Raw genomic sequence first — 72089 nt, 5'->3', positions numbered from 1 at the left:
GTTTGAATGTATCATTGGGATTTTTATAGTTTTATAATTTTGTCAGAGCATTGACTTAGAGCTAAGTAATTAGAAAGCTGGGGCTTCCTTGTGTCTCAGTGGTAAAGAATCTGCTGCAAGGCAGGAGGCCCAGGTTCAGTCCTTTGTTAGGAAGATCCCCTGGAGGAGGGCATGGCAACCCACCTTAGTATTCTTGCCTGGAGAATTTCATGGACAGAGAAGCTTGGCAGGCTACAGTCCATGGGGTCACACAGAATCGGACACAACTGAAGTGATTAAGCAGCAGCAGCAGCAGCAATTAGAAAACTAAACTTAAAAAACTGAGAGATAATTATAACATCCAGAGAAAAGAAAACTTATACACAAAATAGAATGTCTCATAATATACTACATAGCTTAGTTGTGAATATGTATAGTCACAGTATTATCCATGAATATTGATTTTGCTTAAATTATAATATTTAAAATTAGGGGAGGGTGGTGTGTATAAGGGGATGGTAATTGGGGCAATTACCAATGTAATGGAGGTTACTCTTCATTCTTAGTTGTAACTCAATATACTATATAGAATAAAAATAGAAAAAGAGAACTATAAGCAATAAATGAAATTTAAAGGTAAATATTGTAAAAAATTGTTAAAAGAGTGAAGTGTATTTGACTCTTGAAAGTAGAAGTTAGAGACGGGAACGGTAGAGTGAATATAGGACTGTGGTTGTGATCTTGTTATAAGCCTGTATGACTCTAATAAAAAATGAAGGTTACATTTTTAGAAACTATATAGATTGTGACTTACATTTTACATGTACTTTCGCAGTAGTGGAGGTAGTAACTAATAAAACTTTCAGTGGCCTAGATATGTGCTGCTTGTACTTGGAAGGACTTCTGAATGGTAAACCACTTTTCAATAGTCACAGGTTGAAATATGATATGTATATTCAAAATCTCATAATATTCTGTAAACTGTAAGAAAGTCTTTATATAATTTTTGAGACTTTCTACTCAGGCTTCAAGGTTTCTCTGCTCTAGTTCCTCTGATATCAAATCTTAAAGTAAGGAAGGGAAGGAGGAGGAAGAAAGAAGGAAAGAGAAGGAAACTTTTAATATCACAAAAACACTTCTACAAAAGTATGTTTAATACTGCCAATAAACTACAAAAATACTTTTAATAAACTGCATCCGTGAAAGTTTGTCACAGGACAAACGTGAAAATGTTACAAATATTTCCTTGTTGCACCAACCGGTTTCCTTTCTCTTGACTCAGTTCAGTTCAGTCACTCAGTCATGTCCGACTCTGCAGCACCATGGACTGCAGAATTGCTAGGCTTCCCTTTCCATCACCAACTCCCAGAGCTTGCTGACTCATGTCCATTGAGTCAGTGAGGTCATCCAACCATCTCATGCTCTGTCATCCCCTTCTCCTCCTGCCTTCTATCTTTCCTAGCATCAGGGTCTTTTCCAATGAGTCAGTTCTTCACATCAGGTGGCTAAAATACTGGAGCTTCAGCTTTAGCATTAGTTCTTCCAATGAATATTCAGTTTGGGTTTTTTTTTTAGTTTTTATTTTATTTTATTTTTTAACTTTACAATATTGTATTGGTTTTGCCATATATCAACATGAATCTGCCACAGGTATACACGTGTTCCCCATCCTGAACCCTCCTCCCTCCTCCCTCCCCATACCATCCCTCTGGGTCGTCCCAGTGCACCAGCCCCAAGCATCCAGCATCGTGCATCAAACCTGGATTGGCAACTCGTTTCACATATGATATTATACATGTTTCAATGCCATTCTCCCAAATCATCCCACCCTTTCCCTCTCCCACAGAGTCCAAAAGACTGTTCTATACATCAGTGTCTCTTTTGCTGTCTTGTATACAGGGTTATTGCTAAATTCCATATATATGTGTTAGTATTCTGTATTGGTGTTTTTCTTTCTGGCTTACTTCACTCTGTATAATAGGCTCCAGTTTCATCCACCTCATTAGAACTGATTCAAATGTATTCTTTTTAATGGCTGAGTAATACTCCATTGTGTATATGTACCACAGCTTCCTTATCCATTCATCTGCTGATGGACATCTAGGTTGCTTCCATGTCCTGGCTATTATAAACAGTGCTGCAATGAACATTGGGGTACACATGTCTCTTTCAATTCTGGTTTCCTCAGTGTGTATGCTCAGCAGTGAATATTCAGAACTGATTTCCTTTAGGATTGACTGGTTGGATTTCTTTGCAGTTGAAGGGACTCCCAAGTCTTCTCCAACACCACAGTTCAAAAGCATCAATTCATTGGTGCTCAGATTTCTTTATGGTCCACCTTTCACATCCATCACATGCTCTTGACTGAGTATCCTCAAAAATGCCTTCCTGGCTTCTCTTTACCATTCCTTTCTGCCAAAAACTGCTGAAAGGAAAGGAGATGATCTGAGTCAGTCACACCTTAGCATACATAGAAGTCTTCATTTCTATTAGTAAATTAAGCTCAGTTATACTAAGGTCATAAAGGCAAAAATCTCAGTGACTTGACATAGTTTCTCTCAGTCCCACAAAGTCTGCTGCAGGGTTTGGGCAGCTCTCCAGGGCAGCCAGCCTCCATGTGGTGGTTCTGCATTCCAGCCCTCTTCAAACACTGATGGCACCTCCCCATCTATGCATGCTTCTCCAATTGTTGCAACTGGGAAACAGACCAGAGAAAATCATGTACCAGCTTATAAATGCTTCTGCCTGGAAATGATAACTAAACTCATATTTTATTGACCAAATCGAGTCACAAGCCACATCTTACTTCAAAGTAGGCCAGCAAGGAGAGAATTTCTAAAATTCATGGTCAGCAATAATAATGTCCATTTCATAATGTTGCTGCTCATAAGGTCATTTAAATTTAGGCATTAACACTAGTAATGACATGCAAGATTTTGTTCTTGTTAAAAGAATTTCCATCACTAGTGAGGAGAAAGCAATGGCACCCCACTCCAGTACTTTTGCCTGGAAAATCCCATGGATGGAGGAGCCTGGTGGGCTGCAGTCCATGGGGTCGCTAGAGTCGGACACGACTGAGTGACTTCACTTTCACTTTTCACTTTCATGCATTGGAGAAGGAAATGGCAACCCACTCCAGTGTTCTTGCCTGGAGAATCCCAGGGACAGGGAAGCCTGGTGGGTTGCCGTCAATGGGGTCGCACAGAGTTGGACACTACTGAAGCGACTTAGCAGCAGCAGCAGCAGCAGTGAGGGAAAAAAAAGTTCATTTAGGAAAGAGGTTTTGCTTGCTGTTCTTTCAATGCATGAAGCAGAGCACTCAAAGCCGGTACTCTGGGACAACCCAGAGGGATGAGGGATGGAGTGGGAGGGGGGATCAGGACAGGGAGACACATGTACACCAATGGCTGATTCATGTCAATGTGTGGTGAAAACCACCACAATATTGTAATTAGTAGCCAATTAAAATAAATAAATTAATTTAAAAGGAAAAAAAAAAGTGAATATCCATAGTGTGCTCTTTCTCTGAGGAAGACAAGCACATCAAAATCCGTAAGGTAGAAATTGTCCTAAAATTATCTGATTCTTTTATTTGCAATCTGTGGTTTGCAAATCCCTGGGAAAAGTATCTCATATTCATATTTTACCAAGAAATGTCCATAGTTTGAAGCAATAGTACATCTTGAGTTCATCTGTGCTAATATCTTAAAAATTATGAGTTCAAGATGTTCAATTCTTAACTACTTCATGATATTGTCTTAATTCATGAGAGCTTTCTTTGGAGTCATATCTCCCTACTATTGTTAAGAAAAAAATTAAATGATGCACTAGTATTACTGCTAAGAGTCTAGAAAGCTTATTACCTTAATGATTTAAAAAAAAAATTGAATGAGGCTTGAAACTTCTAATCCAATTCCGAAACTATAAAGAAATACTATGTTGTAAAAAAATAAAAGGATATTAACATACAGTATTATTAACTACAAATTTTGTTTAAATTTCATAAAATTTTATGCTAGTGTCCATTATTTGTTTTCATATCTTATTCAAAATTCCATATTGTATTTAGTTGCATTGAGCAGCTTCAGCTTCATGAAACTAATTCTAATAAATTCTCTTTTCATTTTTATTGTTACAAATATTTTCTAATTTTCCTTGTTATGGCTTCTTAGACACATGTATCATTTAAAAGTGGACATTTAATTTCCAAATACATGGGGCTTTTAAGGTATCTTTGATACTACTTTCTCATTTTGATATTAATTTATCATTTAAATGCTTTCTTCTCTGCAATAACCCTCTGTGTTTTTTCAGTCTTTTAACTTTAATGAAGCTTTCAATAGCTAAATCAAAGATCGCTCTTGGTAAATGTCACAATGCCCTTGAAAATATTTGGGTTATTTTCAAATATCTTTTGATATTGATTTCTAACAGAGTGCCACAATAATAAGAGAACAAACTCTGTATGATTTCAGGACCTTTAGACCATGAAATCATTGTGCCTTATTTTACATGCCCGGATATGTTCCAGTGTCTCCTGGTTTACAGTCTATGGGAATTTGAAAAGAATTTGTATCCTGCTGTTGTGTAAAAATTGTATAAATCTTAATAATGTTGAATTGGTTCATAGCACTTTTCAGATCTATTATATCTTACTTTTCTGCCTATCCATTCTATTAATTTTTGAGAGTTTGATATTGAAAGTGAAAGTTGCTTAGTCATGTCCAATTCTTTGTGACTCCTAGAACTATACAGTCCTTGGAATTCTCCAGGCCAGAATACTGAAGTAGGTAGTCTTTCCCTTCTCCAGGGGATCTTCCCAATCCAGGGATTGAACCCAGGTCTCTGGAATTGTAGAAGGATTCTTTACTAGCTGAGCCACAAGGGAAGTCCAAGAATACTGGAGTGGGTAGTCTATCTCTTCTCTAGGGGTTCTTCCCAACCTAGGAATCAAATTGTGGTCTCCTACATTGCAGGCAGATTCTTTACCAACTGAGCTGTCAGGGAAGCCCAACTCCAACTAAAAATCTTAATATATCTGCTTCAAAAAATACTTGTAATATACAGAGTAATTATACATAACTTTGCTCTGTATATTCCAAGTCTCCTGTAAATGTAGTATCATATGTTAATAATTTAAAAAATAAAAAAGAAATAAAATGCCAAAAAAATTTTTTAATGATGCAAAAGATAGTTGCATATTCTTAGTTGTTATGCTAATGATTATCTGACAAAACCATTGTGACTCTCTGGGACCTAGAGAAGTGTTAAGTTTGTTGGACTTACTGTTTACTTCTGATTAAGGTCCAGACATTTAACAATATTTTAAATTTAGACTTCAATGAGTAGAATACTAAGATACAACTTATTTTTATTTATGGTAGATTGAGAAAGTTATTCCTCAAGATCTCCCTCCTGAAATGAAGGTCTGCTGCTGCTAAGTCACTTCAATCGTGTCCGACTCTGTGCGACCCCATAGACGGCAGCCCACCAGGCTCCTCCGTCCCTGAGATTCTCCAGGCAAGAACACTGGAGTGGGTTGCCATTGCCTTCTCCAATGTATGAAAGTCAAAAGTGAAAGTGAAGTCGCTCAGTCATGTCTGACTCTTAATGACCCCATGGACCACAGCTTACCAGGCTCCTCCATCCATGGGATTTTCCAGGCAAGAGTACTGGAGTGGGGTGCCATTGCCTTCTCCGGAAATGAAGGTCATAGTCCCCCAACTACCAGAAATACTACCAAAAGACAATCCTCAGTTGTCAGTCCTCTTTGGGGATTGCCTCACTGAAGAAAACTGGCTTTCTCAAGGTCATGCCTCCTCCCAAGAGTAACCAGCTTCTCATGCTCATGACTGGTGAAATTATGTAAAGAAAAGTATAAAAAAGTTTAATACCTTCCTCCCAGCTTAAGAAAACAGATTTGGATCTGCTGGGACAGGGTCACAACTCAGCTTCTCCTTCTGCTCATTCATGATTTCTTATCCTCTCTTCCATAGATGTTGATCCCACAAACATTTCTCAATAAGTAGTCTACACATTTGGGCTTGCCTGATGGCTCAGTGGTAAAGCCCCCGCCTGCCAATGCAATAGGTTCGATCCCTAGGTTAGGAAAATCCCCTGCAGAAGGGAATGGCAACCCACTCCAGTACTCTTGCCTGGAAAATCCTATGGACAGAGGAGTCCATGGGGTCACAAAAGAGTCAGTCATGACTTAGCGACTAAACAACAGCAACATTCGACACATGAAACTTGGTACTGGAGGCTGTTCCCTGCTCAATAAAGATAAAACAGAGTCCTGTCTGGGAGAGAGGATAACTCCAAGATTATATTTTTATTGTCCTCATGGAATTAAAGCAATAAAATTTTTATATCTGATTTAGCACTTTTATCCCAGCATTCTTTCTTTCATGGATTCTATACAATATAATCAGTTTCTGATATCTTCTAAAAAACCTTGTTTTTTTTTTTAATTTCCTCAATGATAAGTTAAATAACATTTTGGCACACATTTACTATTTATTTGTATGAGAATTAGGTTTTTAAAAAATATTTTAAAGCTTACACTGTCTTCCATAAATTCTGTAGCACTAGTCCAATGCTTTTAAGTTCTAGAAGCCTCAGTTTGCTCATCTGCCTCACAGAGTTTATTACAAAGAGTTTACTGTACTAAAGTTTATTGTAGAGTTATTGTAAAACACATACAACACAGTAAAAACTCAGTATGTTGTAGCTGTAACTCATATTTTCCACAGTAATAACTCAGTATGTTTCGCTTATTTCACTTGAATAGTAAAAATACAAACACTATCACATGAAAAGTTGTGAGAAATATTTGATGCTAAATACAGATCCTCGTGCTTACAAAACCTAGGAACTAATAGTATCATTCTAGAATGATGTAGTATATGATATAAAGCTCCTCCCCAAACCTGTCTGAACATTCCAGCGGAGGAGAGCTCATTATCACTTAAGGTGTAATATTGGGACGTTACAACAGATCAGAAATTCTTACATTAGAAAGCCAAAAACTAACTCAATTTAATGTTCAAATGCTAATTCTAGCTTTCCTCCAATGCATTACAGAAGAAGAAAGACAAGGTAATATTAATTGATGACATGCCTTGCACTTCTCTCTCTATGTGCATCACATATTTTCACACTCATATCAATCTCCTGAATTAGTTACTACCATTATTCCAAATTCACAGGTGATAAACTGAATTTAGAGTGGTTAGACAACTTTCCCAAGATCACACAGTTAGTTTAAAGCCAGGACTTGGATCCAGGTGCACTGGATCTCAAAGGCTTTGCTCTACTCACCAGTCTCTGCTTCTCCTTTTTATTACATTGGTTTCCCTTCAAGCAAATCCCTTCTACCACCTCTTTTCCATTCACTTCAAATCCCCAGTACCCTACACAGCAAATAAAACCTCTCAGTCCCTTGGGTATCCCAAGGCTCTGAAGGTCACAAGCTCACAAACTTGGTTAAACACCTCTTCCACATTGAAGCCCTTCAACATTTAAAGATAATTATTTTATCTCCTTTGAGAGTTTTCATTTCTCTGTGCAGACATCCTTCAGTTAGTTCAGTTGACTTTCTATGACAAGATTGCCAAAACATACATAGTACTGTTGCCTTCAACTTGGCATGCTGGTAGACATAGACTGTCCCTTTTAAAATTCAGTACCCAAGGCTGAGCATAACACAGTAGAAATGGTCTGACAAGTATAAGGTAGTGTCCATATGATGGGCTCTTATTCTGACTTTGAGCCTCTAGCAGGTAGCTCAAATTCTAGCAACTTTTTGGTAGGGAGGTCACAATAAATACTGGCCTTCAGGGAAATGCAATAGCTAAGATGTTTTCATTTGAGCATCTGTTTTAATGAAGATTCTTTATTACCTGTGCAGTTGATTTCTTGAAACTAAGTGCGAGATACTGTGTCATTTCCAATTAATTTTGCATTGTCTGTTTTGATCCATCATTATACCCTGTCAAGTTATCACTCAGCCTTGATTCTGCTTTCAAATATGTCACTTAAACTCAAGCAATTCTTGGTAGCTAAGAATTTTCATTAAAATATAGGACAGCTAGGACTGTTACAGTCTTGCTAACTCCCAACTGTTAGAATTCTAGTACATACTTTGGAAGTACATATTTTAGAAAGTATTTAATCTACCCACAGTTATCATCATCCAGGCTACATTCTTCTATCTTGCATAGTGCAAGCATAATCGTTGACAAATAATATGGGTTTATTAACCGTATCATAAATAAATTAATGAATTGCCCAAAGTACATCAAGAGATATTTTGGTAACTGTCTTTCTGAAGTTAACATATACCATTTCCAAAGCAGTTTGCTGCCCTATCCCATTCAAAACCCTTGTCAGTAAAGGAAATGTGAGATTTGACATTTGGTTATATAAAACTATGCTGATCTCCAGAGAGCGTTCATTCCTTTCTGAGAGCTCACAAACTGCCATTTAATAATCCATTGCATAATCTTTCCCATGATCATGGTGAAGCTTTTATTCTAAAATTTGTGGACTTCTTCCCTGTTTCAAAAAATTGGGTTGTTAGTCACTGTTTTCCATAACTTTGAAAATAATTTTGTGATCTTACATTAACTTCTTCCAGCATTTCATGAAAAAAATTGATTTGGGGCTGATTTTGAAGTTGTCTTAAACAGATATTTGCTTGATTTCTCTCTCCTTATACATCTTGGGTATCAATCCATTCCTATGGGTTCTATTTTTCTAATGATGTATGGCTTTTAAATTATTTTAATTAGTAAGGAAAATGAAAGCAGAACAAATGAATTCTGTTTTCTTCAAGTAGTTCTGCTTTCTCTCGGGAATTTTTTAACATTTGTTTTCTGGTATGTTGTCAAGTGTAAGGTTATGTGATGCAGTCAGGGGACTGTAGGGTGAAGAATGGGTGGAGTAGATAATTTATGAAGTTGGCATTTTGGATGGGACAGAAGATGAAGGGTGGTTTAATCAAGAGGCTGGCAGTTTCACTTTTTGCCACATGGGAGAGAGTAGAGAATGGACCAGCTGGTGAATGTGAGCTTATCACAGTATCATCTTGTCTGCATGGGCTATTCCAGTTGGCCTTGGCCCATCATGAAGGCTCATCATGAAGAAGCCAGAGGAATCCAGCACATATAAACATTCTGTATGCTCTCAGGATGTTATAATAACATCCAAGAACCAAGCCTATGGAGAATATCTAATCCAGCTCTGATGTTATACCATTTCCTGAGGGCACCAAAGCAGCCAGAGTCCTAAGAGAAAGAACAAGATGAATAAACGGACTTGTCATCACCCTAAACTCACAACTTGATTTGTTAAGACTTTCTGATTGGTAGGACCAAGTCTGCTCCTCTCTCACTCTAGAGACTATTCATCAAACTGACGTCCACAGATGGATGACAGCCAAACTGTATTTTTCCATGATTTCAAAATTTCCTCCCTTCACTTCCATTATCACAAATATTAACAAGCAGAAAACAGACTGATTAGTTTTTGTTCTCCCCTTTCTTATGCTAGTTAAGCCTCAAAAGATAAACTAACGTTTCTAGTGTATCAACAGTCTACCAAATACCATAAGTATGTCTATATGTAAGTTATATGACTGTTAATCATTGTAAGAATATGGTTTTTATGTACATTTTCCTTTCAAAGATGAAGAAACTGAAATACTAGGGATCGAGAGAGATAAATTGGTTAAGCCTACAAAGTTAAAAGATGTAAGACCTGGAATTTAAACCAGGTCTATTGGATTCTAACATGTTCTTTTACCTACCAAGATGCATTTCTGAAGAGAAGCAATAGCAAAAAAAACAAATGTGACAAGTTGGCAAGAAATAAGATGTGCGACAAAGAATTTTTTTTAACCAAAATCACAAAGAAACAAAAAGAAAACAGTTCTGGCTAACCTACCAAGGAATGATCTTCAGGCTCTGGGAAGTTCAGAACTGGTACATGTGGAATATTGTGATATGATTTTGTATGATTTTAAAGTAATGTTTATTTGTGGTGTATAGTGCTTTTAGAGAAATATACTTTATTGTGGAATTTAATAAATACTTAAATAGAAAGCAGTTTAAGTCTGTCTGTGGATAATTAAAAAGACATAAATTACACAAAAACATAGTTTAAAAAATCGGCCACCTCTGTAATTTCTTGGCGAAAAGTTTGTACGGCCATATTAACTCTCGACTCTGTTTCTCTTCCTCCTTAAGTTCTCTGAGTATAAGATTTAAAATTTCTTTCTTGGATGTCAGACACCTGGAGTGGTATATGTCACATTGATCCCCCATTAAGGATTACTGTTCTTGACCTCCTGATACTGTGTTGGGCACACTCTCCTGATATGATGATATCTTTGTATGTGAGTTTCTGATTGTGGCATGGTACATGTTACTGAAGTGATTACAGGTCAGCTGCAATGTCACCCTTTTTTCATGGAGTATGGTAACAGAATTGGGCTCTGCAAATATTTCTCCTTTGCCACTCAACAAGATATTAAGCCTCATCTATAGAGAGTGCTGTGCTTCCCAGGTGGCTCAATGTTAAAGAACCCACCTGCCACTGCAAGAGACACAGGAGATGCCAGTTCAATCCCTGGGTTGGGAAGATCCCCTGGAGAGGGGAATGGCAACCCACTCCAGGATTCTTGCCTGGGGAATCCCATGGGCAGAAGAGGCTGGCAGGCAACGTTCCATGGGGGTCACAAACAGTCAGACACAACTGAGCACACACATGTGCATAGAGTGTTCTTGAGAGATGGGGGAAAAGAAGCTTTCTCTTCTTGGTTCTCGGGTGGATCTCTTTCCAGTCACCAGCAGAGAGTAATTTTCTTCCATTGCTTTCCCTCTGTGCTGAGATCCAGAAGCATGCACCTTTCTCCAATATCTGGGTTCAGCACACTCTGCCTAGCATTCAACTCAAGCAGCAGTGGCATAACCAGGGGCCCCAGACAATGCAAGCTGGCACCCCAGCCTGGGTCACTGTTCCAAGTTTTGTGTATACATATGCCTAGGATTCTACAAGTATGATCATTCAGCAACCAGGGGGGCTGACCTGTGTTTTGTTCAGATGACCTGACAATGCCCTGGAAGTTCAGAGCAGAGGACTAGACTCCCGCAGAGGGCAGCCTCCCTAGCTCCCAGTTGCAGCAGCATCTAATGGTCAGCAGGTGTCCCCAGCACATCACAAGTTCTGAGGCTTGATAGTTTCTGCGGACAACCTTCTCTGACAACATGGAGGGAAGATCCCTGGCCAGTCCTACATCTCCACAGTGACTTTTCTGCCATCCAGTCATCACCTAGTCCCCACAGGGAAGCCTGGATCTCAGCTGGGTGGGGTGAGGGTCCTTCCTCGGACATTGTATCTCACCCTAGGATGTGGTGGGTGCTCCCTGTATCTGCTAACCCTGTATCTTTTACAGTCCTCTTTTCCTCTCAAAGTTACTTCACTGTCACTTCATTCCACTATTAATAATTCTTTATAGTAAACTTCCCTTGTTCAAAAGATTTTGTACTTTCTGCCTTGTGATTTGATCCTGACTAAAACAGACTTCTTAGTCAAGAAACTACTCTTGATTTGGGCCGGACTTTGCCACCTCAGAGAGGGAGAGAGGGAAAGAGGGGAGAGAGAGAGGAAAAAACGAGAGAGAGAGAGAGAGAGAGATGTAAGTGACTTTTAAAAACCAATCTAATCTAATTATGTACTTATTACATACAAAGGATGATGCTAAGTACCTGATGGACATTAGTCTCTTGACTGTCACAGTGCCCTACAAGGTGTGCCTTATTAATGCTATGTCACAAATGCAGAAACTTGCTCAGATTCCCACAGCCAACGGTGGCAGGGGTGAAACTTGAACCCTAGTGTTTCCAACTGTAGAGCTCTGGTTTTGAAAAAATGCTATACGGACCTCCAAACTACATGATATTTTAGACAAACACATAAATGGTTTGTTCTAAATATAAAATGTTCCTTGTCATAATATCCTAGGTTTTAAAATATCCCAAAATTTAATAAATGAGGTATTATGTTTATGTGCTTTGGCTAATATAACAAAATACCATAGATGGGGTAGTTTAAACAACAAACATTTATTTCTAACAGTTCTGGAGACTGGAAAGTATAAGATCAATGTGCTAGTTAATTTAATTCCACCTTCCTGGCTTGTAAACAGTAGCCTTCTCTCAGTATCCTTACATGGTGGAGAAAAAGAGTATACTCTGGTCTCTCCTTGTCTGCTTATAAGGGTACTATTCCACGGGGGGCCACACCCCCACAGCCTCATCTAACCCCAATTACCTCCCAAAAGCCTGGTCTCCAAATTCCATCACACTAGAGGTTAGGGCTTCAACATATGAACACTAAGGTAACACAAACATTCAGTTCATAACAGTTATGGAAGAACTGATCATTGGTATCCCCTTTACACACTATTCCTCATTTTTATATGACGTGGTTTTAACATGTTAGGGCTAACAAAGAGAACTCAAGGTCATTTAAGGCCATTCAGTTCAGTCGCTCAGTTGTGTCCGACTCTTTGCGACCCCCATGGACTGCAGCACACCAGACTTCCCTTCCATCTAAGGCCATTACCTAGACTTCAATTTCAATAGTCACATAATTCAATAAAGAATTTAGAGTGAAGGATTGTTTCTCTAATAAAAACTGTAGCCTGTATTTCTAAGATAAGTTGTATAATTACTCAGAAGCTATAAATCCTTGTAGTATTATTGCTATTTATATCATGCCCATGAAAAAAAAATTAAATATCCAACTTGAGAGTCCCTTGGACTGCAAGGAAATCCAACCAGTCCATTCTAAAGGAGATTAGCCCTGGGATTTCTTTGGAGGGAATGATGCTAAAGCTGAAACTCCAGTACTTTGGCCACCTCATGCGAAGAGTTGACTCATTGGAAAAGACTCTGATGCTGGGAGGGATTGGGGGCAAGAGGAGAAGGGGATGACAGAGGATGAGATGGCTGGATGGCATCACTGACTCGATGGACATGAGTCTGAGTGAACTCCGGGAGTTGGTGATGGACAGGGAGGCCTGGCGTGCTGCGATTCATGGGGTCACAAAGAGTCGGACACGACTGAGCGACTGATCTGATCTGATCTGAACATTCATATGATATGGAATAGTCAAACTCAATTTGTTGTATCTGTAAACTTTCTCCATTGATTATTATATTTTAATATTCAAGCTGGTATTCTAATTACAGAAAGTGACATTTTTATCTAGGATTATCATTCAAAAAGAATGGTGAATTAATTGTCAAGGAAAGCTAGAAAGAAAAAAATTAAATGAATGAAAAAAAATTTATACTCTTCAGATTAATTCTCTAAAATTTGTTTCTGTAAAAATAAAATTAATTAAGGATAAACAGTACTAGCCAAATCTATATCGTATGTGTGTGCCTGCATGTATACAACTCTGCCAGTTTCTTTCTCAGTTCTACTTCCCTGTGTGTGAGGTTGGGAAGATTTCTTAAACCTCTTTAAACTTCAGTTTTCTTACCAATAAGCTAAGTATAATAAAACTACTTTGCCGATTGTTGTGAGTATATGTGATAATAGATATGCACATGTGAAAAGCCTCAACAAATTTATCTTCTCTGTTCCCTTTCTCAGGAGACTAGTGGAGAATGTGCTCCACTTGATCAAAAAAAGGAGGACATAAGACTTAAAAAACCAGAATCCAGCAAAAGATAGAAGTAAAACAATTCACAGTACTGTTTTCTGGTGATGGTGAGGAGAGACCCAGGTAACTACTGGCTTAGGGCAGGAAGATGGGGAGCTGGAGGAAAAATAGCATGAACAAAACCAAATCTGGTAATTACCTGGTGTGTTTGAAGATATCAAGGGTGCTGAATAAGTGACTGATAAATAGAAATAATGGCTCTTCACTCCAAGGATGCTCAGCATTGTACAATAAAAGAAGTGTACTACATACTACACGGCTCAGCTGTAAATAATATTTACAGTCAGTACACTGTCTAAATACAGTATTGAGCTAACTGAAATATATTGAGGTGATGGGAGAAGGGCTGTAAGAGAGCTAAATCTTCATTTCCCAATTACAGGAAACCATAGGATAATGTATAAAACTGAAAAAAAAATCAAGAAATGAAGGTATAAGCATGTTTCTTGATAATGATGATAAATAGCAGAAGAAACATGTGGAAGTCAAATCATTCTACAGTGTACAAGAAGACAATTGCAGTCCTGGGCCACCTATCCCTGCCCCCAGTTTCCCTTCCCAGAGGAGATCACTTTCACCCCTGTAAATGTTACATCTGGTATTTACCATCATGTCTCTAAATGTTAAGATTAAGTTTGTAAAGAGACAGATTAGAGGTCTATATGCCTATCACAAGATCCAGTCCATGGTAAGTATCTCCTCCTACTTCTGCGTGGTTGTTGCTGCTAGATAAAGAAAGCCATTGATGTCATGTTACAACATTGGGATGCATTACAAGACACATCTTTAAGACCATCAAAGTTTCCAAAGTGCTACCCAAGGAACCCTTTGCACCAGGAATCAGCCAGGTAGACTCATTTTGTCCTATGCAGGTACAGAGAGGAAATTAAAGGGAAAGTAAAAAGGAGAAAAGAAAGAGAGGGTTGAAGAATCTGGACATTCTTTTAACTTAAAAAAAAAGAAAGAAAAAAAAAAGACCAATAATCCAGAACTGTCCTTAAAAAAAAAAAGAAATACTTAGGAAATAACTGCAGTATTTTTAAAATGTCAGAATATATTAGCTAACCCTTACATAGTACTTACTAGTGGCCAGCACTATTCAAGAAAGCAGACACATTAATTCAGTAAACACAGATAACACTTGTGGTAGATAAAATATTTTAACCCTCATTTTACAGATAAGGGAACTGAGATACAAAGAGATCAAGTAACTTGCCTGAGTTTACACAATGAGTAAATGAAAAGCCAGATCTGGAACCCAGACAGCCTGGTTCTGAGATCCCTGATCTTCACCACTACTCCGTGAAATGAGGTCCCTAGAGACCCATGCTTGGGGCTGTGTCTTCAAGAACAATGAGCAGAGAAAGCTAGGCAGGGGAAGACAGATGTGAAACTTTGGGTGTCAGGGTATGCCTGTCAGGGTTGGAGATACTCTCTGGCAGAGGGAAGAGGTGAGTGAGAATGAGCTGGCTGGTATCAAACGGCATCTGAGTTTACTGCTGTGCCAATGTCTACTCTGGACCCAAAGTTCTATATGAACTGTGTATACCATACCTCAACTTTCCCAGAAGCCTAAATGCCACTTTCCAGAATGGAATCCTCTGTGGCATGAAGAGGAAAGGAAATGACATCAGAGTCAGGGCTAGAAAGTAAGTTATTTTCTCCTCAGGAGAAGGAAAACTAAACCATAGGGCTGCAAATGCAGAGTGTATTCTAGGCCAACCAGGACTGGCTGAATGTGCCCTGCTCACAGAAAATGTAGATGGCTAGAAAGACCAAACCCAGAACCCTAGACCAGAAATGCTCTGGAAAAAAAGGGGCATTTCTCAACTGTAATGAAACTTCATGGTGTTTTAAAAAGAAAAAAGATTTCTAAGAAGTGAAGACACCTATTTCTAAGTACTTTAGGGACCAGATTAGGGCACACACTCCACAACTCTGTTCAGATTTCATACATTATCAGTAAAGCTGTTCCCAAGCTTGAACACATCCCTAACTTTCACCTGAGGAGGCTAGAACGTGTTTTCAGATTCCCTGGAGAGTGACTTAACAGGTGCCTCTGGAATACAAGCAGGACTGTTTTGTGAAGTATCTCATCGTAGAGCAGCTTAAACTCCTGCTCTTTCCCAGCTGTGCTGGGCCCTTGGCTGCCAGTGAGATAAGAGGTAGAGCTCTCCAGAGATCCACAAAGTTGCCGTGTGGAGAGTGATAACGATTAACCTTCGGCTTAGTATCTGAATTCATCTAATTTTTGCAAAATAAAACATAAATCTCACAAGAATTGGCTTTTGCTCATTGTGAGCGTAAGTCATCAAGGCATGTAGAGTCTATTAAAGGCATATGTGGACCCCATTTCTGGGACTCTCTGGGTCAGCCACAGTCATTTTCTATGCTGAAGCTAGATTTGCCATGTTGACTATGGAAATTCAGAATGCGCACTATAAGAGGCAGGCAGGCCCTGTTCTGTTAAGCATATCCCTCCAACCAAACATTAGTCCAGAAGAAGAAAGCTCCTTCAGTTAAAAAAAAAAAATGATTTGTAATTGAAGGATAATTGCTTTACAATATTATGCTGGCTTCTGCCATACATCGATATGAATCAGCCATAGGTGTACACAGGTCCCCTTCATCCTGAACCTCCCTACCATCCCCATCATCTCACCCTTCCAAGCCATCACAGAGCCCCAGTTTGAGTTTCCTGAGTCAGACAGCAAATTCCCACCAGCTATCCATCTTATGTATGGTAATGTACATGCTTCCCTACTACTCTCTCCATTCATCCCACCCTCTCTTTCCCCCCATCTTCACCTTTTAAAATGGCCTTTTGTTATTGACAACTTTAGGGACTACTGCTTGACACAAACTCTTTATAGCAGAGGGAAACTAGAAAATCTAAAGAGGACTCTGTTTTCCAAAATTCATTTCAATCAGTAATAACAAAGAGGCTGGAGTTTAAAGCATTTCACTGGGCCTCCATAAAGACAGAGATATATAGAACTGACTCTTGGAACATAGATGTGATCAAAGGAACAACAGACTATTATGGCATCTTAATATGAATGTTTTAAGCCATGAGACATGTTTTTTACTCCATCACTAAGTTATGAAACACAGTTTTTGTCTGCTTTGAGTAATTAGAAGGGTGTTTTTCCTGTAAGTCCCCATGTGTCGATAGTAAAAACATCTGTCCCACATCTGCCAAGAGTAAGAATGCACACACTGAGGAAAATTGCTTTTGTTCATGAACAACAAACCTTCAATGACATTCAACATAAAAAAAAAAAAATCTAAGCTTTTATTTTGTGGAAATTACGTTTCTGATTTCTGGCATTGTAAAGGCAGTATTTAAAAATGTAAATTGATTCACAGTGGTCCTGTTAACTGAGGCCAGCTGTGCAAATGAGGACTACACAGCATTTGGTCTCATGTTACTCTTGTTTCCCTTCCCTGGTTTCCTCCATAGCCACCTTTCTCAGCAAGAAACACACTCTACTATCTGATCATGTTGTTAAAAAGTCAAAGTGAACTCACTCAGTCATGTCCAACTGCTTGCAACCCCATGGACTGTAGCCTACCAGACTCCTCTGTCCATAGGATTTTCCAGACAAAAGTACTGGAGTGGGTTGCCATTTCCTTTTCCAGGGGATCTTCCCAACCCAGGGATCAAACCCAGGTCTGCCACATTGCAGGCAGAAGCTTTACCATCTGAGCCACCAGGGAAGCACTTTTTTCATGTTGTTAAGGTGCAAGTTTCATAATTTATAGATCCCTGGGAGAAAATGCTTACAATGTTTCATAGATGAGAGATCCATCTTCTAATCTATTAAAATGAAAACCATCTAAAACCTAGAAAATTTGTTTTTCAATATCTACCTGCATCGATCAGCATTTCAACAGAGAAGCAGGACCATTGGTATATAAATACATGTATTTGGCTTGATCCTGTGCAACTGTGGGAGCTGGCTGCACAGTCAGTATGTGGCTATTGTTTATATGTCTGGACCTGGAGCATGAAATCCAAAGGCTGACGGTCAGGAGGGGAAGATGGAAGTGACGTGGGAGAAGGAAGAATGAATTGAAACCTGGGAGGCTGAGGCTGAAGCCACGAGGAAGGATAAGAATCTGCATGAGACTCAGCCCCAACCAACCTCTCAGTTGAGTAATGGGGGTGTCCTACAGGAGGAGCCCATGCATGCCATCACAGAATAAACATGTGCCTTACCCAGGAGGTGGAGAAGCTGAAGGAGAAGGTGCGGCTGGGCTGGCCTAGTGCGGCTCAGTTTCTACCGCAGGGCTGTTGTGGGAGCTGGTTGTTGAGTTTTCGGGTGCGTGAGCAGAGGCAGCACATGGTGCCCAGACCGACTTTTCAAGTATAAAAACAATATGGCTACTGATAACTTCCACCTTCAAATTTCACGAAAAAATGCTTCTTAGAGATTTAGTATGTAGGAACTATGTAAGAGAGGGAGTTCCAGGAAACATAGTTTCAGCTTGCTGCTGCTGCTGCTAAGTCGCCTCATTCGTGTCCGACTCTGTGCGACCCCATAGATGGCAGCCCACCAGGCTCTGCCATCCCTGGGATTCTCCAGGCTAGAACACTGGAGTGGGTTGCCATTTCCTTCTCCAGTGCATGAGAGTGAAAAGTAAGTGAAGTCACTCAGTCGTGTCTGACTCTTCATGACCCCCTGGACTGAAGCCTACCAGGCTCCTCCGTCCATGGGATTTTCTAGGCAAGAGTACTGAAGTGGGGTGCCATTGCCTTCTCCAAGTTCCAGCTTAGCAAAGGTGAAAAAACACAAATCAGCTTACCCTAAAGAAATACAGTCTCATATGCTCAAGGAATCAGGTACAGAACATGCATGTTACAGTGTCTTTATTAAAAATTGGAAATAATTCAAACGTCCTTTAATTCCTGACCTATATCAGTTGAAAGTGAAAGTCACTCAGTCATGTCCAACTTCTTGCACCCCCATGGAGGTGCCATGCCAGGCTCCTCTGTCCATGGGATTCTCTGGGCAAGAATATTGGAGTGCGTAGCCTTCCCTTCTCCAGGAGATCTTCGCAACTCAGGGATTGAACCCAGGTTTCCTGCATTGCAGGTGGATTCTTTACCAACTGAGCCACCAGGGAAGCTCATATCCATATAAGGCATACTGCAATTCCAATAGATGAGGCTGAGCCACATCCTAATGTGGAAGAGTTCTATGCCAAATTATTGGATGTGAAAAGAAAGTGTATACAGTATGGTAGCGTGTTTTCAGCTCAGTTCAGTTTAGTCATTCAGTCATGTCTGACTCTTTGCGACCCCACGGACTGCAGCACACCAAGCCTCCCTACCCATCACCAACTCCTGGAGCTTGCTTAAACTCTCATCCATCAAGTCAGTAATGCCATCCAACCGTCTCATCCTCTGTCATCCCCTTCTCCTCCTGCCTTCAATCTTTCCCAGCATCAGGGTCTTTTCAAATGAGTCAGTACTTCGCATCAGGTGAACAAAGTATTGGAGCTTCAACTTTAGCATCAATCCTTCAAATGAATACGCAGGACTGATTTCCTTTAGGATTGACTAGTTTGATCTCTTTGCAGTCCAAGGGACTCTCAAGAGTCTTTTCCAACACCGCAGTTCAAAAGCATCAATTCTTCAGTGCTCAGTTTTCTTTATGGTCCAACTCTCTAACAATCCTGCAAGCTCTACCTTTAAAACGTAAAAAATGTGGAAAGAGTTCTATGCCAAATTGTTGGATGTGAAAAGAAAATGTTATAAAGTATGGCAGCATGTTTTAAAAAATATATAATGCAAAATACTGCTAAATAGCTCTGTGGGTACCTTTGTTCATATATGTCAGATCCTGGAGGAGGAAATGGCAACCCACTCCAGTATTCTTGCCTAAAAAATCCCATGGACAGAGGAGCCTGGTGGGCTACGGTCCACAGAGTCACAAAGAGTCAGACACAACTGAGAGATGGAGCGCACGCGAGACACTCTTGTTATCACAAGAGATGTAGCAATTTTAAAAAGCCGTCTGCCTCAGAGAGCTTATAATGTATTTGAGGAGATAGACAATAAAGGTATGTATATAAACAAAATAAGTCATGGCTTAGGTGGTGAAAAATGCTACCTGGAAAAGAAAGCTGGGGAAAAGAAGAATGCACATTGCAGGAGATTGCAAGTTTAAATGAGGAGGCCTGGGAAGGCCTCACCAAGAAGATATTTAAGTAAAACTTTGAAGGAGATGAGACAGCCAGCAGTGTGGCTATCCTAGGGGAGGGAGGGATGTTCTTGACAGAGAGAGTAACAAGTACAAAATTCCTGGGACATGGTGTGTCTAGTGTGCTGAAGGATAAATGAACGAGGGGGAGCAAAGTAACCTGAAAATCAGATCAAGTGGAGCCTCATAGGTCATAACACAGACTTTGGACTTTACTCGGGCATTGGAAGTCTTTGGACCGTTTCAAGTAGGGAACCTAAAAATTAGAACAAAGCATCCTGGCTGCTGTGTTGAGGCAAGACTACAGAGAGACCAGAGGGAAAATGGGCACCAATTAAGTAGCTACTACAATAATCCAGAGGAGACATGTAGTGACTTGGACCCAGGTGGTGATGAAGTGATTGAGTTCTGAATATGTTTTAAAGGTAGAGCTGGCAGGATTCTCTGAACACTGGAAATGGGCTGTGAGAGAAAAAAGACTCAAAGGCTAGTCTAAGTAGAGCTTCTTAGCCTGAGCTGTTGAGGCAGGGGGACTCTTGATATAACATGACTTTGGGGGAGATGAGTATGAGACAGCTATTAAATGTCCTAATGGGGATGTCAAGTGGCTTCTTGTCTTTTTGACACCAAAATCATCTTGCAATCATATCAAAGCTAGGCCTGGTTGCTTGTAGCTGAAACTTATGAAGGACACGGCTGCAGAGTTAACTGGCTTATGTATAACCCCCGGAATTTCAAAGAGTATTTCTAAGCCACCACATTTATACTCAGAATATGGCAATATGGCTGACCTTCATTTTTCAGTCATCTTATGCCCTCCACCCTTAGCACACATGCCAAGGGTGCTAAGAGAATCCTCTTGCCAATGCAGGGCATGTGAGTTCAGTCCCTGGCCCCAGAGGGTTCCACATGCACCACAGCGACCAAGACCATGTGCCACAACTACTGAGCCCATGTGTCAGCTAACGAAGCCCACGCACCCGAGAGCCCGTTCTCCACAACAAGAGAGGCCACTGCAATGAGAAGCCCAAGCACAATAGCAAAGAATAGCTCCTGCTCACCACAACCAGAGAAAGCTCACAAAAAGCAATGAAGACCCAGAGCATCCAAAAGAAATAAAATAAATAAATAAATATAAATTTTCTAAAATATGGATGGATGGTATGAATAGCAAAAACACTTTAAAAATCAGATTCTTATGTCACTATTTTTAATTTCGTACTGTCAGTTATTTAATTCAAAGACAGTTGTTTCTATTAATAAGAGAGAATCAGCTTGTCTTCCTTTTCTTTTCTTGGTTCCCACGTATGAGGGACTGCGAGACTAAATAAATCATTATATATTCTACATGCAATTCTCCTGTGACAGCCTTTCAAAAAAAGAATTAGGAAGCTTGAATATTAAACGCCACCAATCCATGACTAGGATAAAGTCAGTTTCAAGGATAAAGACATTTTCAACTTGAGTAGTTGTACAAAAACAATTTCAACAATAAGGCTTTGTTATTCTAATTTATGAAGAAAGTATTGCTTTCCAATAACTTCACTTAAAAAGAGTGTATATATATATACACACACACACACACACACACACATATACATATTCTGTCACACATACACACACATCACTGAATTGAATGTCAATGGCTTTTTAATTAAGGTAACAAGCTTTTACAGAGAATACAAGGAAAGCTAGCCTGCTGGTCATGTTCTGAAGCCTTCCCTGTGGCTTCTACTTTTGCATTAGTATTGATTTGTCACATTTAAACTGTCATCATCATCAATGGCACAAGTCTTTGTGTGAATATTATTAACTCACACTAAACCCTGTATTTCAAATTATAAGCCAATCTAACTGAACAGCTCTTTTTGTAGGGACTATTAAGATTATGCATATATTTAGAAATGATAGATTATTTTTTGTCCATCAATTTCTGTGCATTTATTAATGAAGCCCCTATAATATGAATGGAGCTTCCCAGGTGGCGCTGGTAGTAAAGAAACTGTCTGCCAATGCAGGAGACTTAAGAGACATGGGTTCAATCCCTGGGTCAAGAAGATCCCCTGGAGGAGAGCATGGCAACCCACTCCAGTATTCTTGCCTGAAGAATTCTATGGACAGAGGAGCCTGGACAGCTACAGTCCATAGTGTTGCAAAGAGTCAGACATGACTGAAATAACTTAGTACATAATGTGAATAGTTTGAAAAGCACACAGAACTATCGTTATTGTTGAGAACACATGAATATTTACTTAGTGTTGTTAGGTGTGATAATGCATTTTAGTTATGCAGCAATATACCCATACTTTTAGGGTACACTATGGTGTGTGTGACATCTGGGTGCTTAAAATACTTCACAGAAAGCCATCAATAAAGCACGTATGCAAAAATCTTGATAGTCTGTGATGTGTAAATAAAAGGTCATGAACTATACTCTCTCCTGTGCATGTTTGAAATTTTTTATAATAAAACACAAAGCAGTCCACTTGCTTCTATCAGTCAACTCTCTTTTTTATAAATAATAAAATGAAATTCCAAACACAGAAATATAATTTCTTAATACTGTTTCCTTTACTGATGAAAATATGCTGTGATGTAGGCAGCGAATCTAGGTTGACTGTGTCCACAGAGAGGGTAGGAGAACTAACATCTGGGGAAAGGTACTTTTTTCCAGTTATTTTAGTTGTGATAGCATTTGATCCACAGGACTCTGTGCAGTTTCTCTATTACTGATGGAAGAACTGACTTACAAAGAGGTTAAGTAACTTGACAAATTCACATCAATAATAAGTGCTGAAGTTGGAGATGAGAATCTAGAGTGCCTCTAAATATTGCTGTGTTTTAACCAGACTTCTGGGTCTTTTGTGTGAATTTCTGAAAAACTTTATATCACCACCATCAATATTAATAAGAAATTAAAACACAGTTCTGATCATACATCCTTGCTGCTAAAATACTTTTAAATGCTTCCTTATTAGCAAAGAGAGAACAAAATGCCTTAGAAGGCTCACCACGTAGGCTCTTAAATGGCTCCAGCCCTGCCCATCCAACTTCAATCCCCAGGAGCTCTTCCATTCACACTGTGATGATTAATTTTATGTGTCAGATTGTCTGGGTCATGGGGTGCCCAGATATTTGGCTAAACATTATTCTGGGTGTGTCTGTGAGGGTATTCCTAGATGGGATTAACATTTGAATAAGTAGAATAAAGCAGAGTGCTCTTCTTGGTGGTCTGCAGCCAATCCTTGAAGTCTTGCATAGAAAGAAAAGACAGAATAAGAGAGAGTGTGCTCTCTCTTCCTGAATGTTTTTGAGTTAGGACATTGGTCTTCTTCTGCCATTGGATTTGGACTTGGACTGGAATTAAATCATTGGCTCTCTTTGTTCTTAGGTTTGGACTCAGACTACAGCCATACCATTGGTTCTCCTTGGTCTTCAGTTTGCTGACGGCAGATACTGGGACTTCTCAGCCTTGAAATCTGTGTGAGTCAACTCCTTATAGTAATCTCTTCATATATTACTGGTTCCCACAGTAAGACAGATCTTGGTACTGAGAAGTGGGATGCTGCTATAATAAATGCCTACAAATGGGGTGGTAGATTTGGAACTAGTTAATGAGTAGAGTCTGGAAGAGTTTTGAGATGCATACTAGAAGAACCCAACATTGCTATGAAGGGAGTTTTAAAGTTTAATTTTTGAGGACTCATAACAAGAAGAGAAGAGACCTGGAGGGAAAGTTTCCATCTTCTTAGAGAATATACAAATAATTATTAACAGAATGGTATAAAAATATGGACATTAGGGGCCATTTCTGGTGAGGTTGTGATAGGAAAGAAATTTTAAAGGGACATTGCCAAAATTATAAGTGTAAATTATACATAATGGCCCATCTCTGGGAACCCTGACTCCCAGGTGATAAACCTTAAGCTAACATATCTTTGTTTAGCTCACAGAAAAAAAAGTCCTGACCTGGCCTGGAGGCAGGAAGGAAGGAATTAGCACATCCCCTTCTGCGTCTGGTCAGGGCTTTACTCTCTCCCTTTTTAGTATTAAAAAAAAAAGGTCTTCCCTGGTGTCTCAGAAGGTAGAGAATCTGCCTACAATGCAGGAGACCCAGGTTTGATCCCTGGATCAGGAAGATCCCCTGATGTAGGGAATGGCTACCCACTCCAATATTCTTGCCCGGAGAATTCCATGGACAGAGGAGCCTGGCAGGCTATAGTCGGTGGGGTCACAAAGAGTCAGACATGACTGAGCAACTAACACTTTCACTTATTAGTATAAAAGAAGCCTGAATTCTAACTTGGAGAAAACAGTTCTTTGGAACACCAGTTCACCATTTTTTTGGTCTGCTGGCTTTCTAAGTCACTAGTCCTTGCTCCAGTAACCTGTCTCTCACTTTACTGTCCTGCGGTGCAGTGAGCAGTACAAACTTGGACTCAGTAACAAGGTCTCAAATGGAAACACGTTATTGGAAATTGGAGGGAGGGCAATTCTAAGAATTTGGCTGAACTTTGTTCATATTACAGTTTTATGCAGAAGGCAGAACTTTCAAATGATGAAATTGGATATTTAGCTAAGGAGATTTCTAAGCAAAGTATTAAGGTTGATTCCTCCTGAGTGATTGTAAAAATCAGGAAAAGAGAAGAAGTAAGTAATGAACTGTTCATCAAAAATGAACCAAAACTTTAAGATTTAGATAGTATTCATCCTGGCCAAATTGCAGAAAAAATAAAAAAAATAAGAAACAATTTCAGAAGAGAACACCAAGGGCTCTCTCACAATAAAGAAATTTCTCACACAATAAAGAAATTATTATAAAACTCATTGGAAAAGACTCTGATGCTGGGAAAGATTGAAGACAGGAGGAGAAGGGGACTACAGAGGATGAAATGGTTGGATGGCATCATTGATTCGATGGACATGAGTTTGAGCAAGCTCTGGGAGTTGGTGATGGACAGGGAAGCCTGGCGTGCTGCAGTCCATGGGGTCGAAAAGAGTTGGACAAGATTGAGGGACTGAACTGAAAGAGATTATGGGATTATCTGAGCATTGACATTGCTAGGTTTGATTAAAGAGGATAAAGATAGGGAATTCTAATCAGTGCTATGAGGGTGGGGTCTTCCAGAGCCAAGAGGACAGAGGTGCCAGGAGCCTTTGGGATAACATCCCTGCCCAGCAAAGCTTTTTGCAACCCTCGGGCAGCAGTGCCATGAGAGCTGGACTCCTGCTCCAATGGATCTGGAAGGTGGATCATTAAATCAAAGGGGCTTAATCCTGAGTCTTGGGATCTGATGCAGTTTACCTTGCTGGGTACTAGATTGCTTGGGACCCATCCCTGTTTCTTCTTCCTGATTTCTCCCTTTTGGACTGAAAATGTTTACCCAGTGTTGTCTCACCATCATACTTTGGGAACACAAAATCTGTTAGGTTCCACAGTGTGATGTTGTGATTTATACTAGGATATATATATGTATATGAAGAAAGCTGAGTGCTGAAGAATTGATGCTTTTGAACTGTGGTGTTGGAGAAGACTCTTGAGAGTCCCTTGGACTGCAAGGAGATCCAACCAGTCCATTCTAAGGGAGATCAGTCCTGGGTGTTCATTGGAAGGACTGATGCTAAAGCTGAAACTCTAATACTTTGGCCACCTGATGCGAAGAGTTGACTCATTGGAAAAAACCCAGATGCTGGGAAGGATTGGGGACAGGAGGAGAAGGGGATGACAGAGGATGAGAAGGCTGGATGGCATCACCGACTCGATGGACATGAATTTGTGTAAACTCTGGGAGTTGGTGATAGACAGGGAGGCCTGGTGTGCTGCGATTCATGGGGTTGCAAAGAGTCAGACATGACTGAGTGACTGAACTGAACTGAACTTATCCCCATTTCTGGCACAGAGCTACTAAAATTCTCAGAATTGTCTGTGTAAAAGTGATAGAGTTGTCCCTTGCTACCTTAGTGAGGTGACTTTTGGATCACACTCACACCTAAAGATTGTGGTTGGTTACCAGTGAAACCAATGCTAGGGTAGAGGGTAGAACTTTGAGTCCCACCCCATAGTTTTCCAGGGAGAGAAGAGGAGTTGGAGGTTAAATCAATCACCAATGATCAATCATGCCCATATAAGTTCAGTTCAGTCACTCAGTCATGTCCGACTCTTTATGACCCCATGAACCACAGCATGCCAGGCCTCCCTGTCAATCACCAACTCCCAGAGCTTATCCAAACTCATGTCCACTGAGTCAGTGATGCCCTCCAACCATCTCATTCTCTGTTGTCCCCTTCTCCTCCTGCCCTCAATCTTTCCCAGGATCAGGGTCTTTTCCAAAGAGTCAGCTCTTTGTATCAGATGCCCAAAGTATTGGAGTTTCAGCTTCAACATCAGTCCTTCCAATGAAGATCCAGGACTGATCTCCTTTAGGATGGACTGATTGGATCTCCTTGCAGTCCAAGGGACTCTTGAGAGTCTTCTCCAACACCACAGTTCAAAAGCATCATTTCTTCCACATTCAGTTTTCTTTATGGTCCAACTCTTACATCCATACATGACTACTGGAAAAACCATAGCCTTGACTAGATGGACCTTTATTGACAAAGTAACAACTCTTTGTCATTACATGATGCCCATGTAATGAAGCCATCAAAACCCAAAAGGACAGAGTTCAGAGAGTTCCTAGGTTGGTGATCACATGGAGACTTGGGGAAAATGACACACCTGGAGGCTCTTTCCTTTTCTCACATACTTTGCCCTACACATCTCCCCCATCTGAATATTCCTAAATTACATCCTTTTATAATAAACTGGGGCTTCCCAAGTGGCGTGAGTGGTAAAGAAACTGCCTGCTAATGCAGGAGATATAAGAGATGCAGTTCAATCCCTGGGTTAGGAAATCCCCTGGAGGAGGGCACGGCAACCCACTCCAGTATTCTTGGCTGGAGAATCCCCATGGACAGAGGAACCTGGGGGCTACAGTCCATGGGGTCACACACAGTCAGGCACAACTGAAGCAACTTAGCATGCATGCGTGCACCCTTGATATAATAAACTAGCAATCTAGTAAGTAAAATGTTCTTTTTGAGTTTCATAAGCCCCACTAGCAAATTAATTAAACCAAAAGAGAGGGGATTGTGGAAACCTCTGATTTATAGTCAGTCAGTCATAAGTGCCCACGTTGAACTCCTGGGTTGGGAAGATCCCCTGGAGAAGGGAATGGCAACCCACTCCAGTATTCTTGCCTGGAGAATCCCATGGACAGAGGAGACTGGTGGGGGTTCATGGGGTTGCGAAGAGTTGGACATGACTAAGTGACTAACACTTTAGCTGCTTTCACTTTAGTCATAAGTACAGGTAACAACCTGAACTTGTAAACTTCATCTGAAGTCTAGGGAGGGGGTCATGAAACCTCTAATCTGTAGCCAGTGAGCAGGCTAAAATTACAGTTAACAATCTGGGCTTGTTACTAGCATCTGAAGGTGTAGTGGGGGACAGCCTTGTGGCACTCTACCCTTAAACTACCCACGCCACACACACACACACACACACACACACACACACACATACACATTGGAAATTAGATTTCAAAACACATTTTGCACAGGTTTACAGCTGGAGAGAATTTTGCCTCAGGATGAACTTTGCATTGAGTTTCACCCATGCCTGCTTTAGATGTTATTTAAATGAGACTTTAGACCTTAGACTTTAGAGTTGATGATCTAGGACTCTGGGAGCTGTTGGAGTTGAATGAATGTACTTTACATCCAAGGAAGGACATGAATTTTAAGGGGAGGCAGAGTGTTGTAGACCAAAATGTGTCCCTCCAAGAGTCACGTATTGAAGCCCTAACCCTTAATATGATGATTGGAGATGGGGCTTTGCGGATATAATTGGGTTTTGATGATGTCATGAGGGTGGTGCCCTCATGATGGAGGTAGTGTTCTAATGAGAAGTAAAGAGCTCTTTCTCTCTTTCCACCTAGTGGGGACACAGCAAAAGGGCAGCCATCTGCAAGGCAGGAAAAGAAAACTCAGCAGAGTCCGATTGTGCTGGTATCCTGACCTTGGATTCCCATCCCCCAGAACTCTGACAAATAGATTTCTCCTGTTGGAGCCACCCAGTCTGCTGTGGCAGCCCAAGTGGACTAAGACACCCACCTACCTTCTGGCCATGTGCTCTGTTGCTCCTCTTGTACACGCCTTCCTTCTACTTCAAATGTCCGGATCCTCTGAGAAAAACCCACTCATTCTTCAAGATTCAGTTCAAATGACACATTCTCTGGGAAGTTTTTTAAACCTCCCAGAAAAGGTTAAATGTTCCTGCTACCATGTTACCATCAGCTCTGTATCATAGTAGGCAGAATACTTGTCACTTAACTGCTGTAAAGGTAACTCATATATTATTTTCATTCTACTTGTCACAATTCTTACGAACAATTCTTACGATTCTTTAAATCACAAGGTCTGTACAGCAAACAGTGTGGAACTAGCAGACCAGGCAAGAGGCAGTGGAGGCCTGAATTATGCTAATGAAGAAGCAATGAATAGAATGAGCTCATGCCCTGGAGAAGGGAAAGGCTACCCTCTCCAGTATTCTGGCCTAGAAATTCCATGGACTATATAGTCCAAGGGATCGCAGAGTCCGTCAGAACTGAGCGGCTTTCTCTTTCACTTTTATGTGAGGGAGGTTGGGGAAGATACTTACCTTTTAATTTCATCCAGACATCCTTTCTTTTTCTACTAATTTAACCACCACCTGCTCCTTCCCCCACCCCTGCACTAAGAGAAATGATTCCCTACTTATCTAAAGAATATTTTTAGTTTCCTGATCTCTCTGCTTCACTTGACACTATTAAACCCAGCCTCCTTCCCTTGATTTCTGGTACACTGCAGGATCTGGCCTTCTTCCCCGGGCATCATTCTAACCTCTTTTTATTTTGACTACTCAAGGGTTTCCCCAGTATTTAAAAGTTCTTTTCTTAGGCCCCTTTTTCTCCCTTTATAGTCTCTTTACATATCTACCTTCTTGATTTCAATTACCACTGAATGACGCTCACATCTGTTTCTCCAGCTTCAAACTCGTTTATCTAGCTGTTATTTGAATGTCCTGCAGACAGCACAGTCTTGCCATGCTCCAAACTAAATTAATTAGTAAAACCTCCAATACAGATGTTGCTCTTATCCCTACATTATTTATCCCTGTTTGTGGCTATGCCATTCAAACAAGATAGAACTCTGTATCATCCTTGATGCCTTTTTTTTAAATTGGAATATAGTTGCTTTACAGTGTGTTAGTTTCTGCTATACAACAAAGTGAATCAGCTGTGTGTATATATATATATCCCCTCCCTCGTGGACCTCCCTCCCAACTCCATTCCACTCATCTAGGTCACTACAGAGCACTGAGCAGAGCCCCCTGTGCCATATAGCAGGTTCCCACTAGCTATCTGTTTTGCACATGGCAGTGCAAATACATCAATCCCAGGCTCCCTATTCATCCCACTACCCACCGCCTGGTGTCCACACATCCATTCCCTATGCCTTTGTCTCGATTCCTGCCCTGCAAATAGGCTCATCTGTACCATTTTTCTAGATTCTTGTATGCCTTTCCTAACATTATTTCCCATATATCTGTCAGAACCCGCAAATTCCTTGATTCCTTCCTTCCCTACACCACCATATCCAATTGACCTCAGATTTTTTCTGATCTAAATTCTTAAACACTTCTCAAATCTACTCCTTTCTCTCCAAATGTAGTAAATCCTTGTTAAAAGAAACTCTCTCTACTTACCTCTGTTTCAGCCTAGACTTCTAATTTTTCTACTTCTGTCATTCCTCCTTCAAACAGATCTGTCACACAGCCTCCAGCACAATCAGTCTAAAGCTCATACGTAAACCTGCCTGAATCTCTTCAATGACACCGCAGACTATTGGGAAAAAAGCCAAGTTTTTAGGATACTGTGTGATGCTTTCCATGATCTTGTCCAGTGGCTTTTAAACTTTTTTTTTAATAAGGTAAAAGAAACATTCATACTGTGACTCAGTATACACATATGTTTTAATAACTGAAACCATACTTACCTTTACTATGTGTAATTTTGTTATCTATTCTATTTTATTTTTAACTGTAAGCCCATACTGAATTGAAAAGCATCTATTGTCCACCTACCTCTACAGTCTCAACTTGCTATTTCCTAATACATATATGATACTTGAAGAACACCAACGTGAGTATGAATGAATGAACAAATTAATGATCTTTCAGAGGTATATAACATTTAAAGATATTGAAATTTTATTGTTTTTAAAAACCTAAAAAAGTTGGAAAGTGGAAAGAAATAATTAAGACTGCCCTGTAGACTAAAAAAAATTGAAATTCACAATCAAGCTGTGTATCAGCTATCTTTAGTCATGTAACAAAATCTTCCCAAAGCTAAGTGACTCAAAACAACATGATTTATAATTTCTCACTAATCTGTGAGTTGGCGAGGTGGTTCCTCTGCTGGTTTCACCTGCACTCACTCACACAGCTGCCTTCAGTCGAAACAAAAGGTCTGTCTAAGTTGACTTCTCTAATGTGCATAGAGTCAACCAATCACATGACCTCTCACCTTCCAGTAAACTAGGCTGGCTTCTTACATGGAAGTTTCAGGGCAGCAGCTAGGAGGGCAAAGGCAGAAGTTGTAAGACCTCTTAAACCCTGGACTCTGAATTACACACAGTGTCACTTTCCTCAAAGCAAATCACAAGACCAGTGCATATTCAAGGAGTGAAAAGTACAATCTGCCCCAGGCTCGTTAGTAATTAACTTTCCAGACCTCCTAGTCCTATTGCTCAACTCCTTTTGTAATCAGGTATCCTTCTCTTTTTCCTTTTGTCTTTTCCATTGTGGCATCCATAATCTAAGAATGAAGAGCATGGATTATGTTCCTGAATATGAAGAGGGATACCGGGAGTAGAAAGGCAAGGAAACTTCTTTAAAACAAACAACCAACCATCAGTTGAAATCCTATTTACCTAGGGATTTTGATGTTGGAATTTGACACCTTTAGTTTGAGGAGTGCATATGTGAGTTCAGATACTGCAACCTTCTGCAGACTGTGTTTGGGTCACATTTGCTTGGAGAAGAGTTACTCCTTGAACATTGAGGCCAAGCTTATTTTTTCTTTGAACTTCAAGTTTTTACTCTTATCATTTCATTTTTAATTTTTATTATAGTATAGTTGATTTACAATGTTGTGTTAGTTTCAGGTGTACAACAAATTTAACCAGTTATACATATACTTATATTCACTCTTTTTCAGGTTCTTTTCCCGTATAGGTCATTATAGAGTTCTATACAGTAGGTTCTTATTATTAATATCTGTTTTATATATGTTAGTGTGTATATGTCATTCCCAATCTCCCAGTTTAGAGGCCAGACTTTGGAAGTATTCATTCTTGATTTCTCCTTCCTCATTAGACCTCCCTCACTCAGACTGGCCCACCTGACATCATTAAATGTTCACAATACCAGTAATTGAGATCACTTCTTGTCTTACAACCTGTCTTAGGTTGGCCTCCAGTGAATGCTGTACGCACAAGTACGGCCAAGGGGAGTTTGTGCACGGGCTGATGAAGCCAGCTTCTCAGCATCTGCTAATTTTGCCTACAGCTGTGATAAAAAGAACAGATTTAGCATAAATCTCTGAAAACAGGGCAAAAGCAAAATGTCTGTGCTTGCCAAGTACCTTCCCAGTGATCACAGGTTATTTAACACTCCCTGTTTCAATCAAAATCTATCTCAATTTCTGAAAATTGAGCTAGATTCTCTGTATAGAACCATATCTGAGATGCCCAGTTGTGAATATTTGGTTCAGTACTGATTTTTCCTTTTAAATTAGTTCAACTGCCAACTCAACCAGTTGAAATGCTAAACTCTCAATAAAATCTGCCTTTTCCTTTTACTTAAGCAGTGCATAATGAAGCAATATAAGAATCTAATAGAAGTTTGAGTCAGAGAGGCTTTATGAATTTTACTTTTATTTATTCACTAAATGTTGTCTATTATTTATTTACAAAATAGTATATAGTGAACACTGTTCCAAGTGTTAAGGAAAAAGAATGAGCAAAACAGAATTCCTGCCGTCTTAGAACAGATATCTTTTGCGAAAGTGCAGAAGATACAAAAATCAATCCGTCTCTTCGATTCCAGTCTTCAGGCACTTTCAGAGACCAGCTAGAAAATGGCAAGTGCTATCAGAGCAAACCAAATATGCTTTGGGGCTTTAGAAGAAGCAGTGATTTCTTCCAAGAGGCACAACCAGAAAAAGGTTCAAGCCTCTAACTGAGCTTGAAGAGTAGATAAGACATATACCTGCAAATGAGCTGGGAAAGATGTCTAGAAAAACAGAAGAGCAAGAGCAAAGATCCAGAGTTAGTGAGCAGACCCATGATTCCATATGGCCAGCACTTGGTTCCAGGAAGGAAAATGGTAGAAACAGTGGTTAGAAGGGAAAGTGGTAGCCCAGGGTTAATCACAACCTGTGAGGCCTTAAAGACTCAAAAGGAAATGATTTCTTGATTTCCTGCAAGAAATAGATCATTTAAAATGATCCAGAGATGAAAATCAACACTCCCAAATTCTGATTTTGCTTTCCCATAATGGCTTTTGTAATAAAGATCCTGGTTCTATTTTTGATGTTTGATCACAGACATCTTTTAAGTTTCACCAATCCTTTATTCCTCCTGCCCCCCACCCCAAATCTGGGCAAGTTAAGAAAGGCCAGGTGTTCCTTCCTTGGGCACCAATGGGAAGATTCAAACCACACAGGAACGAACCCTCATCCTGACCCCACCTCCTATCATCCATTAAGACTCTAAGACTCCTTTCCCTGCTCTCTGAGTCATTTCAGACCTGCCTGGGAGCTTAGTAATAAATCATTTCATAAACTTTGGGTGTGTGTGTGGCATCATCTGTCTTGACATCAAACCAGATGTTGGATGGGGCCCATCCTGCTATCTATGGAGTCTCTACAATAACCATATTGATGCTCTTTTAAAAAGGATTAAATAGTTTTTTAAAACAGTTCAAGGCTCTGTTTTGACCATTAGGAGTCACAGCAGTTTGAGGATAGATCATAGCAAGTCTTAGGCGCTAAAGTCATTGGAATTTTACAACTCTTTTCTCTGTAGCTATAGGTTCCACCCTTCTTACAGTTAGATGAGCTATTTGAATACTACACTTACTCTAAATACACATGAGATGCTTAATGGAAGAATATCTCAGCAATAGTTGCTGTAGATCTTTTGATAGCAGAAAAGTAAATGGTAAAATAATATATGGTAGAAATATGCACTTCACCTAAAATGAGTAATAGTGGAATTTGAGCAAATTTTAATTTTTTTGGTAACTGTTTATCAAGCACTTATCACTTGCAATGCACTCTACTTGTCCCTGAGGATATAGAAACAGGTTTGGCCAGGGGTGGGGGTGGGGGTGGGGGGTTGTTTGTTTTTTTCTGTAGTTACTTTATATGCAAGCCTAACACATGCATTCAAACAGGTGCACCTCAGGTGGTTAATTTGCCTAACCAAAGTTGAAATGACTCGATGAATGATGAAAATGAATTAATTGTCACTTAGCCCATAATGAGTCACTTATACTCAAGCCATTCAGAGGGAATTAAGCTCTATTCTGGAATGCATTTCATGTACAAGTTATTCCTTGCAGAAAACAAACTGCATTGAAAAAAAATTTCTAAAAGCTGTTGATTCTGGATGAGGAATAGCATTTTTCTAAACTACCAAATAAAAGCTATTATGAGGCTACTAACATGATTCCCATAATTAAATATATTTGATAGCCTTACTCAGAGCATTTTATCACTGATGGTATGTTACATCTTTTTGAGAATTTACTGGTTTTGTGGGATGAACACTTTTAAAATATAAAATACTTTAAATTTTATTTTCAGTACTGCAATCTGGAAAAGAAAGTACTATCATTTATAAATATATTGTCAAAGGATGGGTCTCAATTGCTATTAGAAAGAGGGACACAGGCAAACTGGAAAACGGAACAGAGAGAATTAATTAAGTGCAGGAATTAATCAAGATATCAGACATCTTCACATATATGCTCCCAGGACAATTTTAGTTAAGTTTTCTCTCTGTGAATCCAAAGTTATTAAATCATTATCAAGAATGAAAATTACTATATGATTATGCTAATTTTAATTCCAAAATAAAATTTAAGCATTGAAAGAGAAGCCTACGTAATATCACCAGGATGTGTGGCAATACAAGGATATTTACTTCAGAATTGAGAATTGAGTTGCTTAACACTAAAAAATTGATATTGTCAAATCACTTATCAAGTTTCCATCAGAAGTGGCAAAAGCTGTCAAAACTGACTCAAGTCATTTGTTGCACAGACTAAACTGACATATGGAAAGCATGGATGTAACATGCCATTACCACTTCCAATACTAATTCTAAACACAGAATAATTGCCACTCATTTTATGACAAATCTCTCTCAGGTGCATACATTTCTTAAAAAGAAGTGGTAATCCTTTGACAAAAGCTTCCTCAAAGTGGATCTGTCAAAGATGCCTTAAAAGCAAAGAAGAAATTGAAAGAGAGAAAGAACTTAGATAAGTGAACCAAACTAGGCTGAAAATGTATGTAATCTTTTCTTATAGATATAAATTGTAGTATAGAATAGGCTACATTTCTTCACACCATTTCAAATTCCTAAAGCCAGAAGTCCCTTTTAAGTCTGCTAAGAACTGTCTTCAACCTGTGTAAAGGGACTCAAGGTCAAATATAAACAAAGACAGAACTCTGTTCCTGTGTTCTGGCCTTTAGGTAATGGTCACCTTGCAACCTCAAATTCATAAAGCATTCTTTCAACAATATATGAAGTGTGGGCTATGCACCAGTCTCATCCTAGACATTTGAAATACATCTGGAAAACAGAATGACAAAGATTTCTGAACCAACATGCTTTTAAACTTGGATTTCTATGACTGCCTTCCATCTCTGCAATGACTATTTCAGTCTCCACAAACTGGCACGTCTGTCTTCTTTACACTCGGGGCAGGTTACTTCACCTCTTATCCCTCAAAACAATCAGGATCCATGAAATATAATCAGTTTCCTGGGCCCAAATCTGCTCCCTCACCCTTCCACCTGTTACGAATCCCACCACCTTTAAACTTCCTAGAATCTTAGGCTGGTGATGTCTCTCTTTATCCTAAATAACTCTCTCTTCACTGAATCCTTACTATGAGTATTTATGCTTGATCTAAACCAAAACTATCTGTTTAAATAGGTGCACATGTGTACACACACAGACACACACACGCACACACACCAAGATTCCACTTCACCTTTAGCCACTACCTTCACGTCTCCCAAAGTCAAACTTCTTGAAGTAGGTACAAAACTCTTACTTTTCAGCTTCCTTATTTCACCAGTTCATTCATTCAATACACGCATTGCCCTCTCCACATCACTAAGATTATTTTTGATAAGAGCTTTGATAACTTTTACACTATTAAGTATAATTGCTGCTGCTGCTGCTAAGTCGCTTCAGTCATGTCTGACTCTGTGCAACCCCACAGATGGCAGCCCACCAGGCTCCCCCATCCCTGGGATTCTCCAGGCAAGGGTACTGGAGTGGGGTGCCATTGCCTTCTCCGAAGTATAATTAACTCTACTCAATTGTCATCTTACTTGAAGTCTTACACATGTTTACTGCCTTGAAATCCTCTCTTCCCTTGGCTTCTGTCACATTATGGCACATCTTCTAATTTACCTCCTCCTTCTCACTTTTCCAATTTCGTTTTCCTTTCTTACTTGCTCTTTAAATACTGGAGAGCCTTGGAACCCAGGGAAGCCCTCATCCTCCTCATACTCTTTTCTCTCTACCCATCAAGCTCACTCACTTCCACAGTTTAAAATGCTACCACTATAATGGAGACCTCAGAAATTATAGTTCTACTCTCAGATTCAGTGTGTCCAAATCAAAGTCACAATTTTCCCTCCAAAACCTGCTGTCCACCATTCGATGTCCATCATTATTTTCTATTATTGTTACTACTATTGCTATACTTATCTTGCTTTTCAAAGACGTTTTTTGATTTTCCAAACTACATCAAATCCTCTCAGTATATGCTCTCCTAGCATCCCAAACTTTCCCTTCACTAGATCTAACTCAACTATGATTAACTGAATATTATTTATATTGAATAACTGATCCAGCAATCCCACTGCTGGGCATACACACTGAGGAAACCAGAAGGGAAAGAGACACGTGTACCCCAATGTTCATCGCAGCACTGTTTATAATAGCCAGGACATGGAAGCAACCTAGATGTCCATCAGCAGATGAATGGCTAAGAAAGCTATGGTACATATACACAATGGAGTATTATTCAACCATTAAAAAGAATACATTTGAATCAGTTCTAATGAGGTGGATGAAACTGGAGCCTATTATACAGAGTGAAGTAAGCCAGAAAGAAAAACACCAATACAGTATACTAACGCATATATATGGAATTTAGAAAGATGGTAACAATAACCCTGTGTACGAGACAGCAAAAGAGACACTGATGTATAGAACAGTCTTATGGACTCTGTGGGAGAGGGAGAGGGTGGGAAGATTTGGGAGAATGGCATTGAAACATGTAAAATATCATGTATGAAATGAGTTGCCAGTCCAGGTTCGATGCACGATACTGGATGCTTGGGGCTGGTGCACTGGGACGACCCAGAGGGATGGAATGGAGAGGGAGGAGGGAGGAGGGTTCAGGATGGGGAACACATGTATACCTGTGGCGGATTCATTTTGATATTTGGCAAAACTAATACAGTTATGTAAAGTTTTAAAATAAAATAAAATTAAAAAAAAAATAACTGAATATTATCCAATATACAAAACTCCAAGCTCCATTGTTTTGTTCATCACTGTGTTGGCATGCCCAGTGTGTGTCTGGCAGAGAGAACATTCATAAATTCCTATAATGCTAAATGAATGATGACTCACACTCCATTAATTTATTTTTTGTCTTAAATATTTTAGAGCACTCATGTGCTCAGTCACTTAGTCGTGTCCGACTCTTTAAAACCCTGTAGACTGCAGCCAGAGAGGTTTCTCAGTCCATGGGATTTCTCAGGCAAGGATATTGAAGTGGGTTGCCATTGCCTTCTCCAGGGGATCTTCCTGACCCAAAAATCAAACCTGTGTCTCTTGCATTGGCAGGTGGGTTTTTTACCACTGAGCCACCTGGGAAGCCCATAGAGTACTCCTAGCCTATTACTATAACTGACTTAACTCTCTTGTTTAGAACGTAAGAAGTAATCTGTTTCCTAGTCTCCTGTGAATTGAATTGTGTCCCCTAAATATAAATGTTAGATCCTGGCCCCTGAGAATATGAATTTATTTGGAAATATAATCTCGACAGTTATAATCAAGTTTAAGATGAGATCATCAGAGTGAGCCTAATCCAACATGACACAGCTGGTATCCTTACAGAAGGGAAAATTGGACACACACATAAACACACACAGGAGAACACTCTGTGAAGACACAGACACAGAGGGAAAATGACCATGTGAAGACAGAGGCAGCAAGTAGAGTTCCATCGCCACAAGCTAAAGTTCACCTGGGGCTACTCAAAGCTGGAAGAGGCGAGGAGGCATCCTCCCCGGAAGACTTCACAGGGAACATGGCCTTTGCAACACTTTGACTTCTCGCTTCCCCAAAACCGTGAAAAAATAAACTTAAGTTGTTTTAAGCCACCCAGCATGTAGTACTTTCTTACTGCAGCCCTAGGAAACAGATACATGCTAAGGTGCTAAGTTGCCTCAGTCATGTCCTACTCTTTGTGACCCTATGAACTGTAACCTGCCAGACTCTTCTGTCCATGAGATTCTCTAGGCAAAAATACCAGAGTGAGCTGCCATCCCCTCTTCAGGAAACAAATACAGGCCCTTAAAAAAAAAGTCATTTAGAGGCAGGTAAACTGAAACCTTGGGCAACTGGACAGACAGCAGAATCATCTTTGCCCCTCAGTTATCTTTCTTGCCTTTTTGCCTCCATTATATTGGGTTGGCCAAAAAGTTCATTTGAGTTTTTGTCCAATCTTAACCCAAAAGAACTTTCTGGCCAACCCAATATATGAGGCTCACTGATGAGTGATCCAGCTATGGAGCCCTCCAGGTCCTGCCCCCAGCTCACCAAGTGATCAGAACTTTCCAAACAGGGAAACAGTCCTCATGGCTCCTTGAATAATGCCCAATCAATGGAGAAAGTTAGACTGGCTCCAAAAAATGTTGTTTTTAGTAGGATATTTTGTGTATTGTTTGCTTCTTTGCTGAAAAAGAAATGTGTCCTTATAATGCCTTCAACACAGCTAATTCAATATTAAACAGCATTCTTTCTTTCTGCCAGTCAGCAAATCATGATGAGTCTGAAAATGCTTTAAAGCCCAGCTCAGAAAATGGTGTTTTGTCACCTGTGCTTTTTAAAACATGCAGCAATAATATATATTCAGTCAATTGGTAGGAAAGTGCTTGTCCTGTCAGCTTTTGTATGCTTGGTGATTACAGAACTGCCAACATTATTATTCTTGCCAGTTCCCACGACTGCTTGACAACCTCTTATCCATTTGCATTTTTCAGTGATTTTCCAACAGTGTAATTGGGAAGCTTTATGATTACACAAAAGTGGAAAGCTAGAGAAATCTATGGATGCTGTCTGTATTACTCTGAATTATTGTAGCTGCAGTCTTATTACCTCTGATAGGCTTGAATTCAAATATAATCATAGCCATTTGTTAAATATGAATTACACTATAATATATGTATTTTGATAGGCTTGGCACAGTAGCATCAAAATAAAAAGGTGATCTTGTTATTTCTACCCCCCAAAAGAGCTCTAGAAATACTCTCATGCTACCCTTTGAAATACATTTATAAAATTTTCATGATATTTTCATTGTTAAAGGAGCAAAACATTAACTGAGAGTTTAAAATTCAGAGTGTTCTTTGGATTGAGTCTTAAATGAACAAAATATCTAATGATAATAATAGAGTGAACTTCAAAACGCAAAAGCTCTTGAAGGATTCTGACAAAAAGACATTTCTACTCTCAGAAATCTACTATATGAGCCACTTTCATCAGTGTTTTTTTCAATAGATAAAAATATATTGATATTTTCCTCAGAAGAATAAGGCTCTGAAAAACAGAAGTAAAAGTACTGTTCCTCATGAAACATTATACACTCTTAGAAAAATAAATTCAGTTCCGTCCAATTTACCTAAAATTGAGTCTTACTTGAAATTCCATCATCAAGTACAGAAAAGTGCTTAGATGTTTGGATTAGAAAACTGCATTTGTGAATATGCAGTAGTAACTCCAGGGACCTGTATCAACTCATTTGTTCACTCACCTCTGCAGGTGATGACTCGTTTGCCTCACTCAACCTTTCACTGCAAAATTATTAGTATGGTGGTTACAAAATTATGAATCTTTGACCCTTAGGAAACAATTAATTTATCAAAACATATCTAAAAACCCATATGCATCCCAGCATTTTCTGTAGTAAGAATAAATACAAATAATGTTTCAAAAGTAGATAAGATAAGCCTGCTATATCTATTCACTTTATAATGAAAATATTTTTGCCAAAATTACAGAATTCATAATAGGTATTTTATTTTCTCAATCCTCAGAGTAAAAAAGCAGTTACTCTTCTGTAACTGCATTGTAATATCTCAAAACTCCATATAGTCAATAATAGCTACCAACTATTGAATGCTTATTATGTTTCAGGAATTGTATTGAGCACTCAGTCATTACCTCATTCAATTTGCACAACAACCCTTTGTAGTATTAATAAATCACAAATTATTGGATACAGCCAGAAAGGTTATTCTCCCAAGGTCATACTTCATAAAAAAATGGGGCCAGAATTCTAAACTAAGATCATCACAACCTCTCTTGCACTGTACTATATCATATAGCTATTGGTGTGCTGAAGCTGCCCATAGGTCTTATAAAAGTGTCAGCAAGTTTTAAGCCAGTTGTTAAAATCTGGGAAATATAAACTTGATCATGGTAAGAATATTTGCACCCCAAAAATCAACAAGCACCACAAATATAGGCTTCCTCTTACCATCTCAGACAGCTGGTTTACCAGCTCTGAATATAGCATGATTTCAACTATTATTCCACTTTCACTTTGGTTCAAAATAATCAGTCCCCTCAAGAGTTTGTTAAAATGGGGACTTGACAGAGTCATAGACACATTTGAAAGTAAAAAAAAAAGTTGCTCATGGTATGAATTGCAATATTCCACCTCTGCATTCTGCTATGCAGAGGGCTTTGAAAGCACATATTTCCCTTTTCATAGCGTCCACCATTCACCCTCCAAAGCCTATTGAGTAAGACCAACACTTTATTCCTCTAAGCCTTCTAAATCCAAGTAACTTCAAGCCATAAAACCTACTCTATACATTACATTTATATTTCCAAAACTTACTACTACTCCATATTTTTCCCCGGATTCAAAAAAAGTGTTTTTCTTTTCTTTTCTTCAGCCTCAATCATAAAACACTTGATCATAGTCACAGTCTAGAGTAGCTATTTCAGGTCATTCATTTTCTTTGGGTTTCATGGCTGTCTTCTGCTCAGTTCCTCATGAGAGGCAACAAAGCTGAAAATAACCTGCTAGTAGAGCCAATGTCATTGCGACATTTTGAAATCTTTGCCAAAGATCCTTCCTTAGTCAACTCCAGCTCTTTCTTATAGACATGCTTATTGTCAAAAGACGTTACTAAACTATGACTTCATGCTACTATAAATTTCTGAGAACTGTTTTGGTTTTTAAATGAGACATACCATGTGCTCACTCACCCAGATAAAGGAAGATGCTCATCACAGCTCAGTGGACTAGATGAGTTTAGTAAGATGCATCCTGTGCATCAATATACCCTGAATATACCGTCTTTGGTAGTATTTTTTTTTTTGCACAAGCTATTTTTTATGAATAATGAGGAATAGCTTTAGCGCAAATAAAATTTGCAGAGAGCCACTGACTACCAATGAGCAATAGCCTTTGACAGTTTTGTTGTCAAATAATAACACAATCAAAAGAAAGACATCATAGAAGTCAAAAGGTTTATTTGGTGAGAGTATAGAAAAAATAACTACTGTAGAAGTCCTTTTAAGAATAAGAATAAGAATGAAGTGATCAATATATCCTTTAAATGTGCTTTAAAATGTAATACTTTGATTCTCTATCCTGCCACAAATATCACTGAGCCTATAAAGTTATAACATAAGCAGCTACTTTTTCTAATGTAATCTAATTTTAATGACTCCCAATTTCAGCCATAGTGGAGTTAACTGATCCTGGATTATAGCTCCTGCTATAATAACTACAGAACTGGTTAAAATATGTAATTTTTTCATATACCAGAAAACAGGCATTACAGGATTCTGATCTATGAGAAAAGGGAAACCAGTAAGAAGAACCCCACAAATGACCCAGATTGCTTCATGAAGGCACTTTTGGAACAGAAGTGGACAAGGCAGAAATACAGCAAAGTGGTTCCACTGAGATTAAGAGACAGAGATCAGAGGTGAGAGAGGCACTTGTAGCTGAAGGACAACAAGAGAGACACACAGAGAAAGAGCTCCAGAAATCAACCTGAGCCCTTGTAGAGCTTTAGCTTAATTCTAGGTTGCATACATCCAGGATGAGATTATATGAAAATGGCAAAGAAGTGCTAGTAAGAGTGAACAAATACCTGGAGCTCTAACCAGACTCACCACCAAAACTGGCATAGGGCCAGTTGTCTCTCAAATGAGAGACATTTGAATACTGACCAACCAGAGTAAAGAATCTTTTTTAAACACTCAAGAGATTCTGAAGAGACTCCAGAAAGACAACTGCTAAAGAGTAGGGCTAGTTCAGCAAAATTGACTTTCAACTTGTTGGAGAAGAGCTTGAGAAAGCCTCAGTAGGATCAAACTGATCTTTAAATATGTTAAATATCTGACATAAAACTCAACACACTTTGAGGAAGGAAAGAACATCTAGACCTTCACAAATACTGCATTTGCAATATCTAGGATCCAGCAAAAACTTTGTAGACATGAAAAGATGCAGAACAACATGACCTATACTCAGGAGAAAAATCAGTAAATAAAAACAGAACCATAACTTACATAGGTGATTCAAATGTGTTAACAGACAAGGACAGTGAAAAATAGTGTTATAACTATGTTCATGTTCAAAGACTGAAAATAAAACATAACTATATGGAGGAATGAGCCAACTCATTGGAAAAGACCATGAGGCTGGGAAAAACTGAGGGCAGGAGGATAAGGGGGCAACAGAGGATGAGACAGTTGGATGGCATCATCGATACAATGAACATGAGTTTGAGCAAACTCTGAAAGATAGTGAAGGACAGGGAAGCCTGGTGTGCTACAGTCCATGGGTCGCAGAGTAGGACATGACATAGTAACTGAACAACAGCAATAACATAGGGAGGGAAAAGAGAGAGACTGTGAATAAATAAATAGAAACCATACAGAAGAATCAAATGAAATTCTATAGCTAAAAATACAATAAAATAAAAATTCACTGGATGGGCTTAACAGAAGATTAGAAACAACACAAGGAAAAAATAGTGAATTTCAAGATCAGGTGATAGAAACAACACAAAAAACACATAAAGAAAAAAGACTTAAAATGAACAGAACCTCAGTGATTAATGAGACAATATCAAATGGTCTAACAAATATGTAATTGGCATCTAAGAAAAGGTCAAGAGATAGGGTGCGGCACAAAAATATTTGAAGGGACAGTGGCTAAGAATTTTCAAAATTTGATTTGCAATATAAACACAGACCCAAGAAAACTCACAAACTACAAGCAGATTAAACATAACAAAAATCACACTAAGACCTATCGTAATTAAATTGCTGACAATGAATAAAAAAGAGAAAATCCTTAAAACAGCCAAGGGGGAAAATGGGTGTTCCATGTTGGATGGGACACTAGTTGATTTGAAAGAGGAATTTAAAAAACTCTTGGGGTTGATTAAAATGTTCTATATTTTGATGGGGTAAGTGCCTGCATTTGTCATCATTCATTATACACTTAAGATCTATACAACTCTATGTATGTAAATTATATTATACTTTGATCATCTAATTCTAATCTAATTCTGGAAAGACCATTTGGAAGATATGTGGACAAATAATCTGAAATACATATATTCTCTGACCCTAAGTTTATGGTCATAAGAAGCACAAACACTTGAACGACTCACAGTAATGAAACTCAAATTACTATTATAAAATTAAAAACAAATGCTTTTGGAGCACAGAAATCTTTGTGTAAGGAATATTTAATTCAACTCAGAAGATAAGAATCATCTTTTATTTCAAAGAAAGAAACATTTATTGAACACTTACAGTAACTTATATACTAAATATATAAAAATGAATAATATGCATTTGGTTAATAATTAAATTACATTGAGTATATACCATATGCAGGCACTGAACTCACTATATCATCATCTTACTATAGAATAATAGTTAAAACTCAAGCAGATCTGGGCTTAAGTTCAGGTTCTGTTACTTGCTAGCTTAGGAAAGTCACTAAACTGTAAACTTCAAATTCTCACAGCTAAAGTGATGATAATAATGAAAACACCTATTTTATTGTATGTTTGTGAAGATTAAATGAAATAGATAGAATCAAAACAAGGTCTAAGTCCTAAGAATGCACCAGAATTGGCCTATTAAAAATAATGTCATTGGACAGTCTTATGGACTCTGTGGGAGAGGGAGAGGGTGGGAAGATTTGGGAGAATGGCATTGAAACATGTAAAATATCATGTATGAAATGAGTTGCCAGGCCAGGTTCGATGCACGATACTGGATGCTTGGGGCTGGTGCACTGGGATGACCCAGAGGGATGGAATGGGGAGGGAGGAGGGAGGAGGGTTCAGGATGGGGAACACATGTATACCTGTGGCAGATTCATTTTGATATTTGGCAAAACTAATACAATTATGTAAAGTTTAAAAATAAAATAAAATTAAAAAAAAATAATAATGTCATTGGTGGTGGTTTAGTCGCTAAGTTGTGTCCAACTCTTGCAACCCCATGGACTGTAGCCTGCCAGGCTCCTCTGTCCACGGGATTCTCCAGGCAAGAATACTGGAGCGGGTTGCCATTTCCTTCTCCTGAAATAATGTTATTACGTTATGTTCAATAGTACATCCCTGCTATGAGAATACAAAGAGGAATTCATCTTATCCCAGAAGTCTCCCTTAGAAAGATGCTTAATGGACTTTTAAAGAATAACAGAGTTATTCAGAAGACTTGGGGAATAAATAAACTCCAGGCAAAGGAAACATAAACAGTCTCAAAGGCAAAAAAAATCATAATTGCTGAAATGCAAAACACAAGGCACATGATATAGCATGGATTCAGAGAGACAAGGTTTTATAGACGGTTTTATATTGCATGTTGAAGAGGCTGATCTGTACTTTGTACGCTTTTAAGAGCCACCCATCACTTCATGGGAAATAGATGGGGAAACAATGGAAACAGTGTCAGACTTTATTTTGGGGGGCTCCAAAATCACTGCAGATGGTGACTGCAGCCGTGAAATTAAAAGACGCTTACTCCTTGGAAGGAAAGTTATGACCAACCTAGATAGCATATTGAAAAGCAGAGACATTACTTTGCCAACAATGGTCCGTCTAGTCAAGGCTATGGTTTTTCCAGTGGTCATGTATGGATGTGAGAGTTGGACTGTGAAGAAGGCTGAGCGCCAAAGAATTGATGCTTTTGAACTGTGGTGTTGGAGAAGACTCTTGAGAGTCCCTTGGACTGCAAGGAGATCCAACCAGTCCATTCTAAAGGAGGTCAGCCCTGGGTGTCCTTTGGAAGGAATGATGCTAAAGCTGAAACACCAGCACTTTGGCCACCTTGTGTGAAGAGTTGACTCATTGGAAAAGACTCTGTTGCTGGGAGGGATTGGGGACAGGAGGAAGAGGGGACGACAGAGGATGAGATGGCTGGATGGCATCACCGACTTGATGTACGTGAGTTTGAATGAACGCCGGGAGTTGGTGATGGACAGGGAGGCCTGGCATGCTGCGATTCATGGGGTTGCAAAGAGTCGGACACAACTGAGCGACTGAACTGAACTGAACTGAACTGAAGAGCCACTGAAAACTTCCAAGGGACAGCAATTTTACATTTTAGAAACACAGGTGGCTCAATGGAAGGCAATGGCACCCCACTCCAGTACTCTTGTCTGGAAAATCCCATGGACAGAGGAGCCTGGTAGGCTGCAATCCATGGGATCGCTAAGAGTTGGACACGACTGAGTGACTTCACTTTGACTTTCCACTTTTATGCATTGGAGAAGGAAATGGCAACCCACTCCAGTGTTCTTGCCTGGAGAATCCCAGGGATGGGGGAGCCTGGTGGGCTGCCGTCTCTGGGGTCGCACAGAGTCGGACACGACTGAAGTCAGTTAGCATAGCATAGCATATGAAAATGGCAAGGTGTCAGAGAAGCAGTTAGGCGGTCGTCACCAAATATCAGGCAAGAGTTGTGAGTCATGAACTGGAGCAACTGTAGAGGGATAGAGATGAGCTCCAGGGATGGGAAAGACCTGAGAAACTCTAAGGAAGTAAATTTGGCAAAGCAAGGTCAGTGATGGGATGTGAGAGGTGAGGGAACTAGCACCTAGGTTTGTTCTCTGGGTGATGATACTGTGATAAGAGTTATAGGAGAAAGGATGCATTTGGTCTCAAGCATGTTGAATCTGAGATGCCTGTAGGAATCCCAATGGGCTGTGAGTAGCACAGTGAATTTGTATCTGGAGCTTGCTGCTGCTGCTGCTCCTGCTAAGTCGCTTCAGTCGTGTCTGACTCTGTGCGACCCCACGGACAGCAGCCCATCAGGCTGCACTGCCCCTGGGATTCTCCAGGCAAGAACACTGGAGTGGGTTGCCATTTCCTTCTCCAATCTGGAGCTTAGAGGATAGTTAAGGAAGATTGATGTGGATTGGAGAACCACCAAATATGAGGAGACAGATGCATTAAAATAGCTGAGAGCATTTGAAAAAAAGACAAACAAACTGTGGTGAGGCAAGGACATAACCCCGGGACACTAATCAAATCAGTTGGTTAATTAAGGAGACTAGTAGGAAGATAGAGAGCAATAGGAAGGAAACAGAGAGTTGTAACACTGAATAAAGGACCTTTGAGTGGAGAAAAGGGAGAGAGTGTATCAGGTAGGACAAAACCCTGAAAACTCTATGTTGTGTTAAGGAAATTATTTACACACAAAAAGCATCATATGAAGTGAATTGAGAGGTTGAGACCAGCTCAGGGAGGGTCTTGAAGTCAATGCTATTAAGTTCAGGTTTTATTTTTTAGTATTGGGAAACTTTTTGTCCAGTTTAATTCAGATGCAATTGATTAATGAAACCATCATGTATACATCTATATATACACATACATGTGTATGGGCTATATATGGACTTCCTAGGTGGCTCAGTGGTAAAGAACCTACCTGCCAATGGAGGAAACGCACAAGACGTGGGTTTGATCCCTGGGTCAGGAAGGTCTCTTGGAGAAGGAAATGACAATCCATTCCAGTATTCTTGCCTGGAAACTCCAATGAATACAGGAACCTGGTGGGCTACAGCCCATAGGGTCACAAAGAGTCAGACACGACTGAGCGCGCGCGCGCACACACACACACACACACACACACACACACACACACATATAAAGTATGAAACTATTGTAAATCATTTAGGAGAGAAGTCATACAGGCAGTTATTTATTTTAGAAATGTAACTTTAACCTTTGTGTGAAAGAAAGTGTGGAGACAGGAGAGATGCTGGAAGAGCATTTGGTAAACATTTGGGAAGTATGGGAGCTGAAAGTGACAGCCTGCATCAGAGGATGGGGAAGTGAACATGACGTCAAGCTCGTTCCCCGGGAGAGCAGGAGGGTGGTGGGTGTTACCAGTGACTCAGGCAGGAAACATCTGAGAAGGACCTGGTTTAGGGAGGTGAGAACTGAGACCATCTGTGTCCACATGACTTAGACAAGCCTGCAGACCACCTATGTCAACATGATAGAGTTCTTTGTTCCGGGAAAACTTTTCCAGAGAAAGATAAGGCTGTAAAGCAAAAACAGCTCCATCAGTTGTTTTAGGAAATTCCTGCAGATAGATTTATTAAAGATAAGAGGCTGTTCACCTGAGCAACAGCCCACTTACCGAATAAAAGTTTGCTTATCAAGACGTTCTTAGGGAGATTTTGTGCAGCCCCAATTAGTTCTGTCTTGGGGGAACCAACAAGGCTTATGTCACCTAAGCCTAGAAGCCAAAATTCTGTAAATATTCCTCTTCTAAGACACTGTTAAGACCCTATTAGATTCATGGTTTTTTCTTGCTGCAACAAGCACAGGCTAGGTTTTGCTTTATTAACAGACTCTATTGTGGTAATTTGGGGCATTCAGTAGAGGGGCTATGATGAATGCAGTGTGGGGCACATTTGATTTGAAAGATATGTGGGATGTGAGCAGGCACTTGAATATTTCCATAGAGAGCTAGAGAGATGATGAAGATAATATTTGATAAGGCTTCCAATAAATCAAAATCATTCATTCAGATGGTTTCAAGTCAAAATGTTGTAATCTAATAATGGCTACTTTTCTTGTCACTTCCCACATCAAATTTTCACTACCACCTTTTCCCACTGTGTAAAGGCCTGTCACACCGAGATCATTATCAGTTTCATGCATTGGCTCATGTTGCTTCCTCTGCCTGAAATTATTTTCCCTTCCTTCCTTCCTAAGGTTTAAGTCTCTCAGGGTCAGCAGCCTCCTTCTAGCTCTTGAAGCCTTCTCAGAGGTGTCTTTAATTCTCAGGGTTTGTTCCTTCACTGTCTCTCTTCCATATTGCATCAGCTGCTCTCCAATCTATTCCCAATGTTTGTTTTGTATCCTTGGGCACACTGAAATCACTTTTAAATGGTGAGATCAGTTATTATACTTTGTTATTGCTTCTAGCCCTTATATTATTCCTGGACGTGTTATAAACCTTCAATGAATATACTTAAATGTACTGATTTAAACTCAGAAAAGTTAAGAGGAAACATATCTGACTCTCAAAAAAAAATGTTTAATTGGCAATTAGCTAGTTAATAATCATTAGCGTGATTGTACATTTATTTGATACAAGCTTAAATTATAAGCAATTAGGAAAGAACGAGAAGGAAATCAGAAATTTTATTCAAGTAAAGATCTAAAAGATGCAACTTTTTCAATTTGTTTCTAAAATGAAGATATTGAATATTTTGCATCAGAAATATATGAATATATTTGGAAACACAATGTGTGCATGTATGCTCAGTCACTCAACCATGTGTGTGCTAAGTCCCTTCAGTCGTGTCTGACTCTTTGCGACCCTATTGATTGTAGCCTGCCAGGTTCTTCTGTCCATGGATTTCTCCATCCATGGTATTCTCCATGCAAGAATACTGGAGTGGGTTGCCATTCCCTTCTCCAGGGGATCTTCCCGACCCACGGACTGAACCCACATCTCTTACATCTCCTGCGTTGGCCCGCAGGTTCTTTACCACACCAATGTATATGTCTGGGAGGACATGGACCCATATGTTTCAGTGGTTAGCCTAGGTATAATGACAGCAGGAGAAAGGATTAGAGGAAATTTTTTTTCTTTACTTTGATCTTAATTATTTATTTAATTGACTCTAGAGCAAACTGGTATTTGTTGGACACTAAAACAAAGTTGAACAAAATTTTAAAATATCAGTGTGCAAGTTTTCATATGAAGTGTTAAAAAGAAACTGGCACAAAAATTCATCCTCAAAAGAATGCAGTGAGAGACATGCACTTACTGTTTTGAACAAGATTGTGTAGTTAGTTCCCTGTTCTAGTATACCAGAATTTTTATTGCTGAAGCTATCAACCCAGATGTTAATTATAATAATGAACTGAACCTACTGACCCTCCTCAGATGCCTGTTCTACTGAAACAAACCAGGAAATCTTTTTTATTGAGGGTTGTTGTGATCAAACAAGGACAAGATTTGATTTAAACTTGAGAACTTCATATTTACAATTTAATAGTCTTGCTCATTATTTTACATCCAGTATCATCCAATACCCAAGGTATGTCAGTAAAACAGAATTGTTTGGGGACCTGAGATTAATGTGCACACACTTCTCATTCAGTGCTTATCTGATTGGCATATCTATCCAAATTTTTATGGGTCAGAAGCCAATATGAACAGCAATTACTAAATATGAACTTGGACACACTATTAAAATTTGGACTTTTGCCCCTGAATGTCCCTCTCACCATCTTCCTTCTCCACTCACTTTTTTTTTTTTTTGAGCTTTTTTACAAGCTAAATTTTTTTCCTCTGACTAATAGGAAGTGTCTTGGATGAGCCTGACTAATTCCAAAGCGGTATCTATAATCCTTTTGTCACTTTAAGAGGTAAATGAATAGAGAGACATTTTGAAAAAAAATAAAGAAAAAAAAGAAAAAAGGTCTGGTGACAGAATGTATTAAGCTAGTGTCCTGCAGTTAGAAAAGCTTTCTACCATCCTCACACCCCAGTGATAAGTAAGAGCAAAATCATTATTCTGAAACAGCCACATCAGATGGCACATTGGTTTATCTATTTTTTGACTGACTTGACCATTAATGTCATGTCAATAGGGAAAAGTTCATGTGTACATATAGATGGTGTCATATTGGCTACTGATCCTGTATTTCTTATGATCTATTTCTTTGTCTTTAACAATTTTTCTAAATTTTTTTTATTTTAGGAACACAATTGTGTGTATTCATAAAGGTCTGTGCCTAAAGTCATAAATAATATAGAAAAGCAACTAGCAGAAAATTAGAAATAGATATATACACAACACTGTAAATTTTCATTCTCTGCTTTATGTCAGTCTAGTTTGCCTTATGGTGAAATAATCCATAATTAAACCTTACTGCAATATAAATGTTAGCAAAATGGACTGTCGTAGTCAATCAGTGTTTAGAAAAAATTAATCAAATCCAATTCCTTTCTGTAATGAACTTCTTCATGCAGTGCTAGCTCATGCATCAACTCTACGTGAGGTTGGGCAGGTAATTTGGAGAAGCCCATGGCTAGTTAGAGGAATCTTCTCACTCTGTGCTGGAAAGATTTGAAGTTAAGAAATTGAAGAACAAAAAAAAAAAAAAAAAAAAAAGACATATGTACCCCCCCCCCAAAAAAAAAAGAATCAGGTACAATATTAACTAAGGGAGAAATCCGTACATTTGGTAATTTCTGGAAAAGTTCATATATGTAGTATCTGATCTGATTTTAATGGCATTACAGCATAAGATACTTGTATGTCAATGAAAATTAGCATACTAAAAATCACCTTTCAGGACCTTTTGAAAGCTCCAGGTAAACATTTTGTACACCAGAACAAGGCTTGGTCAGCCCAATCCCTTCAATTATCCATGTGGAAAAATGTTAAGAAATAAGCTTTATATGCTAAGCCTGAATCTGCTCCTTACAAAGTATATAACCTTAGGCAAGCCTTTAACATCTCAGTGCCTCACGTTCCATCATTTCTAAAGTGTGGAGTAACACTACACACAGTAGGCTTTTTCTGAGAAGATCAAACAACTACTCACACATAGACATACAAATAGGCAAAGTACACATTGACAGATATATACTGCATTCATATAAGAGGTAAAATTCATGTGTTTAATACAAGAAAGCAATGAATTCTAAGTTGTTCTCAAGGAATTCCCTTAGGCCCTCTGTCTACCTTTCTAGACCAATTTTCCAAATTTCCTTCTTTGTCTGCTGCAGATTCCAAGCTCTGAGCTTGTTTTCCTATCCTTTTTGAAAGCTTTTCTGCTTTGAAGCTGCCACCATTCTGAACTGGAGGAATGAACTTTCCTTGGACTCTCTTGACTGCCAAGGGTATCAATAAAGTGCAAAAATAATCTCCTTCAGTTCGCCCAAGCGCCCTTGGGGGGCCTTTACTTTACTGCTTAACAGTTTGGAGGAAACAGACTGAGAATAACAAAGGGAGGTAAAGTCAGAGAAATTGCAAACTGTAAGTCATTTCTCAAAATCCATTTAGATAGCCACTTGTTAAAAGAGGGTAGTTTTTGCATTTCTGAAACCAATTTACCTAGAATTCAGTCTTTGGCCAACATCATCCACTCCCTGGACACATACTCACACATTATATCTCAATTTTCACAAACCTTTAAGTGAAATTTAACAAACCCTATATTTAGAAGACAAGAAGCAAATTGCTTCTTGGCAGGAAAGCTATGGCAAACCTGCTGCTACTAAGTCGTTTCAGTCGTGTCCAACTCTGTGCGACCCCATGGACGGCAGCCCACCAGGCTCCTCTGTCCCTGGGATTCTCCAGGCAAGAATACTGGAGTGGGTTGCCATTTACTTCTCCAGTGACAAACCTAGACAGCATATTAAAAAGTAGAGACATTCCTTTTCTGACAAACGTCTGTATAGTCAAGGCTATGGTTTTTCCAGTAGTCACATACAGCTGTGAGAACTGGACCATAAAGAAGGGTGAGTGCCGAAGAATTGATGCTTTCAAACTGTGGTGCTGGAGAAGACTTGAGAGTCCCTTGGACAGCAGGGAGATCAAACCAGTCAGCCTTAAAGGAAATCAACCATGAATACTCATTGGAAGGACTGATGCTGAAGCTGAAGTTCCAATACTTTGACCACCTGATGCAAAGAGACAACACATTGGAAAAGACTCTGATGCTGGGAAAGATTGAGGTCAGAAGGAGATAAGGGTGACAGAGGATGACATGGTTGAATGACATCACCAATGCAATGGACAGGAACTTGGGCAAACTCCAGGAGATGCTGAGGTACAGGGAAGCTTGACATGCTCAGTTGCCAGTTGGACACGACTTGGCAACTGACCAACAGCAATAATTTATTACCATAGTAGTAATAATAGAATTACTTGAGCCTTTGTTACTACTATATAATTGTTGCAGATATTATTTAATGCTCATTGTGTGTGTGTGTGTTCTGTCTGTTGTCTGACTCTTTACAAACCCACGGACTGTAGCCCATTAGGCTCCTCTGTCCACAGAATTTTCCAGGCAGGAATACTGGAGCTGGCTGCCATTTCCTACTCCAGGGGATCTTCACAACCCAGGAATCAAACTTGCGTCTTTTGTATCTCCTGAATTGGCAAGTGGATTCTTTACCACTGCGCCACCTGGGAAGCCCGTTGCTCACTGCTACATAGAAATTAAGGCAACTACTAGACCACTGTAGATTTTATTATTGATGTTCTAATAGAATATATGTCCATTTGTATATCAACTCTGGGTTTTTGATGTCTCTATTACCATATGGGCTTCGCTAGTGGTGCAGCGGTAAAGAATCCACTTGCAATGAGGGAGACCTGGGTTCAATCCCTCGGTTGAGAAGATTCCCTGGAAAAGGGAAAGGCTACCCACTTTAGTATTCTGGCCTGGAGAATTCCATGGACTGTAGAGTCCATGGGATCACAAAGAGTTGGGCATTACTGAGTGACTCTCACTTTCATATTACCATATAACTGGCCTCCTTTGTAATTCTAAGGATTTTCTTTATGCATATAAAACAGTATATATTTAGTTATTATTTCATCTAAGTCCCACATTATTTTGACTGAAATTCTGACTTTGTTTGCTTCAGATGTGATATGCTGATATGTTAGCCATGATATGATGGTGACAGTCAATTCCACATGTAAAAATGATACTGAATTCCAGTTTAACAATGGGGTTTGAAGCTAGGAATTTTAAAAATAAATGATAAAAAGATGACTTCATTAAAACCTCCACATTTAATCTTTGGAAACTATTTTTCTAGGGAAAAGGAGATGTATATGCAACTCTGTGAAGTAATGAGCTCTGCTACAATTGATTTCTGGAGTCTAAGAGGCTGAGTACATAATCTATGGCCTGAACACAAAGACACAGCTCGTGGAATTTGCTAACTTAACTTCCCACTTTTGGAGGCATCCTGCTGTACTATTGACAAAAAATATGAGTTTTGTCATGCAGCCATCTGGGCTGGACTTGCCTTACCATGTGCTTAGGTGTCCTGCTTCCCAAATCCACACAAATAAAGTGATTTCCCTTTGTTTTGAGGCTATAATGACAGCTGTATGTTGTCACCATGCTTTTTAGAAACAAATCTCTAAGCTTTTTAAAGAAATCAGAGGATCCCAAAATGATGATTTCCTATTATGTTGCAAAATTGCTTCAAAGCATTATTAATACTCTTTATGTCCACACCATGGCTGGTAAATAAGCTTTAGAAGGAATTTGCTTGCAGTTACTGCAACAAGATGAAAATTTACTGTTTCTCTCTTAAAGTGAAAGAAAGAAAGTGAAGTCACTCAGTCGTGTCTGACACTTTGTGACTCTATGGACTGTAGCCTGCCAGGCGCCTCTGGCCATGAGATTTTCCAGGCAAGAATACTGGAGTGGGTTGCCATTTCCTTCTACAGGGGATCTTCCTGACTCAGAGATCAAACTCAGGTCTCCTGCATCTAAGTCACCAGGGAATTCCCATTTCTCTCGTAAGGAGCTTGCTAATGTAACATCAAAATTATGCATATAAAACAGTATATGCCACTTTGCAGAATCCAAAATGTTTGTTTACTCATTTTACTTAGGAAACCTTTCACCTGTAGATCTCAAGGTTCTCATTTAAAAACCAATCCGACTACCTGTAATTTTGGCCCAAATCCAGAAAGTTCTAAGACAAAGCCAACAATATAGTCATCTCAGTGAACAGCACGGAGTGCCTCAGATGGCCACAACTCCAGAACTCATGCCAGGTGAAAAACTAAAGGGAAACATAATCTCAGTTCGCTGGGATAGTAATTACCTTCCACAGAAAGCATCTTTCAAACCCACACGATTTATAATCACTTAGAAACATTTAGGAAAATCAGATAGAGGAATATACTTCAACACTGTGTACTGATGAATTAATCCTACACAAAGAAAGTCTGTCTTTTGGAAGGTGAGCTCTACTCCCTGGCATGTCCAGCCTGGTATCAATAGAACTCTCTGTTTGCTGGGGCCTTTGACCACCAGAGAATCTAACACTGATTTCTTATGGTGGCTCTGAGTCATGCTAATCAATTTTGACCTCCAGACTAACTAGAAAATAAAGGCATTACCCTGACATCGATTAGATGTGACAAAAGATGTGATTAGCCTGACAAAAGATTAGACCAAAGTGGGCAGTCTGCGGTTGAGCCCCAGTAAAAGCTCTGGACACCAACAGCTGGAGTGAGCCTTTCTGGTTGGCAGTACTCCCTGCATGTTGTTACACATCACAGCCAGGAGGAGGCAGTGCTGTGCATAACTTTACAAGGAGGGGATGACCAGAAGCTCCGTGTGGAGGCCTCCTGTGTGTGTGTGCTTAGATGCTCAGTCGCATCCAGCTCCTTGTGACCCCATGAACTATAGCCTGCCAGGTTCCTCTGTCAATGGGGGGTTCTCTAGGAGAGAATACTGGAGTGGGTTGCCATGCCCTCCTCCAGGGGATATTCCCAACCCAGGGATCGAACCCAGGTCTCCCAACATTGCAGGCAGGTTCCTTAACATCTGAGCCACCAGGGAAGCCCTCCTAGACTCTGTTTAATGTAACATTCTTTGGATAATTTTGTCCTGTATACTGTCCCTGTATAATCTTTGTGAGTACAGTGGCTTTCAGTGATTCCTGTGACTCCTTGTAGCAAATTATCAAACCTGAGTGTGGCCATGGGAATCCTGGAATTTGCAGCCAGCTGGTCCTAAGTGAAGGTGGCACTGGAGACACTGAATTTGCAGCTAGTGTCTCAAGTAAAGGTTCTTGTTAGGACTATTTCCTATAACAGTACAGTTTGCTTAACTCTGCATAGTGATTAATAAAGAATCTGTGAAAATTTAGGATTTTATACAGTTGTTAACATTTAGCTTACTAGAGCCACAGCTTATAATTCCAATTTAAAAGGTGCACTTGAGTTGACTTTTGACTTACGATAACACCTTACTAAATTTATTAGTTACTGACTTAGTTCAGTTCAGTCGCTCAGTCGTGTCTGACTCTTTGCGACCCCATGAACCGCAGCACTCCAGGCCTCCCTGTCCATCACCATCTCCCAGAGTCCACCCAAACCCATGTCCATTGAGTCGGTGATGCCATCCAGCCATCTCATCCTGTGTCGTCCCCTTCGCCCCCTGCCCTCGATCTTTCCCAGCATCAGGGTCTTTTCAAATGAGTCAGCTCTTTGCATCAGGTGGCCAAAGTATTGGAGTTTCAGCTTCAACATCAGTTCTTCCAATGAACACCCAGGGCTGATCTCCTTTAGGATGGACTGGTTGGATCTCCTTGCAGTCCAAGGGACTCTTGAGAGTCTTCTCCAACACCACAGTTCAAAAGCATCAATTCTTCGGTGCTCACCTTTCTTCACAGTCCAACTCTCACATCCATACATGACCACTGGGAAAACTATAGCCTTGACTAGATGGACCTTTGTTGGCAAAGTAATGTCTCTGCTTTTGAATATGCTGTCTAGGTTGGTCATAACTTTCCTCCCAAGGAGTAAGTGTCTTTTAATTTCATGGCTGCAATCACCATCTGCAGTGATTTTGGAGCCCAGAAAAATAAAGTTAGCCACTCTTTCCACCGTTTCCCCATCTATTTGCCATCAAGTGATGGGACCAGATACCATGATCTTAGTTTTCTGACTGTTGAGCTTTAAGCCAACTTTTTCAACTTCCTCTTTCACTTTCATTAAGAGGCTCTTTAGTTCTTCTTCACTTTCTGCCATAAGGGTGGTATCATCTGTATATCTGAGGTTATTGACATTTCTCCCAGCAATCTTGATTCTACCTTGTGCTTCTTCCAGCCCAGCATTTCCTATGATGTACTCCGCATATAAGTTAAATAAGCAGGGTGACAATATATAGCCTTGACGTACTCCTTTTCCTATTTGGAATCAGTCTGTTGTTCCATGTCCAGTTCTAACTGTTGCTTCCTGACCTGCATACATGTTTCTCAAGAGGCAGGTCAGGTGGTCTAGTATTCCCATCTCTTGAAAAATTTTCCAGTTTCTTGTGATCCACACAGTCAAAGGCTTTGGCATAGTCAATAAAGCAGAAATAGATTTTTCTAGAACTCTCTTGCTTTTTCGATGATCCCACAGATGTTGGCAATTTGATCTCTGGCTCCTCTGTCTTTTCTAAAACCAGCTTGAACATCTGGAAGTTCACGGTTCACACATTGCTGAAGCCTGGCTTGGAGAATTTTAAGCATTACTTTACTAGAGTGTGAGATGAGTGAAATTGTGAGGTACTTTGAGCATTCTTTGACATTGCCTTTCTTTGGGATTGGAATAAAAACTGACCTTTTCCAGTCCTATGGCCACTGCTGAGTTTTCCAAATTTGTTGGCATATTGAGTGTAGCACTTTCATAGCATCATCTGTCAGGATTTGAAATAGCTCAACTGGAATTCCATCACCTCCATTAGCTTTGTTCGTAGTGATGCTTCCTAAGGCCCACTTGACTTCACATTCCAGGATGTCCAGCTCTAGGTGAGTGATCACACCATCATGATTATCTGGGTCATGAAGATCTTTTTTGCACAGTTCTTCTGTGTATTCTTGCCACTTCTTCTTAATATCTTCTGCTTCTGTTAGGTCCCTATCATTTCTGTCCTTTACTGAGCCTATCTTTGCATGAAGTTGTTGACTACTTAACATTAAATCTGCCACATTTTTAACTTTAATATATTAGTTATGAAAGAGTTATTTAAATACTAAGAAGATTTTGTGTGAGTCAGATATTAAAATACTTAAAAATTACAGAAAATGATTCAGTTTATGAATGCAGTTTAAATTATTTCAAGATATGGGTATACAGTTTGTAAAAGGCACCCAAATTTACTTAAATATGCCTTAAAATTGGCTACAAAAATTTTGCAGAAGTACAATAAATTTCTGAACTGAACTTAAAATCTCGAGGACCTAGGTTTTGAATATGCAAATTTAATAAATTGCTTAGTATGTAAAAAACATTATGAGTATTTTCTGTTCTTTTAAGTCTATTAATGGATATTATAAGGCAATTTCTAAATTTAGAAAGGGACTAGCTAAGTGATTATTGACTACTAATAAAGTAGGGACAGGACTAATGCAGGAAATATTCAGAAAATTATACATTCCTAATGTCTAATCTATTGCTTTTCTCTTAAATCTTTATCTACATTTGGGAAAACAATATTTGGGGTCCTTTCATGTAAAAATAGTAACTAAGTTGTGAAAGAAAATTAGACTTTTAGTTGGTTGACTTATCTCTTGGCCTGACTACTGCTCAGTTGGATTATGCAGAACTGGTGAAGCCCAAGAAAGTTAGAAGGGCATAGATTATCAGTTAAAACTATTTTGGCTACAGAAAATCCAATCCAACTGGACTAAGCATGAAAGTAATTTAGGGGCTCATGTAACTGAAACTCCCAGGCACAGCTGGAATCAAAGACTCATACAATGACATCAGGACCCATCTCTCAGTTCTTTTCTCTGGGTCAACTTTACCTATACCTTTGAAGGTTGGGCCTGCATCCTTCCATGTTTAAAACCAGCAGACGATAACATGCCTTTCCAGGATTATCCAGATGGCATCTCATTGGATCATGTCCCCATTCCTCCCTCAACCAATCACTCTGCTGCTCCTGCTGCTAAGTCGCTTTAGTCATGTCTGACTCTGTGACTCTATCGGCAGCAGCCCACCAGGCTCCCCCGTCCCTGGGATTCTCCAGGCAAGAACGCTGGAGTGGGTTGCCATTTCCTTCTCCAATGCGTGAAAGTGAAAAGTGAAAGTGAAGTCGCTCAGTCGTGTCTGACTCTTCGGGACCCCATGGACTGCAGCCCACCAGGCTCCTCCGTCCATAGGATTTTCCAGACAAGAGTACTGGAGTGGGTTGCCATTGCCTTCTCTGAACCAATCACTCTACATGGGTATAAATCTTACCCTCATCTTTGGAGCCAGAGGAGAGTGAGATCAGGAAATGTGCAGGAAATAAGTAACTGCTCCTGCCACTAGAGAACATTCACCTAGGAGAAAGATGAGTAGATGCTGGATGCAAGTCACTTGTAACACAGAATGTTCACAAATCCAATAATTCTACTTGCAAAATGTTTCTCTGGTGGAATCTTTTTTTATTATTATTAAGCATGTAAGAAATCAAGGAGCTTGAGCAAGGGTTAGGGGAAAAGTTCATTTCTTTATGGGATTAAATAATGGTGAAGCCAATAGAATCAAAGCAAAAATAATGTTAATTTCTACTTCTGTCTCCACCAGGAAGCTCTGTGACAAGACAAGCTACTTAGCCTTGCTGTTTTATGGCTTCCTTACATGTCAGATGAAACTACCACATCCCAGGTTTTAAAGGTGATATGAGAATTGAAAGAGATAATTTGAAAGTCAAGACACAAAAGATGTTATTTTATTTTTATTTTTGGCTGCACTGGGTATTTGTTGCTATATGAGGGCTTGCTCTAGTTGTGGCAAGTGGAGGCTACTCTTTGTTGAGGTGCATGGGCTTCTCCTTGTGGAGGCTTCTCCTATTGCAGAACACAGGCTCCAGGCACATGAGCTCAGTAGTTGTGGCACAAGGGCTCAGCTGCCCTGTGGCACGTGGGATCTTTCCAGACCAGGGATCGAACCCATGTCCTCTGCATTGGCAGGTGGATTCTTTACCACTGGGCCAGTAGGGAAGTCAGATGTTATTTTAAAATTACAAAATTTCTATACAAATATAAACTATTAGTAGTAGCAATAGTATTGATAGTACCATTGTTTTAGGTTCTGTACTAATCGAAGTTGTGAGATGCAGACAAAAGAAGCCGTTCTGAAGCATTCAAGTAGAAAAGAAATTTAATAGAGGGGTTCAGACAGCTTACAGACTTCTGAAGAATCAGGCTTAAAGGCTATATAACTAGGAGTGGGACAAAATGACTCTAGAGGACACTAGGCCTGCATGCAGGGCACAGGCTCTGTATCTTGTCTTTCCACCATCAGTTGCTGGAACCTAGGCCACATGCTGCTGCTGCTTCTGAAACTGAGCATCTACCTGCAATCAAATTCATCATCAGGCTTGAATCCCCCTTGCACTACCTTCTTCACACCACTCTCTACCAATCAGAGACCTCATATTTTAAGGTGTGCCTGGCAGAGTCAAGGTCACACATCTGTACCTTAGCTGCAAGGGAGCCTGGAAAAACATGTTTATGGCCTTCATCTTAGGAAGCAGGATTCATAATGTAAGAAATTCACTACAGGAAAGGGGCTCAGGACATTCCAAAGGCACATAAATATCTACTATCTGCATAGCATTGTTTTAAGTCTTAAAAAACATTAAAACATTTAATGTCAGTGTGCAGATGCAACCTACAGAACTATAGTCATAGCAGAACCTATACATCCTTGAGCTACAAGTCTTCTTACATTTAGCTTTCTGCATCTTCTTTATGGAAACTTTGAAGCCAAATTTTTGCCTCATTGTGTCTTTTAAAATCATTTTTTGCTCAAATGAAAATCTCTAGAGTTTATAAATATATCAATCAACTTGAGTGTTTTTCAGAAACTCAAACTCAACTGCCAATGAACTGGTAGAAGTTACTCATTCAACTATATCCAAGATAGAGACTCATCTTGCAGACCAAATGTCAGAGATTTTTTTCCAGGAGTCTCCCAGAATATCACTATATGGAAATCCTGCAGACATGTTTTGGAGTTTGAACAGTATTTGACTTACAGTTCCATGACAAGTAGAATTTATTCCTGTTTTTCCAAACTGTGTTCTTGTAAATCTTATTTTTCTAATTTTTAAAATTTTACTGGAGTAGAGTTGCTTTACAATGTGTGTCAGTTTCTGTTGTACAGCAAAGTGAATCAGTTATATGTATACATATGTCCCCTCTGCTTTAGATTTCCTTCCCGTTTATACCACCACAGAGCCCTGAGTAGAGCTCTCTGTGCTATACAGTAGGTTCTCATCAGTTATCTGTTTTATACATAGTAGTTTACATATGTCAGTACCAATCTCCCAGTTCATCCCACCCCTCCCTACCCTCCTTAGTAACTGTAAGTTTGTTTTCTTCACAAATCTTTAAACTTTCTACTCACAATAGACACATGAAAAACAGAATGGGAATTTTGAACATCTATTATCTCTTCTGTAGTGACATGTGATACCTTTAGTTGTTGAGGAGTTTTCTTGCACAGCTGACAATGACGACTAGGTTTAAGAGAGCAGTAATTTAACTTTTGTTGTCCATTTCCCTGAAGTACTGAGAGAAGATAGGAAGAGAAAAAATCAAAAATACTTGTGTAGAATGTCTTAGGTGAATTTTTCTTGATCCAGGTGATAGCGTGAGTGTTATAACTCCATTTTGTCTCAGCTATTACATTCTGATCAAATTTTTGTATGCATAACAGAAATGTAGATACTACATAAAAATTTCAGGTTTTTGCATCTGAGTGTGTATGTATGTGTGTGAGTGCACATGTGTGTGAGCAAAGGGAGTGGTAAATGAGAGTTTGCTTAGGCTGAGCTTCAAGTAATGTCTGTGCCTTGCCAGGAAGAGTGCAATGTATAAAATTTGAATTTCAAATCTGTTAATTTATTTTTACTCCCATTTGTTATCATTAATCCCATTTTGGCATTATTAATACCAAAACAGTCTCTTGGAGGAAACATTTAAAGAAAATCTGGCTTATATCTATAAATTATTTAAAACTTTTGTATGATAAATATAAAAAGTGAAAATACTAACAATATATTTCTTTTTAAATAATATGATTTTTAGTAGAGTTTATATAACACTTCTACATTTCCTGTGTTTCATAATCATTTAATTTTACTAACTGACTAAATGCAAAAACCCTGCCATCCAGCGCGCTCTGTTAGCCAGCATTTCCAGCCCAGCCTTGTGGCAGATGTTGCAGGAGAGGTTACTGAACCAAAAATATGGTTTGGGGGGTTTAGGCGGAAAAAGGTAAAAAGCACAAAGGGATAAAATTTTCACTTTAAGATTGATCATCAGTAAATCAAGAAAAAGATGAATAGTGCTGAATGTAAGAATAAGAGTGACAGAAGAAGTGTGTAAGACTGCAGAAATCCCAACACAGAGGTGAGAACTAGGAACTAGGGCTAAAGGAGACGAGGAAAATATGAAGGAGGATGGAATGCAAAAATAGCAATAACAGTTTAAGTTACATTTATTAAGCACTTACTATTGTAAATACTATGTTGAAAAGTGAAAGTGACTGATAGTCACTCAGTTGTGTCCAACTCTTTGTGACCCCATGGACTGTAGCCTGCCAGGGTCCTCTGTCCATGGGATTCTCCAAGTAAGAATACTAAAGTGGGCAGAAGACCTTCCTGACCCAAGGGTCAAATTCAGGTCATCTGCATTACAGGCAGATTCTTCACTGTCTGAGCTACCAGGGAAGTTCTATTAAATACTATGGATGCTTTAATTTACTCTCAACAACAATGAAAGGATGATAACACTCCTAGAATGACTATTATTCCTAGGAAGACGATATTACTCCCAGAGGAAGAAATTGGGAGGAAGGCAGGAGCACAGGTAACTCTCTCGGAAAAAATATCATGAAGAGTGACAGCATCAAGATTTATATTCAGGGCTTTTTATTTATGCTCAAGACCTTTCCATATTTGGCTTCTTTTGACTCAATCACTTTGAAAATTGATTCCTCACTAAGTGTGTTTAATAATTCTTTATTAGCTTGAATATGCACTTAGCAATACTTACCTATAAGTCAAATTTTAATATTCTAGCTCTAAAAGGAGAATAAAAGGATATCAGCAAGCAGGAAGTACAGTACCAGCTCATATTCCATCAATCTTCCTTTTACTTATGATGGTTTTCACATGCAGATGCAATGCCTTGATCAATAACCACAAAAGTTGACTAACTGTTTTTTACTAAATCAAATCCTGCTTTAAGCTAATGTCTAAAACCAAAGCAGGAATTACGTGAGTTGGGTTATATAAAAACTGGTATACATCAGGTCATTTCCAGGAAGAGCTTTCCTGGGCCAAAAGGATGTTTTCCCCTTAGCCAGAAAGCATGACGTATGAGGGCCTCCCTGGTGGCTCAGACAATAAACAATCTGCATGCAATGCAGGAGACCCAGGTTCAATCCCTGGGTAGGGAAGATCCCCTGGAGAAGAAAATGGCAACCCACTCCAGTATTCTTGCCTGGGAAACCCCACAGACAGAGGAGCCTGTCAGGCTACAGTCCATGGGATCGAAAAGGGTTAGACATGACCTAATGACTAAATGATGATAATGTATGAACAACTGAATCAATTTTAATATTGTAACCTGTTAAGAAAAAAATGGATACCAGTTCATTGGAAGGGCCCAATGTACACCCTGAACATAAAGTGTTTTAAACTGTCAAGAATATATACCTATAAAAAAAAAAAAGAATATATACCTATGACTTGGGTTAAAGATGGCTAAGTTGACTAATCCCACATGCTTCTCTTTCCTTCCAAACTCTAATTGAAATAAAAATAAATAGACATTAGGTATAAACAAGAAGAGATTATTTTGATAAGCAAAAATTTTTTTATGAAATTGTTGGAAATTGGAATCAATAAGAGATTGAGTGTTTAAAATGCATACATATGTTTGTGCACACACATACACACACAAACACACACACACACACAAACACACACACACAGACACGCAAAACCCAAAACAGGTAGAGAGGACTACTACAAAGGTGAAAGCCATGTATTCCAAGAATCTCATGCAAGACTCCAGAGAAGTCCCGCAGTATACCATAGGAAGTCATCCAACAGCAGGGGCTGTCCAAAGACAAAATAATCAAGGTAATTAATTCAAAGAGTACAGAAATGCTGAACTGGTGTGCCCTGCTGCCCCTCATTATTCCCCATAAAGCCATATACCTGAGTAATTCACCCCTATCCCCCAAACAGAAGGCCCTTTTTCAAGAAGTGTTGGTGAGATGGGAGAACAGAGCAGAGCCCAAGATAACTCTAGACGTCTGCCATGGAGAAAAATAAAAAGCAGTATCTCTTTCCAAAACTGAAATAAATAAACATGAAATAAGTCCATTTACAGAACAAAATCCAACAAATGAAATCTTAAGTAGCTGTCCTTCCAAGATTCAATTGAACTAACCTGAGGCCAGAACTCAGCCTTTGTTACAGTCCTGAAATGCCTGCTATCTCACAAAGAATTAGTGAGAAACATCAGCTTTTATCAATTATTTTATGGGGAGGTTGAGAAAACATACATTACCTATCACATAGGAATAATTTATTAAGTATCACACATTATAATCACATACATTTAACCGTTCTTCCTAAAGACATCTACCTTTCATTTCCTTTCTCTCTTTTCTGACTGCAAGAATATAAAATTTTCTTTTCCTCTTCATTATATCTGTGCCCTCCAGGGTCCTTGCTGATTCCAACACATACTTCCTACTTTCTGTTGAAGTAATTGTACTAGTGAAATATGTTTTAGTTCAAGCACCAGCCACACAAAGTGTTTTCAAGTTTGCATAACCCTATAATTAGTTATATTTCTACCTACAAATCCTTTTATAATACTTTTTGTCCTATATATTATTTAATTGAATCATTTCCCTTAGGATCACTACTAACTGTCACTCTTATGTAAGTCTTCCCATTATTTATTTAGTTCCCCATAAAGTGAGTCCATATTTGCCTTTCCAACATCTGTCTCTTCCCATTACCACATAGGCTAATTTTTTTCAAATGTTCCATGCATTCTTTATCCTATAAGACTCTTGTACAAAAGGAAATGTAATTCAAATCGGGTCCCCATATGGAAAGAATAAAGTGAATCTTTGGGGATCTGTATGATTAAATCTATAAATCTTCTCTATGGTCCAATTGATATGTACCATCGTAAGATGCCTTCCATCTCACCTATCATGCAGTTGTACATTAAGAAAAAAAGCATTTGAAAGATTTTCCAGAATTTCAAGAAAGTTGCCTATATGACATCCAATGTAACAAATAAGTCAATAATAACAATATAGCTTAATTAGAACTTTTCAGAATGGCAGCTAGAAAAGTTAATTTCCTTGAGAGGTCAAATGGCATATTCAATGGCTTGAAATTTCCAAACCAGCCTCTGCAATTCCTCTATCCTGATAAAGCACGAAACCTAATCTATTTGTCTTGGCTAATTAAATTCTACCCAGAGTGCCACCACTGCTGCTTTTCTGTAAGTTAGAGATGTTAATTACATGAGAATATTTATCATGCTGCTGCTGCTGCTGCTGCTAAGTCACTTCAGTCGTGTCCGACTCTGTGCGACCCCATAGACGGCAGCCCACCAGGCTCCCCCGTCCCTGGGATTCTCCAGGCAAGAACACTGGAGTGGGTTGCCATTGCCTTCTCCGATGTGTGAAAGTGAAGTCGCTCAGTCATGTCCGACTCTTCCCGACCCCATGGACTGCAGCCCACCAGGCTCCTCCACCCATGGGATTTTCCAGGCAAGAGTATTGGAGTGGGTTGCCATTGCCTTCTCCGGTTATTATGCTAGGAAAGTTGATTACCACAGCCATGTTTTTAAAGGCTTGGCCCAAAGTACTTTCTAACTGTTCTGCTGGAATGTCAATGAATCCTGTATATTCAAACACAGAACAGTTACCTAATCACCTTCCATCCCCTAGTTTGTATCTGATAGCTCTAGTTTTCATATACTATATATCATTTTGAAAAACATGTGAAGTCTAAAACATCAGAATTATGCATTTTTCAAAAAGTACAGAAAAACCATGAGCAAGAGGAAAATAAATTTTAATTGATAATGAGATTAAGACATAAAAGTAGAACAAAGGGCTATAAAGTAGAATGGCCATAAAGATACATGTATGGCTTATAAATTTAATCTGTTTTCTATTTTTAAATGAAAAGGAGCCCCTGGAAGTGTTTTGAATAGACACTATGTTTCCTACTCAAGATCTCTTCCTGTCTCTTTCTTATTAAAAAAAAAACAAACACATTTTTATTATGGTAGTTATGTAGATTGGGGGTAAATTATGGTTAATCTAAGCCAGCCATGGTCATTTCATCTCCTCTGCAATAGTTGTTCTGCTACTATTTGTTGTAGCTCGGCACCTAACCTGGTTCTGGCCAATGAAATTGTAGGAGATAACTGGGGATTCTCTGGAGATGTTCCTTTGCATTTAGCTAGATTTCCCTGAGAAAATTTGGCATATGTTACTCTTTAGGATGTTACTCTTAAGAGGATTTGACTCCCAGTGCTACTACAAACACCTAACAACAATGACATAGCTTAGCCTGATAACAAGCTTGACACCCAAAGTGCACAGCTGAAAAAAAGGAAGTTGGAATTGCTGTGAATATCACTAAGTTGCTAAATAATCACTCTTAAACCAAACTGTCTCCTGACATCTTGTTAACTGAGGTTATATATTTATTGATGCTTTAATTTGGAAGAGGCAAATTTTCACTAGCAATTAACAGAAATTTTTCTAAAAAACATTTTCATGTGCAGTGAACATTGGGATGGACAATATTTCCAAATAGCATTCCTGTATCAAATATAAAGGTAGATTTGATAGTACTTTTATGAGAATATAGCATCAAAAAGAAACTCCATGAGAGTAAACCATCAGATCTATGCAATCTAGACTATGCTATAGTTTTTTCCTAGCCTGATTTTATTTCACAATAAATTCTAACCTATCTAGAGATCTTCCAAAAGAACACATCAGAGGTTAAAATATAGTATTAATATTAGATATTCTGTCAAAGTAGAAGATGGAGGAAGAGTGATAGGGAAGGGAAGAAGGAGAAAGAAAATGCAAAATGGTCAAATACACATAGAAAATTTTAGGATAACAATGTTAAACAATTTCTCAAAGGTTCTTGATATGCTAATGGGTGTTAAGAATATCTAAGTGATGCATGTAGCATTTCCAATGTTATTCTGACCCTAGACCTCAGAGCATATAGAGGAAATATTTTCCTGTATTCTTATAATACATAATATAAAGAAAATCACATTCTATATAGTCTTTATATATTCTTCCATGTAGATGAAACAATAGGAAACTGAGCAATGAATATACTAAAAATTGCCAAAAATCACCCCAGGCATCACTCCCCTATGCTAGGTTTTTGACCAGTGCAAAACCAGCTGTGGGCTTCACTGGTGGCTCAGGGGTAAGGAATCCGCCTGCAAGGCAAGAGACTCAGAGATCGGGGTTCGATCCCTGGGAGGGGACGATCCCTTGGTGGAAGAAATGGCAACCCACTCCAATAATCTTGCCCAGAAAACTCCATGGACAGAGGAGCCTGGCAGGCTACAGTCCATAGGTCACAAAAGAGTCCCACTTGACTGAGGGACTGAACAACAACAGCCAGATGTACCAGACTCGGTTTCCCACACGCTCCCTCACATGCTGTCTCCTATAGTTCAGTCAGACACTATTTAAGTGAATAGTACAGATACTATCCATTTTATGGATCAGCTCATGAAGTGGATAAAAAAGATCTCAATCATGTTAGAAAGGAGGAAAAAGGAATTATAAACTTTTTTCGACACTCCAGACAAATACGAAAATGAAACAACCCAGCCCAGAGGTCTAGGCAGCTGAGAAGGCGAGCAGAGTTGCTGGCCAGCAGCAAGGCAAGCCACTGTGCGCGTGCGCAGTGGCAGTGGCCTCTGCAGCGGCCAAGAGCGCTCGCGCCATGGACGAGCTAGGGAGCCCGGTGCCAGGAGAGGCCCGGCCACAACGACAAGGGGCACCACAAGCAGCTGCGTCTGCAGCTGGCCAAAGCCTCTGCGATGAAGGAAGCGACCAGCCTCAATGAACCTGTCTTCACTGAAGACCGAGACGTCTTCTCTGTGGCTTACAAGAACGTGGGCATTGCCTGACTGTCTTCCTGGAGGATCATCAACCAGAAAACCATGGCGGACCGGGAATGAGAAGAAACTAAAGAAGGTTAAGGTTTAGCGAGCAAAGATCAACAAGGAGCTGGAAGCGGTGTGCAACGCCATGCTGGCTTTTCTGGACAAGTTCCTCATCAGGAACCGCAGTGATTTCCAGTGTGAGAGTAAAGTCTTCTCCCTGGAGATGAAAGGCGACTCCTGTCGCTATCTGGCAGGGGTGGGTTCCGGTGAGAAGAAAAACGATGTAGCCCCAAACTCCACTCGGCGGAAAGGAAGCCTCCGCAATCAGCCAAGAGCACTTGCAGCCCTCGCACCCCCATCCGGCTAGGCCAGGCCTCAGCTTCCTGATGTTCTACACCGAGATCCAGAAAAATCACAGGCAAGCCTCTCTCTTAGCCTTTCACGATGCCGTAACCCAGCTGGACTCACTGAACGAGGATTCCTATAAGGAATGCTGCTGCTGCAAGACAACCTCATCCTCTGGAGGAGCAACCAACAGGACGAGGAAGCTGGAGAAAACAACGCAGGCACCTCGGTCCTGACCCCACCCTGTCACCGCCCGTCCTTCCTCATCACAATCACTGAGTATCTAGTGCTAAACTTGTCTGTGTGGCAGCACAGCTACTCAGACTACTCAGATCTACTCTCCGCTCTCCCAGGAAGCAGTTCTGGACAAATTCACTGTCTGGCATTGCTTTGAGCCCGTGGAAGCTTCCTTTTCCAATTATGCAGACAGGTGCATTCCCAAGGAGGCCTTTTCTGTACTATGCCTGCTGATCTAAGTGAAATGGAGGTGAAAGCAATGGGGAAGTTAAAAGGGAGAATTAGCGGACACAGGGTATTTAACAGTCAGCTATTTAAATGATTCATTTAAAACAAGCTGGTAATGTTTGTTAAAGCAGTATGTCTGTGCATGCAAAAATGAATTCACCACTCTCACCTTTTTCTTAAACTGATGTAAAACTGTTCAGGGAGGCTGAGATGGAGAGATCCTTTCTCCTTTCCATCTGCTTAATAATAAGCTGCCTCACATGACGATTAAGTTGCACCTTGTTTTCCCTCTTTAAATAATGAGGTGTACAAATCTTCTTTTCAATGCAATACATCTAAAGTTTTGATACCTGTAACTTTTAGGGGTGGGGGGAGGTTACGATTATTTAAGAGTCATGGATTTATTTTTTGTAACTCATTGGCTGTCGTCCTTATGTGTCAGCCCATGTCAATCGAAATGGATGATTATAAAATACTAGACTTTTGAAGTATATCTTTTGGAGTTCAATGGGTAAATAAATGCTGTTTGGGGATATTTTTAAAAATAAGGAAAAAATGAGATAACTTTCAGTTCAGTTGCTCAGTCATGTCCGACTCTCTGCGACCCTGTGGACTACAGCACGCCAGGCTTCCCTGTCCATCACCAACTCCCAGAGCTTATGCAAACTCATATCCATGGAGTCAGTGATGCCATCCAACCATCTCATTCTCTGTCAGCCCCTTCACCTCCCGCCTTCAATCTTTCCCAGCACCAGGGTCTTTTCAAATGAGTCAGTTCTTCGCATCAGGTGGCCAAAGTATTGGAGTTTCAGCTTCAGCATCAGTCCTTCCCGTGAATATTCAGTACTGAGATAACCTTAGATGATTCAATTTAGAATATTAAATGATTCCTTTTGTATCTCATGATCTCACACTCACTGTCTCACATCCCTTGATACAAGTTTATTAAAAAGTATATATTGTTGAAATGAGACTACAGTTGACCCTTAATATGGGTTTGAACTGTGAAGGTCTACTTATATGCAAATTAAGTTTAGTAAATACATGCTATGCTGCTAAGTCGCTTCAGTCGTGTCCGACTCTGTGCGACCCCATAGACTGCAGCCCATTAGGCTCTTCTGTCCCTGGGATTCTCCAGGCAAGAATACTGGAGTGGGTTGCCATTTCCTTCTCCAATGCATGAAAGTGAAAAGTGAAAGTGAAGTTGCTCAGTCGTGTCTGACTCTTAGCGACCCCATGGACTGCAGCCTACCAGGCTCCTCCATCCATGGATTTTCCAGGCAAGAATACATGCTATAGTACTACATGATTGGTTGAGTCCACCGATCAGAACCCCCAGATGAAGAGGGCAGACTGAATTTACATGTGGGTTTAGGACTGTTCAGGGGTCAGTGCCCTAAACACTTCCTCACCCTGAATTACTCCGGGGTCAACTACAGTTAGTTAAAGACTAGTCACTCTGAAAATATTGCAAATAATGTGGCTCACTGGGAGCTGCAATCCCTTGTTTACGTTCTTGGAAGTCTCTTTTGAATTCATCCAAGAAAAAAACTAATCTATTGTTTTCTCCCCACAGCTCCCCGCCTAATCCTAACCCAGCTCCCTAGGTCAGGATTGTTCCATGCAGTAAGCCTTAATAGAGCAGATACTTAGTGCCAGATGTCATGACCAATGCCGGCAGAGCAGAACTGGACAAGACATGATCCCTGACTTCAAGAAGCTCAGTCAGGTAAATCTTAACATTTGTCTGCCAGAAATTGATGAGTACTTAACTGTCTACAATCATAATGAGAACAGAGAGTGGAAAATACATGTCATTAATCAGTAGCAAATGCAGTAAAGAGGAGTTAATTCTTTTTTATTGATGTGAGATTATTTACTTTTTGAGTAATGAGGCTAATACTTAGAAATTGCATCTAGTGATCACTAAGACAACTGGCCAGTTTAATCATTTTGTTGTAGGAAGCAGGGCCTGAGAGTGAGCTCTTGTCTAATGCTTGGGAGTGAATTATCTGAGGAGACACAACATGCTGACAAAGCAAGAGTCTTTATTGGAAAGGGGTGCCTTGGTGAAGAGTAGCAGGGTAAGGGAACCCAGGAGAACTGCTGTGCCACGTGGCTCAGTCTTGGGTTTTATGGTGATGGGATTCGTTTCCAGGTTGTCTGTAGTCATTCATTCTGACTCAGGATCCTTCTTGGTGGCTGGCATGCACATCACTCAGCGGAGGTAAGATTCCAGCAAGGAGGATCCTGGAAGGTTGATAGACCATATTAACCGGCATCTCCTCTCTCCTTTTGAACTTTCCCAAATTCTTTCAGTTGGTAGTAGCTTGTTCGTTCCACATTTCTTACCAAGACCTCCGATTGTAAGAAAGTAAAAAGAATGAACACAAAAGCGAAAGAGAAGTGTCAGGCTTAAGAAATTTACAAAACAGTGGGAGAAACTGACATGTGAATAGTTAATTTTAATAGAAGACCGCACTGAAGGGAAGATAGAACAAAATGGAAAGGAAACTGAATGGAAAATAGGGTGGGTGAGGGGCAATCGGGACATTTTTATAGGGTAAGTAGCTTTTTGACTAGGCTTTGAAGGAAGAGTATGATTTTTATTACAGGTTAAATAGGAGAAGTTCATCCATCACCACAGACATTCTCTCCACTTTAAGCTTTAATCTTCCATTCTCCTAAAACTCTGCTTTGCCATCATTCTTGGCAGACATCATTCTTGTTCCACTGACTGGGTCTTGAATTTATGACACTTAAGTGCTTATAAGTTTATCGGGAGGAAAGTTGCTTTTAATACCAAATTTTCTAGGTCATAATGGGATTTGGGGAAAATCCACCTGTCATGGGGGTTATTTGACTCTGAATTTATATCAGTTCAAAGATGCTTAGATCACAAACTCATTCTACACAGCTTGAAAAATAAAATCCATATATCAAATGTTATAGCTGAAAGGTACACAGCCAGCATGTAACCCAAACATCTTGATGGGAAAACAGAAACCAAAAGCTGTTAAGGGAATTGCTGAAGGTCACATTGGAATTTCTGTAGAAGAAATGGTGCAAGAAATTGGGATACAGATGACCTCATTGTTTTCTCTCAATCACACCTATCTTCCGTGATTTGCTTGGATTCATCCTGGTTCAAATATCCCAATTGCCAAGCTCACTGGACTTCATGGGAAGAAATTTGTTTGGGTGCCTTTACTGACACTCTATATCTAGGAATTATTAGTGATGTGATAAAGCAGGAGATCATGTCTTTAACTGAAAACTTTCCATACAAATCAAAAAATGCTTTTAGCGCTACCCTTGTCTTTTTTCAACCACAATTTATATATATTTTCCTGTCAAAAGGAATGTGCTTTATGCACAAATTAGCATCTGTCTTGCTCATGCTGAATCTGTATAATCAGTATAATAACAAGAGAAATGGCTCATAATTTTTGCCTTATGTTTTTTTCAATTTGATAAATTAAAAAGCAGTGCCAAATTGCAGTTGCAAAGATGCAGCTGAGAAGTATGTTTAACTGCTGCAGCCTCATACAGTCTTTATGGGAAGAAAAGCCACATCTGTTTCTTCTGTAAGCTTGAGGGATGATGACACTCATGAGAGAAACACCAATTCAGGAATCTCTGTGATTTTATGAACCAAACCAAAAAGAAAAAAAACCATGTCCTTGAAAAGAAGTGTCCTTGTGAAAAGAAATAAAGAAGTGATTTTTAGTTTTTCTAGGCTTTGTTGTTTTCTCTGGGAAAAAAAAAAAGGTGAGCCAGATAATCCTAATTTCAAACCATTTAGAACATTTTCTGATAATTAATATGCTTAAATGTTAACAGTATCTCTGAAGTGACTTAGCATCAAGGGTTTTCTGCAGAGAAGTATTACGTCGCAATTGTACCATGTTATTCCTATACTTAGTGTTTATAATTCTCATTTAATGTTACCGTGTAATAAAAAACACTTGTGCCCTAACATGTTAACATATAATGCTGTTGTGGGGAAAATCATTGGCAAATGACTTGTAGCTATGGGTAGAATTACAATCATTTTCAGCAATATTATGTGATCATTTTTATTGCTAAGCATGTATCTACAGTTCAGTGACAGACAGTAGATAAACCTCCAGCAGGAAGTAACATAAAAGGCCAGGAAAATACATTGTCAGTAGAGAGCTTTTGAAAATGTAAAAATTAACTAAGTCAGGATGCTAAAGAAATAGCAATATCCCCTATGAATTACATAGGAC

At 39.5% G+C, this 72089-nt stretch overlaps 1 pseudogene; it reads left to right on the top strand.

The window, feature by feature from the left end:
* Positions 1-17925: 17925 nt before the first annotated feature.
* On the top strand, positions 17926-67765 carry LOC129644503 (14-3-3 protein eta-like; annotated as a pseudogene).
* Positions 67766-72089: the final 4324 nt, after the last annotated feature.

The sequence above is a fragment of the Bubalus kerabau genome, chromosome 2 (genome assembly GCF_029407905.1).
Source record: "Bubalus kerabau isolate K-KA32 ecotype Philippines breed swamp buffalo chromosome 2, PCC_UOA_SB_1v2, whole genome shotgun sequence".
Lineage (NCBI taxonomy): Eukaryota > Metazoa > Chordata > Mammalia > Artiodactyla > Bovidae > Bubalus > Bubalus kerabau.
The sequence above is the reverse complement of the archived record's forward strand: the minus strand, read 5'-3'. Positions and strand labels throughout refer to the sequence as shown.